This window comes from Capricornis sumatraensis, chromosome 8 (genome assembly GCF_032405125.1).
Source record: "Capricornis sumatraensis isolate serow.1 chromosome 8, serow.2, whole genome shotgun sequence".
NCBI classification, from domain to species: Eukaryota; Metazoa; Chordata; class Mammalia; order Artiodactyla; family Bovidae; genus Capricornis; species Capricornis sumatraensis.
This window is the reverse complement of record NC_091076.1, coordinates 11,320,992-11,393,080: the sequence shown is the minus strand read 5'-3', so window position 1 is coordinate 11,393,080 and position 72,089 is coordinate 11,320,992. Positions and strand designations below refer to the sequence as shown.

General features: G+C 46.0%; 1 protein-coding gene and 1 pseudogene across 1 annotated transcript; one reads left to right on the top strand and one right to left on the bottom strand.

The window, feature by feature from the left end:
- Positions 1 to 39,515: 39,515 nt before the first annotated feature.
- LOC138083430 (serine/threonine-protein phosphatase 2A catalytic subunit alpha isoform pseudogene) lies at positions 39,516 to 40,548 on the bottom strand (annotated as a pseudogene).
- Positions 40,549 to 45,173: 4,625 nt separating this feature from the next.
- LOC138083429 (pregnancy-associated glycoprotein 2-like) lies at positions 45,174 to 62,670 on the top strand. The gene is made up of 13 exons (XM_068977316.1): positions 45,174 to 45,222; positions 45,343 to 45,440; positions 46,875 to 46,954; positions 47,065 to 47,206; positions 47,856 to 48,055; positions 49,072 to 49,188; positions 50,681 to 50,809; positions 50,897 to 50,999; positions 52,507 to 52,650; positions 57,199 to 57,311; positions 58,860 to 58,917; positions 58,999 to 59,097; positions 62,632 to 62,670. The coding sequence occupies exons 1-13, from the start codon at positions 45,174 to 45,176 to the stop codon at positions 62,668 to 62,670; spliced, it is 1,371 nt and encodes a 456-aa protein (XP_068833417.1).
- The last annotated feature ends 9,419 nt before the right edge of the window (positions 62,671 to 72,089 follow it).

Sequence of the window (72,089 nt, the reverse complement as noted above, 5' to 3'; positions counted from 1 at the left end):
TCCTTTGATATTTCCAAACTATGTGATGTCAAAAGGAAAATGAAGTGCGGGGGTGTCTGTGCAGACATTATCCTGTCCCCATCATATACCAGTTCTCTCAGCTGCATGGGGACAGTCAGTGCTCTCTGTGCCTGGGCAGGTCACAGAGGGGCCCCTCCCAAGGCCCAGGTGGAGCAAGGGCCAGACCTAGGGGATCACACCATTTCCTATGAAGGCCACATATTCAGCCATCAGGTTATGGTGCACACTGATGTCCAGTCAGAAGTTCTGCCGCTTCCTACAGACCTCACAGGAGGTGAACCAGCCTCAGTATGGACTACCCGTCTTTCCCCAGAGAGAGCTTCTGCCTCCTTTCCAACCAGGCACTTACTCCTTTGCTTACCTCATCTTTTAACTTCATTTAACTGCCTGCAAAACACAAGGAAGGGTGGGAGCTGGGAGCTTTCTTCAACGTAGTTGTAGAATACCACAAACCTTTGGTTCACCAACCCCTCTTAGCCAAGAGTATTACTTTTCCATTCCTTCTTCCCTAGGAACTGAGAACAAGAAGTAAATCACCATTTTCAAACATCACCCATACCTCAGTCAGGCAAGGTACTTGGCAAACAGTTTGAATAACATGGTAAGTTAACATCAGAAGTTGTTATCAAGTTAAATCTGACTTCCCCCCATTTAACCTCATGATGAAGGTGAAAGAGGAAAGTGAAAAAGCTGGCTTAAAACTCAACATTCAAAAAACTAAGATCATGGCCTCTGGTCCCATCACTTCATGGCAAATAGATGGGTAAAAAAAATGGAAACGGTGGCATATTTTATTTTCATGGGCCCCAAAGTCACTGTGGATGGTGATTGCAGCCACAAAATTAAAAGACACCTGCTCTTTGGAAGGAAAACTATGACAAACTTAGGCATCATATTAAAAAGTAGAGATCGCTTTCTCAACAAAGATCTGTATAGTCAAAGCTATGGTTTTTCCAGTAGTCATGTATGGATATGAGAATTGGACTATAAAGAAGGCTGAGCACGAAAAAATTAATTGTTTCAAGCTGTGGTCCCGGAGAAGACACTTGAGAGTCCCTTAGACTGCAAGGAGATCAAACCAGTCAATCCTGAAGGAACTCAGTCCTGGATATTTATTGGAAGGACTGATGCTGAAGCTAAAGCTCCAATATTCTGGCCACCTGATGTGAAGAACTGACTGATTGGAAAAGACCCTGATGCTGGGAAAGATTGAAAGCAGGAGGAGAAGGATGACAGAGGATGAGATGGCTGGATGGCATCATCAACACAATGGATATATTTTGAGCAAACTCTGAGAAATAGTGAAGGACAGGGAAGCCTCGCACTCTGAAGTCCACTGGGTCACAAATAGTCCAACATGACTTAGTGACTGAACAACAAGTTGTCGTTCTACTCCGAAAATTCACCATAGAGTAAATGTAGTCTGCCAGGTGAGTGTATCTCCTCAGTTCTGTCTCATCACAACAAAGATTTGGAGCAATGGACATTAAAGCCCTTGGCACGTCGCAGCTCTTGAGTCTTAGACAAACCATGTTATAGCTCTTAGACAAATCAGTGGTACAGCCATATTTTATTTAGAAGATAGCAGGAGAATCCCTCCTCGAAGCGTGAGGGCATGCCAACCCAAAGACATGAAGAGAAGAGAGTGGAGGAGTGCGCCAGCGTGCGGGAGAGAGAGAGAAAGAGAAAGAGTGCACGCAGGCAGGGGAGAGAGAGAGAGTGCACGCGCTTTGGCTCCTCCTTTTGTATGTTTTTCCTCCCCCTGGGCCTGCCCCATGCATATTGGGCTAGCCAGGAGTGTTGTTTGTTCTACCTGAGGTCTTCACTATGGTCCTTGGACTTTCCTTTGACCTTCGTTTGTTCTATTTTTGCAGGCTTTTCCTTTCCTTGTCTTTTAGCCACCGCCATTTTGGGCTCCTGTTTCCTATTCTAACTACCTAACATTCCCCCCTCAAGAGATGGGAAGTCCAGTTCTCTGGGAATAGGGGCGTCAAGGTCTTTCTGGCTACTTCCTGTTGAATTGGGATGGTGAGGGGTATTGGGCCTCCCCCTCTTGCTAGTCTCAGGCCTCAGAGTCTTCATAGTGGTGTCCATCTAAGAGTGAGTGATATTTTCCATGGTCGGCTGTAGTTTTGCATGTTTGTTGAACTGGCACTGCATGTTGTAGCTTGTTGACCTGGGCAGAGACAAAACAGCTTAGACAATTGACAATACATGAAACAATCATAAGCAGCATCAATGTGGCTTAACAAGGACTAGTAGGGGCATTAGCCAATTCCAAATTTACTTCGCCAGGATGGCTCAAGTCCTTCCTTGTTCAGGGATCAGAAGATTTATCTCCTGCCTGTTTTGGAGTACAGCCCCTATCAAGCTGTATTGGCTGTTTAGAGCTATCCTGAGAAATCTTATCCCCAGAAACCAGATTTTGGGGTTGTTCATTAGAATGGCACTCATTTGTAGTTTTGAATAGGTATCTGAGATCTCCTAGGGGCTCACAGGTGTATTGAGTGTTCTCTTCTGTTTTCTTCCATGGCTTGACTCATGAGTAGTGAATCCAGGAGTCATGTCCTGGTACCTTGACTGCTAGTGGCAGAGGCTTAGCCTCTATGATTTCAAAATTGGAAACTACTGCATATCCGGCTCTTCTTTTTCCATCTAAGAAAAAGCTGCTTCCATCATTGTACCAGATTTCCTCAGGATTGGTCATAGGATCTTCTGACAATCCCTCTCGGGGTTTTGTCCAGTGGTCCAAGGATTCTAGACAAGAGTGAAAGAGGAGAGAGCCCTCGGGGGTAGGCAGGAGGGTGGCTGGGTTAAGAACCTCACAAGGGGATATAGTGAGGCTTGGATTTTCCATCAGCATTACTTGATATCTGAGGATTCTTTGATCAGTTCAGTTCAGTTCAGTCGCTCAATAGTGTTCAACTCTTTGTGACCTCATGAATCAGACATCCATAAATGGCCTCTCCCATTTAGGAGTTGTTTCACTTGGTAGCTGGTAAAAATAGTTAATTTGCCCCCAAATGAGAGTTTTAAAGCATCTTCTATCATGATTGCTATAGCTGCAAGATTTCGAAGGCAGGGGGGCCAGCCTCGGGCAGTTAGATAAGTAAGCTACAGGCTGAGGCTCATATCCCAACCTTTGAGTTAACACTCCCAAGGCTATTCCCTCTCTTTCATGGACATAAAGTTGGAATCCTTTTTCTGGGCCTGGCAACCTCAAGGCAGGTACCTGAGTTAAGGCCTGTTGTAGTGTAGCCTCTGCCTTCTTTTGAAGAGTTCCCTACGTCAGTGGGATTGATACATCCTGCCCCTTTAAGCTTTCATATAAGTGAAGTCGCTCAGTCGTGTCCTACTCTTTGCGACCCCATGGACTGTAGCCTATCAATCAGACTCCTCTGTCCATGGGATTTTCCAGGCAAAAGTGCTGGAGTGGATTGCCATTTCCTTCTCCAGGGGATCTTTCTGACCCAGGACTTGAACCTGGGTCTCCCGCATTGTGGGCAGACGCTTTACCATCTGAGCCATCAGGGAAGCAAGCTTCCATATAAGGGCTGGGCAATTAGACCATAGTTGGGTATCCAGATTCTACAATACCCAATTAGGCCCAGGAAAGCTCGCAATTGTTTTTGAGTCGTGGGGGAGGGCAACTGGAGGATTCCTTGTACTAGATCAAAGGACAGCTTCCTAGACCAGTGTGTAATCTGAACTCCCAGGTAAGTGACTTTTGTCTCGACAATTTGTGCCTTAGCATGGGAGACTTTATATCCCCTTTCTGCCAAAAAGTTTAGAACCTGAATTGCATGTTGTTGGGCACTTTTTCTCATCTAGAGAGCAGATTAGTAGGTTATCTACATATTGTAATATTTTCCCATTAGGTCCCAGGTCCAGATCTAGGAGATCCCGGCTAAGGGCCTGTCCAAACAGGTGGGGGCTATCTCTGAACCCGGGAGGTAATACTGTCCAAGTCATCTGTTGGTGTTTTTCTCCTGGGGCCTCCCACTCAAAGGCAAAAAGATATTGGGATTCTTTAGCCAGTGGTATGCAAAAAAAAAAAAAAATGCATCTTTGAGATCCAAGACTGTAAACCATTTGGCACTGGGTGGGATTTCTCCCAAGATTACATAGGGATTGGGTACTGTGGGATGGAGGGGGACTACAGCTTCATTTATAATCCAGAGATCTTGAACCATTCTCCAGGTTCTGTCCTTTTTCTTTACTGAGAGGATTGGGGTGTTACATGGCAAACTGGTGGGGACCAGTAGCCCACAAGCAAGGAATTTATTAAAAGCTGTAGTCCTTCCTGAGCTTCTCTTTTAAGGGAATGTTGTTTCCAGTTAGGAAACTGAGTGGGATCTCAGAGGACAATGATGACTGGTTCAGCTTGGTGGGCTCATCCAAGAATCCCCTGGTCCCACACCTGTGGGTTAATTTTGTCTTCCCATAGTTTTTGGACCCTCCCTATTGGAGAATGTGTAATGGGTTCTTCAGTAGTAACCAGGAGCTGTAGAGCTCTAGAGGCGGAAAAGCTTCCCATCACAAGGGTGGTCCCCAGTTTAGAGAGTATGTCTCTTCCCATTAAGGGAGTAGGACACTCAGGGACCACCAAAAACTGGTGGGAAAATATTTGTCCATCCCAGCAACAAAGAAGAGCTTGGGTGAATCTTTTAGTAGTTGTTTTTCCTATACCACCCAAAATGGTACATGTTTAGGTGGAGAAGGCTCCAGAGTAGGAGATCAAGACAGAGTAGGTAGCCCCCATGTCAACCAAGAAATTCTTGGACCTACCTGCCACATCCAGTTGCACCTTTGGCTCCAGCCCCATGATGGTTATCTGTGACAGGCAGGCTGGCTGGAGTGGGCCGCTTCAGTCCTGTTGAACCATCGTGAGGGAAGGCTTGGCGCTTGAACTTGAGGCTCTTGGGTCCCGAAGGCAGAGTGCAGCCCAATGTCCCAGTTGATGGCATTTGTAGCAAGCCATTTTAGGAAACTTGTCCCAGTTTGGACACTCTTTGGCCCAGTGCCCCTCCTGTCTACAGATTAGGCATTTGCCTCGTGCCTTGTCCTACAAGGACTGGGGTTTGCCATAGGGCTTCCCTGGAGGGTGGCCAACATCTGGGCATGCCTTGTCTCTTTCCTTCTCTCCCTCTCCTGGGCCTTGGCCTCCTTCTCCTGTTCTCTGTTATAAAAGGTATCGGTGGCTGTCTGGACCATCTCATCTAAAGAGGAAGCAGGGTCCTGCTGCTGTAGCTATTGTAACTTAATTCTGATATCAGATGCACATTGGGACAGGCATTTGTCCTTTAAAATCACCTGCCCCTCGTAGGAGTCTAAGTCCAGATTGGTAAACTTTTGGAGGGCCTCTTTTAGCCTTTCCAGAAAGGCAATGGAGTTCTCACTGGGCTCCTGAGTTATTGCTGAGACCCAGGCATAGCTAATTACTTTTTGTTGGGCTGCTTTCAGTCCTGCCTTCACACAGATTAGAAAATGATCCCTTTCCCAGATGTGTTCAGGGTCATTATAACTCCAATTAAGATAGGAGGAGGGGACTGCAGTTTCCCCTACTGGGTATCTATCACTTGACATGTGAAGCCCCATTGCATACCTTTGGGCTTTCTTTAAAACCTTAGTATGTTCAAGGTCAGATAAAGTTTGACTAAATATGACCATGATGTCCTTCCACATCAAGTCAAAGGCCAAGGTAATATGTTGGAACGTTATATTTGCCTGGGTCATCTGTATAGCTTCCCAGGTCTTGTTTGATCTGTCTTAGTTCTAAAAGGGAGAAGGGCTTATGGACCTGAGGTGGTCCAAATTCTCCTCCAATTTCAACTAAGGGACATACTCGAGCTGGCTTTTGTGGAGGGGGTGCTCTGGGATATGGGGGCAAGTTTGGATACAAGGAAGAAGCACCAGACAACTCGGGAGCTGTGGGAGGCTCCAGTCTTTTGGGGGGCATGGGAGGTAGCCCATATGGGGGGTTCCTTCTCTTGGTTACCTGTGCCCAACACCATCTGCCTAGTAGGCTCACTTTTAGGGAGTACAACAATCCCATACTTAAAACATAGGTCCCTCATATTGTTGTACCCACACATTCCAGGAAACAAACTCACTCAGAAGGACAGTGCAGATAGTGGAGTGCAGTTTATTACACCGACAGGCCCAAGGCAGAGTCTCCTCTTAGCCAAGGACCCCGACCAGCATTTGTGAAAATCTTTTATACCCCATGTGTACGTGTCTGAACCCACCACTCCAAATTCCTTGAGACTTACATAAACCAAGGAAAATATAATCCCAATAACCCCATCATTCACATGCTATGTGCTCATGTGCTCAAACAGTCAAACAATTAGCCAATAACCTATAAACCTGAGGTTACACTCTGATAGATACAGAAAAATTTATGGCCTGTCTGGAGGAAAGGGTGATTAGTGTATGTTTTCTCTTAGGTAATGAGTAACCTAGATAGGATCTTCAAGGTTCCCCTGTCTGGAGGGGGTCTTATCCTTCTGTTGTTGTTTTCATAGGCACTAAGCACAGAGTTCAGAGTCCATTGGAAAGGTGACTGAGCATGATTAGCATGAATAGGCCTAAGATGCAGTCCAGGCCCTATGAATTCCTTCTTCAATATCTCTTAGTCTAAAGAAAATTTGGAAATAGGGGGCCTCTGTCTATTTTCCTTGTCTTTTGCAGAATAATTGTAGCTGCAGGATGGTATTGTAATTTAAATCCCCATTCTCAGGCCAGTGTTCCTCATCCCCCAGTGGATATTGTGGCCACGTAGTGGCACAAAAGAATTTTAAGCTATTCCTCCTCAAAGTTAGAGGATCGAACAGCTTCTGGTTATCAAGGATGCATCTCAAGGGCGTCTGCAGGAAGTGGATTGGTTATTTCCCATCTGAAAGACAGTCATGACAGGGAGGAAAAGAAAAAGAATAAAACTAATAGGCCTCCTTCAATTTCCATGGGTGGACTTCCTTAGGGGTTAGTCTTTCTGAACCTTATCCTACCCAGTACTGTTGCAACCTGAGAGCCAGGCATCCCCGGTTCAGGGTGCAGATCCCCAGGTAGGCTGAGGTGTGATGGCCTCCTGAGAACTGGGTTCTTGGGCAAGTCAAGGCACGACAACCTCCTGGGACCCCTGGGACTGGCGGATCCCTGAGCAGATTGAGGAGTGACAACCTTTTGAGGACCAGATCCCTAGGCAGGTCAAAGCAGGTTGACCTCCTGGGACCCCCGGACTGGAGTTTGGCATCCCCAAGATCTCCAGCATGACCAGTGATAGGTAGGATTAAGTTGGATATTATACAGTATTTCCCTCCCAAGGCCAGCTATTTTCTGGTTGTCCCTCCAGAAGATTGTAGAGGCAACATCGTGGGCCTGGATGGGGCTGAGGAAAGGAGCATGAAACAGGAGGAAAGGAGGCAGAGCACAACCTTTGAAAGAATGACATAGCACAAGGGCATAATGTAAACCAATTAAAATCAATTGGGTCCAAGATGACAAGTCAAATTCAAGTAAACCTTAATTCGCAATCTATAAGCCAACAGACACACCAAGAGGTGGCAGGACAGATCCAAGGCACTGTCAAAAGATGAAGGAATGGGTGGTTCCCCAATGGCTGGGATGATGCTCCCACTCATTAGCATATGAATTCACCCCGCCAGCAAAACCTAGCCAGGCTTCATTCCATGACCATGGCCGGAGCCCTTGCCCTCAGCAATGGCCCACATCCTGAAGAGTGTAGCTTCTCCCTGAATCCTAACAAATCCACCTCTTACTTATTGCTTTGTCTTTCAATGAATTTTTGCAATGAGATATCAGAGCCTGAGCTTCATTAGGTCCTGAAGCCAGGCATCCTAGGTTTTGGCTAGGCTTGAGTCCCAGGAGAGAGCCGAAGGACAGGAGGAAAAAGCAGTGGGGAAAACGTGCCAAGGAATCCCCTTTATAGCCTGCCAGAAATTCTACTAAATTCCTGATCTGTGCTTACAGTTTTCATTGGCCTGATTCTTGGCACAGAGAAAAGTAAGGACAGAAGAACCCCCACCAGCTTGGGTAACAGCTACTGGGGCCCAGCAGATAGTGCCTTTGGGACATACCAAAGAGTAGCCTCTCCAGAGTCCCTCAATTGCACCCACTGCCATCCGCCTGTTCGCGGGGGATTCAAGGAAACAAGATAGGAAAGATTGTAAAGGAATTAAGATTTTGTTAGGCATGTCCCTCCAGCCATAGGAGCGAGGACCTCCTTCCTTAACCAGAGATCTTCTGGAATCTGAGGCTGAGCCGTGTGAGCTTTCTGCTGAGTTTGTTTTTCACTGTCCTGGTCTCCAGCATGATGGGCCTCTTGGCACTTCTCTTGCGCTGGGTTTCCTTCACTTTCTGCTTCGACACAGGAGGTTTCGCTGAGTTGGTCTCCTGCTGTGCTTGGCCTCTTCCGCGCTGAGGTTGTTTCAACCAGGTTAAACCCAAGTCACAGCACCATAGATGTTAGGCGAGTGTATGCTCCTCTCATCACAACAAAGGTTTGGAGTGATGGACATTAAAGCCCTCAGCGCGTCACAGCTCTCGGGTCTTAGACAAACCGTGTTAAAGCTCTTAGACAAATCATTGTTTCAGCTGTATTTCATTTAAAAGATAGTAGGAGAATCCATCCTCAAAGCATGAGGGCATGCCAGCCCAAAGACATGAAGAGAAGAGAGTGGAGGGGCACGCCAGCGCGCTGGAGAGAGAGAAAGAGAAAGAGCGCACCCACAGCGGGGCGGGGGGGGCGGGGGCGAGGAGAGCGTGCTTTGGCAACTCCTTTTGTATGTTTTTTCCTCCCCCTGGGCCTGCCCTATGCAAACTGGGCTAGCCAGGAGTGCTGTTTGTTCTACCTGAAGTCTTCACTCCCGTCATCAGACCTTCCCTTGACCTTCCCTTGTTCTATATTGTGGGCTTTTCCCTTCCTTGTCTTTTAGCCACCGCCATTTTGGACTCCTGTTTCCTATTCTAACTGATGCTGGGAAAGATTGAAAGCAGGAGGAGAAGGATGACAGAGAATGAGATGGCTGGATGGCATCATCAACACAATGGACATAGTTTGAGCAAACTCTGAGAGACAGTGAAGGACAGGGAAGCCTCGCATGCTTCAACCCATTGGGTCACAAAGAGTCCAACATGACTTAGTGACTGAACAACAAGTTGTCATTCTACTCTGAAAATTCACCATGAAATAAATGTAATCCATTTTCTGTGGAATACTTTTAGAGATTTGAAGGTTGGTCCTTATGCCCCCACCAAAGTCTTGATTCTTCAGTGTAAAGTGAAAGTCACTCAGTTGTGTCCGACTCTTTACAACTATACCATCCATGAAATTCTCCAGACCAGAATATTGGAATGGGTAACCTTTCCCCTCTCTAGAGGATCTTCCCAACCCAGAGATTGAACCCAGATCTCCCACACTGCAGGCAGATTCTTTACCAGCTGAACCATAAGGGAAGCCCAAGAATACTGAAATGGGTAGCCTATCCCTTCTCCACTGGATCTTCCCCACCCAGGAATCAAGCCAGGGTCTCCTGCATTGCAGGTGGATTCTTTATCAACTGAGCTATCAGGGAAGATGTTCTACAGTGTAAACCACCCTCCAAAATATCTGTCAAACTTCCCACTTTCCAACCAAATGGAGGATTGGAAGCTTGTGGCCATGACCTTCACTAAGTGTCCAATGGCTTCCCCACCCTGATTCTATAGCTTATCTTAATGTTCTTAACATCTTTCATTTCTTCTATTCACTACTATTGCGCCTTCACCTTTCATTCTTCTCCTCCATTCTCTAACAACTCACTAACCTACTCAAAGTTCCCCACTGCAGACAACATAAATCCCACACTCTTGAAATTAGACTTGACTGCCAAGCCCTCCCCACACCACCCTGGGAGGTGGTTTTGGTTACCCTCTTCTACACTGTCCTATGTATCATTGGTGCTGTTGTTCAAATTATCAAGTCTTTGTCCTGAACTCATGCTGGCTTACACTTCCATATTCCCTCAAAATTCACTGTGGCCCTGTGGCTTGTTTACACCAACATAAAGCAGGTAGAAGTGACACAGGTCACTTCTGGCAAATGGTTTGATAGTGTCCACTGGAAAACAAAAAAAGCACAACTAAGAGTTGACAATTCTGTTTTATTTGGGAAACTTTCTGAGGATTTCAAGCCTGGGGCAGCCTTTCAGATAGCTCTAAGGGATTTATCTGAAGAGGTAAAGGAGGAGGCAGGATATATAGGAGTTTTTGCAACAAAAACAGATATCAGAACATCCACAGGTTACCATTCATTAAAGGAAGTCAGATTTGCAAGTTAAGGAAGTTAAGCATTTTTCAATGTATGGGAAGATGCATGAGCCAGGCCTACTGAAATCATTCCTTTCATATGCAGCTTAGCTATCTAGAGAAGTATCCACTTTCTTCTCATCCTAAGTCCCCTCTACATACACAACTGATGGTTGGGGGGGTGGCTTCAGTAGCTGCGGGCTTGACGGAGGGCATCGTTTGCCCTCCTGAATTTCTTCTGGGTTGACTGTTGAGAAGTTGCTATAATGTGATGCCTTCAGTTCAGTTCAGTCGCTCAGTCATGTCCGACTCTTTGCAACCCCATGAATCGCAGCACGCCAGGCCTCCCTGTCCATCATCAACTCACGGAGTTCATTCAGACTCATGTCCATCGAGTCAGTGATGCCATCCAGCCATCTCATCCTCTGTCGTCCCCTTCTCCTCCTGCCCCCAATCCCTCCCAGCATCAGAGTCTTTTCCAATGAGTCAACTCTTCGCATGAGGTGGCCAAAGTACTGGAGTTTCAGCTTTAGCATCATTCCTTCCAAAGTAATCCCAGGGTTGATCTCCTTCAGAATGGACTGGTTGGATCTCCTTGCAGTCCTAGGGACTCTCAAGAATCTTCTCCAACACCACAGTTCAAACGCGTCAATTCTTCGGCGCTCAGCCTTCTTCACAGTCCAACTCTCACTTCCATACATGACTACTGGAAAAAACATAGCCTTGACTAGATGGACCTTTGTTGGCAAAGTAATGTCTCTGCTTTTTAATATGCTATCTAGGTTGGTCATAACTTTTCTTCCAAGAAGTAAACGTCCTTTAATTTCATGGCTTCAGTCACCATCTGCAGTGATTTTGGAGCCCAAAAAATAAAGTCTGACACTGTTTCTACTGTTTCCCCATCTATTTTCCATGAAGTGATGGGACCAAATGCCATGATCTTCGTTTTCTGAATGTTGAGCTTTAAGCCAACTTTTTCACTCTCCTCTTTCACTTTCATCAAGAGGCTTTTTAGCTCCTCTTCACTTTCTGCCATAAGGGTGGTGTCATCTGCATATCTGAGGTTATTGATATTTCTCCCAGCAATCTTGATTCCAGATTGTGCTTCTTCTAGCCCAGCGTTTCTCATGATGTACTCTGCATATAAGTTAAATAAGCAGGGTGACAGTATACAGCCTTGATGTACTCCTTTTCCTATTTGGAACCAGTCTGTTGTTCCATGTCCAGTTCTAACTGTTGCTTCCTGACCTGCATACAGATTTCTCAAGAGGCAGGTCAGGTGATCTGGTATTCCCATCTCTTTCAGAATTTTCCACAGTTTATTGTGATCCACACAGTCAAAGGCTTTGGCATAGTCAATAAAGCAGAAATAGATGTTTTTCTGGAACTCTCTTGCTTTCTCCATGATCCAGTGGATGTTGGCAATTTGATCTCTGGTTCCTCTGCTTCTTCTAAAACCAGCTTGAACATCAGGGTGTTCATGGTTCACATATTGCTGAAGCCTGGCTTGGAGAATTTTGAGCATTACTTTACTAGCATGTGAGATGAGTGCAATTGTGTGGTAGTTTGAGCTTTCTTTGGCATTGCCTTTCTTTGGGATTGGAATGAAAACTGACCTTTTCCAGTCCTGTGGCCACTGCTGAGTTTTCCAAATTTGTTGGCATATTGAATGCAGCACTTTCACAGCATCATCTTTCAGGATTTGAAACAGCTCACCTGAAATTCCATCACCTCCACTAGCTTTGTTCGTTGTGATGCTTTTTAAGGCCCACTTGACTTCGCATTCCAGGATGTCTGGCTGTACGTGAGTGACCACACCATCGTGATTATCTGGGTTGTGATGATCTTTTTTGTACAGTTCTTCCATGTATTCTTGCCACCTCTTCTTAATATCTTCTGCTTCTGTTAGGTCCATACCATTTCTGTCCTTTATCGAGCCCATCTTTGCATGAAATGTTCCCTTGGTCTCTCTGATTTTCTTGAAGAGATCTCTAGTCTTTCCCATTCTGTTCTTTTCCTCTATTTCTTTGCATTGATTGCTGAAGAAGGCTTTCTTATCTCTTCTTGCTATTCTTTGGAACTCTGCATTCAGATGCTTATATCTTTCTTTTTTCCCTTTGCTTTTCACCTCTCTTCTTTTCACAGCTATTTGTAAGGCCTCCCCAGACAGCCATTTTGCTTTTTTGTATTTCTTTTCCATGGGGATGGTCTTGATCCCTGTCTCCTGTACAATGTCACGAACCTCATTCCATAGTTCATCAGGCACTCTCTCTATCAGATCTAGGCCCTTAAATCTATTTCTCACTTCCACTGTATAATCATAAGGGATTTGATTTAGGTCATACCTGAACGGTCTAGTGGTTTTCCCTACTTTTTCAACTTAAGTCTGAATTTGGCAATAAGGAGTTCATGATCTGAGCCACAGTCAGCTCCTGGTCTTGTTTTTGTTGACTGTATAGAGCTTCTCCATCTTTGGCTGCAAAGAATAGAATCAATCTGATTTTGGTGTTGACCATCTGGTGATGTCCATGTGTAGAGTCTTCTCTTGTGTTGTTGGAAGAGGGTGTTTGCTATGACCAGTGCATTTTCTTGGCAAAACTCTATTAGTCTTTGCCCTGCTTCATTCTGCATTCCAAGGCCAAATTTGCCTGTTACTCCAGGTGTTTCTTGACTTCCTACTTTTGCATTCCAGTCCCCTATAATGAAAAGGACATCTTTTTTGGGTGTTAGTTCTAAAAGGTCTTGTAGGTCTTCATAAAACCATTCAACTTCAGCTTCTTCAGCGTTACTGGTTGGGGCATAGACTTGGATTACCGTGATGTTGAATGGTTTGCCTTGGAAACAAAAAGAGATCATTCTGTCGTTTTTGAGATTGCATCCAAGTACTGCATTTCGGACTCTTTTGTTGACCATGATAGCTACTCCATTTCTTCGGAGGGATTCCTGCCCACAGTAGTAGATATAATGGTCATCTGAGTTAAGTTCACCCATTCCAGTCCATTTTAGTTTGCTGATTCCTAGAATGTTGACGTTCACCCTTGCCATCTCTTGTTTGACCACTTCCAATTTGCCTTGATTCATGGACCTGACCTTCCAGGTTCTTATGCAATATTGCTCTTTATAGCATTGGACCTTGCTTCTATCACCAGTCACATCCACAGCTTGGTTTTGCTGGAGCAGCCATGAAGAGATACCCCACACCCAAGGTAAGAGAAACCCAAGATGGTAGGTGTTGCAAGAGGGCATCAGAGGGCAGACACACTGAAACCATACTCACAGAAAACTAGTCAATCTAATCACACTAGGACCACAGCCTTGTCTAACTCAATGAAACTAAGCCACGCCCACAGGGCAACCCAAGATGGGCAGGTCATGGTGGAGAGGTCTGACTGAATGTGGTCCACTGGAGAAGGGAATGGCAAACCACTTCAGTATTCTTGCCTTGAGAACCCCATGAACAGTATGAAATGTGATGCCTGGATGGCTGTTAATCCTTTGTTTAATGATATGGCAAGCCACAGTTTTCATTTGCAATAGTCAGTGCATGAATTAGCATATGCCGTTTCCCCAACCATGGCAACTAGTGACACTGCAGATGATGAAGACTCCACCAGTCTGCATCCCCAGGAGAAGTCTCCAATCAGAGTCCCAGACAACTAGTGATAAACAGAGAGATTTCTCTTTGGTGGCCCACAACGTGGTATGAAGAATCTTGGCTCCCAAACCAGAACTGAACCCATTCCCCTGCTGTGAAAGTGCAGAGTCTTAATCACTGGATGGCCAGAAAAGCCCCAGACTCTTATTTTTAAATTGTACATTGCTTGTATTGCCCACACTTTCCACACTGACTGATTTAATTCATACCTTCGGGTTAAGTTTCCTAGGTGACTGATGGTCCCTGGAGTTTAGTACAATGTCAGTGCTGCTGATTTTGATAGGCACTCCCTCCTCCCCACACTCACTCAGCAATGTCCTTTATCCATGGAGCCATGGAGACACAGCTCAGTTGCCACCTTCACCACGAAGCCTTCCTAAAGTTCCACGCAAGGCAACATTAGGCACCAGCTCCCCAGGACACTGGGAGCAGGTCTCCATTACAGGCTGCTCACATTTCTTTCTGACATTTGGATTATGGACTGTCATAAGTCCTAAGTCCAACTCACAATCACCTCGGACCCAGGGATGCCTAGCCTTGACCAGTGTGTCTGTCCTTTGTCTCCAAGCAGATCCATAAGACAAAGTCCCCAAAGAACATGACTGGTTGCATCCTCCCTCAAGACCTTCAAAGCTCTAAGGTATTTTTTGAGCACCAAAGAGGGAACACATCCCTTGATCCAGGCTTGCCTGAGCATCACCATTCTTGCTCAGCCCAGGGTTCCCAAGGAAACAGTAAGACACTGCATCAAAGTTTCCAGAGAGCTAAGCAGATAAATCTCCTCACTGTGAAAGAAGGTCCATGTTACCCAATCTCCAAAGGGTCTGTGTTGTATGAACTAGGAGCAGGAGCACTGGAGCTAATGAATTGGCAGTGAGTCTAGCAATATTGCACAAGTGCCTCGAGGGGCCACTCCAGCTGGGGATGTCCCCACTGTGCCTGGAACCCAGCAGACCCAGCTCCCAATATTGTTTTTCTGCTGCTACAAGATGGTAAGTCTGCTGATAAAAGCCGAGCTGAACTTGAGAGGCACAGGAAAGAACTTCCGCTCTGGCTCATGCAGACCTCTGAGAGCTGTCCAGGAGTGGATACAATTGAGCTTTCTCTGATCTTTCCCTTCTCAGACCTCTCCCACTCTGAGAACCAGAGGCCCTGGGTCCCTGTGCTACACTAACATATCTGCAGCCTTTGGGTAAGTCATACATGCCAGGGTTCTGTTTCCCATCTCTTGGATGAGGGACACTGGACTTGCTCCAGAACACTTGTTCCAGACTGAAGCTCAGTGTCAATCTGTGGACAAGTGGCTCAGAGATGCATGTTGCCGAGGACACAGAGGCCACATCTATTCATCATGATGCCATGATCCCCTCGCAGTGTCTGGTGATGATGAGCTCAGAACAGGGAGTGACAGACCACTTGGAACACAGCTGCTGTGAGACAGAGGACCTTGGATCTTTCCACCACCCGGGTTCAGTGGGATGAGATCAGGTAGTTATAAGACAGAAGTTACCAACTGGGAAGGTTGGAGATTCCTCAGCAGAAGCGCACATTGGGATGATGAATCACCTCTCAAAAAGGAACTCTGGGTGCAATTACATGCCAGGATGCTTGGATAAATAGGAAGTATTTTAAATGCTTTGGATGACCTGCCATGGTACTGCCCAGCCTGGGATGATGCCCACAGTTAGAGCAGAATCAAAGGACCCATGGGAGAAGCTGTCTTTCTCCCCATGACTCATTAAGAGTGAAGTGAGTTCTATCCCCTCCGTGTCCAGAGCAGGAATTCCAGCAGGAAGGATGTGACCTCCAGCATGGTTAACCGGAAGACCTAGGTAGGTCTGGTCCTCTGGTAAGCACCATTTTTTTCCCAGTGCTTCTTCCTTCCCTCCTGGGTCCTGAGCAAGATGCCTACCTCTTGGTTACTGGATTATGATTTCCTCCTACCTTCCCTTCCAAATATCCCTGCAGTCCCACTTGTGGCTCCCTCCCTACCCAGGCCCTACCCCTCACGTGCAGATGGCACTAAAGAAGGGAAAACCAAGGAGAAGGATGCCCAGTTCATTCTTTCTAATAATGTCCATGTTCCTTCTACCTCCAGGCCCTGACCTGAATCATCAGAGTCTACAGTTGCATGACATCCACCTTAGCTGGGGGAGGGCAGGGGGGGGGTGGGAGTGAGTGGGGAAGCAGTGATCCTGTGACAGGAGAACAGCTGGCCTAATGAGCTCTATGTCTGTAACCACTCAGCCAGTGGCGGCCTTCCCATGTCTGCCTTTCTTGTGCTATTCAAGGTATTACTAAAGACAGAAACTTCAAAACGGACAATTTGTAAACTTCTTATTACAAAAAGATTTCAAACATTGCAAAAATAAAAAAGAATAGTAGCATGAACCCTGTTATTTCATCACTCAGCATGAAGAACTACAACACTACTCTGTTAGTCTGTCATAGACTGGAGGCTACACGTCCAAAATCAAGGTGCTGGCCAATTACGTTCCCAGTGGGGACTTTCTTCTTGGCCTGCAGACAGTTCTCATCTTGCTATGTCCTCACACATGGGGGTGGAGGGGTCGGGAGGCAAGAAGGGGGCAGAGAGAGGGAGAATAAAAGAGGAGATTGAGAGAGAGGAAGAGATTAAGGAATCTCTTAGGTGACTCTTCTTCTAAAGACACTAATGAAATCATGAGGGCCCCACCATCAAGAAAATTGTTGAGCAATCCTCTAAACCAGCAGTCTCCAACATTTTTGGCACCAGGGACTGGTTTCCTGGAAGACAATTTTTCCAAAAACCAGAGTGGGAGGGATAGTTTCAGGATGATTCAAGGGCATTATATCTATTGTGGATTTTATGTCTATTACTTTTGCTTTGCGATATATAATGAAATAACTAAATAAGTCACTGTAATGCGAAAAGAGTGGGAGCCCTGAGCTTATTTTCCTGGAATGAGACTGTCCCATCTCTGGGTGATGGGAGAGCAATAGGGAGCAGCTGTAAATACAGATGAAGCCTCACTCACTGGCCTGCTGTGAGTGAGGCTTTTCAACAAAATTATCTCCCAAAGGCCCTGCCTCCTAATACCATCACATTGTGAGGTAGGGGTTCCACAACTGATCCTGAAGGTATAAACTATTCAATCCATAGCAACTACACAGATCTGTTTCTTAAATCAAGACAGATCCTCATTTATAATTATTCTTTGCTATTTATTAATTCTTGAATAAATAAATATTCATTTTATTTTAAGTATTTTAAGGAAGATATTGCCATTTAACAAAATATGTATAACCACAGTGCTCTTTTGTTCCAAACAAAATGAACATCTAATATCCAGTTCATGTTCAAATTTCCCTAATCCTCTAAAAACAAATGTATTTTAACAGTTTACTAATTCAAATCATGGACTAGACAATGCAAACATATGTTGCACTTGGTTGTTCTCAGACTTTAACTGGATATCAATCTCCCACTCCCTAGCTTTTTGTGGCATTTATTTAAAAAGTGGGAGGAGGCGGGGTGGTTTGTCTTATAGAATGTCCCAAGTATTGGGTTTAGAGCAGGGCTCCACAGCACTGGTATCAAGACCAGTACCAGTCCTTGGTCTGTTAGGAACCAGGCCGCACAGCAGGAGGTGAGCAGCAGGCCAGTGAGTGAGGCTTCATCAGTATTTACAGCTGCTCTCCAGCGCTTCCCATCACTCAGAGATGGGACAGTCTCATTCCAGGAAAATAAGCTCAGGGTTCCCACTCTTTTTGAATTACAGTGACTTGTATAATTATCTCATTATATATCACTATGTAATAATAATAGACAAAATCCACAATAGATGCAGTACCCTTGAATCATCCTGAAACCATCCCCCCAACCCTGATTTTTGGGAAAATTGTCTTCCAGGAAACCAGTCTTTGGTACCACAAATTTTGGAGACTGCTGGTTTAGAGGACTGCTTCTCTATTCCTTTATCTGTGTGTTTCCCTGAAAACTGGAAGTTAGATCTAGAATTGAGTTCAACATCTCATCCATTCCACTCTTCCCTCCATCCATCTTATACCCAGTTATTGGGATGCTCTGTGTCTTATTCCACACACCCCTGTGGATGGTCATTTCTGATAACTTTCAAATCTTTTTGCTTTTAAAAACAAAGTTGCAGTGAAAAGCTTGGGCATATGGTTTATTTGGTCTTCCTTGGTATCTCAGCCGTTAAGATTCCACCCACCAATGCCCGAGACTCAGTTTTGATGCCTGGGTCAGGAATATCCCTAGAGGAGGGCATGGCAACCCACTCCAGCATTCTTGCCTTGAGAATCTCATGGACAGAGGAACCTGGTGGGCTTCAACCAATAAGGTCACAAAGGGTCGGACACAACTGAAGTGACTGAGCGTGCATGCAGGAGTGTTATTCGACTTTGAATTTCTAGCATGTAACTCAGACCCCAGCACACAAGGTTCTCCTTATAAGTTTGTTGGATAACATAAAGCATCTTGTGGGTGCACATATCACACATTTTCCATTATGAAACCATACAATTGTAATACTGCTCTAGTCTAGCTCTTTGATACAGATTGGCATCAAAGGTGCCTCTGACCTGTGCTATCTGTCCCACTAACTGAAGTCACTCACATGTTGCTGGCCTGCCCCTGAAGTCTTCACTTTGCCATTTGACCTCTCATCCTCCGAGCAAAACTCCTCTCCAACTGAAGACTGCAATGCACATCTCATGGCATGTCTAGGAAGACCACATGAGCTCAGGAATCTCTAGCTTAGCCCCTGGCATTTATTTTCATCACCTTGTTAGCATAGGGTCACAAAGAGTCAGACGACTGAAGCGACTTAGCACAGCACTCAGCAACAGTGTTTTGTCTCCAAATTGGCAAAAGTCTCCCCATTCTTAGTTCAGTTTGGTTTTTCAGCCAAGCCACAAGGAAGAGATTACAGTAGAAACTCTGTATTCTGAGAATTTTCCAAATCAACTCCCCTTGGACACTGATGGAGGTAAAGATTTTATGAAGAGATGGGTATATCTTATAAGATCGATTAGTGGCCTAGTGAATAGAATAGTGAAGTCGTCCAGTCGTGTCCGACTCTTTTCAACCCTGTGGACTGCAGCCTACCAGGCTTCTCCGTCCATGGGATTCTCCAGGCAAGAATACTGGAATGGGTTACCATTTCCTTCTCCAGGAGATCCTCCCGACCCAGGGATTAAACCCAGGTCTCCCGCAATGGAAGCAGACACTTTAACCTCTGAGCCACCAGGGAAGTCCCTATTAGTGGCCTAGAGGGGACAATTTGGGCAGGTCAGAGCATATTTAGCTAGGAGTTCCTGGCAACCTCTGCATGCTAAGAGCCCAATTGTTTCTGAGCACTTTGGACCCTTGAAAGAACCATGAAGTGGCTTGGGCTCCTTGGGCTGTTTGCCCTCTCAGAGTGCATAGTCATTTAAGTATGGGGACTATAAGTAGCATTGTCTCTTTCTCTGGGATTTTTTTCCTTGTTCTCTTATTCTTTTACCCATCAGGGTTTGAGGAGAATGTAATCATTCCCTGACAGTCTCACAGTTCAAATTTCACTTGATAAGAACCTTGCTATTGGCAGCTGGGGCCCAAGGTTCTTGAGGTAGGCTTGCAGAATTGCACAACTCTGGGGGTGCAGTCACATCATGACACATGTGGAAAGGGCACTCCTTGGAACTGCTCAGTGCACAACCTGTGCGACTGTAAGTGTGGTCCTGTGGAACAGCATTTCTCTTGCATTTGTTTCTAGATACCTTCTTTCTGCCCTTTCTCCATTTCTGTGTATATGTGTCTGTGTCATCATCTCCGTGTCTATCTCTCTATCTCTCTGGATGTCTCTGTGCATGGAGAACTCTCTGATTTCTTTTTTCTATTCTGATTCTTCCTTACTTCTCTAGCTTCTTAATTTCCCTAATTTATTTCCCATCTCCTGGCTTCCTCTCCTACTCCTCTCTTCTGCTTGAGCCCCAGAGAAAGATGAGAAGTACTACTTCTAGGCTGTTATACCTCTAAATAGCAGTGTGACCACAGCCAAGTCACAAACTCCTTGCATTTCAAATTCCTCCCTTGTAAAAAAGAGGATGATAAACCCACTTCTACCTTATTCCCTGTGTTTCTTTAAGGTACAGTAGGATGGCCACAGCTATGGTAAGTCACTGTTGAGACTTCATATATATCAAGTATATTACATCCTTCATTTCACTTAATAACCAAACATTCTATATTGGTGGGGTAGAGATTATTACATTCTACCTTTTACCACTGGTGAAACTGAAGCTTGAATTGTTCATAAAAATGGAAAATACACTGCCATTACAATACCAGGTATGACAGTCATAGTATAACACAGACAGCTGACTGCTGCCCCTTCTTTGCTTCCTTTTCCCCATGCTTGGTGAAAGAATCCTGCTAACAAAGATGAAGACCATGCAAGACACTCTCCCAGAAAAAAAAGTGTTGAAAATTTTCCTGGAGAAACACGCTTACAGACTGTCCCAGAATTCCACCAATAACCCAAAATTCACTTCTCACCCCCTGAAAAACTTGCAGGATGTATTTGGGGAGGATGATGCTCCACTGCACCCCCTGGTGCTCTGGCCTAGCACTGAGGTTCACCTAGATTTTTCAGGTGGGATGTTTGGGGTTCCTGCAGGAGGTAGAGACAGTGGGAAACAGGGACCCCATCCCCAGAGGAGAAGACACTCTCATCCTCAAATCTTGGTCTGTGTTTACTGAGACAAACAATGACCAGGTGGAGGTAAACATCCATTTCTGTGTCAAAGTTGTGGCATTAGTTTCAAGGAGACTGTTATTTCTGAACCAAGTGATCCATTGAGTTACAAATGAAGGGTGAGCCATGTCTGATCAAAAGCAAAGCTAACTGCAAATCATCTATGAAACCCCAGACAGAGGAAGTTCAACCTTTGCAGATCCAAGAATGACACCAGTAAAAAAAAAAAAAAATACTGAACCATGGTGCTAGTGGAGACATAAGACATAAGAGATGTAGGTTTGATCCCTGGGTTGGAAAGATCCCCTGGGCAAGGCAACCCACTCCAGTATTTTTTCCTGAAGAATTTCATGGACAGAGAAGCCTGGCAGGCTATGGTCCGTAGAGTTGCAAGGAGTTGGACTTGACTGAATCACCTTAGCATGCACATAGCATGTGACATATAAAAGTCTAATGCTATAGCTATTGACTTGAAAAATGTCTCCTATCTCCTTCCAGAATATGCAGGCCACCCTGAGACATAAGCAAAGAGTAGATAGATGTCAAATGAAAGGGCCACCTGCACAGCATTGACAGGATACAGTCTCAGTTTAGAGAAAGTGGCCCAGGGTGACCTCCAGGAGGGCCACCTGGACAAGGCTGTGTTCATGCTGAACATGAGGAGGAGACTGGAGTGTTTCTCAAATGAATGCACTAGTCTGAGCAGAGGCTGTGAGATGGGAGACAGGTGGGGAGGTGGAGGGTTGGAAAGTGATTTTACAAGACATGGGAAACCCAACAGGAGGCAGTACTCCAGGAATCAGAGCTGGCCAGGCAGTCAGGTCTGCCCTAACCACCAACCTCCGACCCCTGTAGTTCACCTACCTTGGAAAAATCACCATTGGAATACCTCCTCAAGAGTTCCGGGTCGTCTTTGACACTGGCTCATCTGACATGTGAGTGGCCTCCGTCTACTGTGACAGTCCAGGTCACTGTAAGTACCACCCCAGCCCCGACCATCCCAGACTCCCCATCCCACCTCCCCTCCATCCTTGGCGCCTGACACGCTCATCTCTTTTGTCTCCAGCTGCACTACTTCACTTCAACCCTAATGCTTCCAATACCTTCCACCCCTCAAACCAGTCTATCAGCCTCATCCACGGCTTTGTGTGGATGAAGGGAGTTCTTGGCTATGACACGATTCGGATAAGCTGGGAACAAGGAGCTGAGTCAGGACAGGCTTTGAGAGTGACTACTGCTCACAAAACAGACACAGGACCAGACGGCAAAGCCCTTCCTTCTGAAAGTCCCTTAGTGACTGGCTGTCTGCCCCTCAGACCTGTCCCTGGAGAAATAGCACCTCTGTTGACACACAACCTCCCAGAAAGGCCAACGCAGAGAGTGGCTTAGGGTGTGGACTTGCAGCTCCTTTGCCCATAAGCAGCTCCTTTGCCCATAAGCAGCTCAAGGTTCATTTTGCAGGAAGCAGGGAGAGAAGGGGAAAAGCACCCACATTTATTCTTAGACTATGCCGGGCACATTCATGTTAATAACTTGTTTAATCCTACAACAATCCCACATAGCAGGTACTGTGATTAGCTCCATGATACAGGCAGGTAAGAAAACTGAAGTTCAGAGAGCAAGGACCTTGCCAAATTCACACATCTGGTAAGCAATGGAGCTGGGCTGGCCAGTCAGGCCAGTCAAGCAGGTGTGGAGTGTTTCAGGAGTGGATAAAACTGATCTGGGGCCACTGGGGGCAGCTCAGGGCTTCAGTTATCCACACAGGGAAATAGGGAGCCACATATGCAGGTGGGGCCTAATAAATGGTTCTCACTCTGGGGGACTATTGAGAGTAAAAACTATGGCCTGTCTCCCCCAAAGTACCTGACTATCTTCCCTCTCTATCTGTCACTCACTCACTCTCTATCTCTCTCCCTCATACACACACACATTCACACACACACACACACACACACAGGCCCAAACCTCTCCAAAAGCATGTTTCCCAGGCAGCATTTTCATAAGAATGATGCCTGTATACAAGAACACTGTATAATGGGCTTCTGTCTTCCTGGGCAGATACAAAACCCACAATACATTGCTGCTAAGTCACTTCAGTCGTGTCCGACTCCGTGCAACCCCATTAGACGGCAGCCCACCAGGCTCCCCCGTCCCTGGGATTCTCCAGGCAAGAACACTGGAGTGGGTTGCCATTTCCTTCTCCAACGCATGAAAGTGAAAAGTGAAAGTGAAGATGCTCAATCCTATCCTACTCTTAGCGACCCCATGGACTGCAGCCTGCCAGGCTCCTCTGTCCATAGGATTTTCTGGGCAAAAGCACTGGAGTGGGTTGCCATTGCCTTCTCCGCACAATACATTACAATGAATGAATTAGGTCCATTTCTGTCATCAGATCATAGTGATGCCAAAGAGAAGGCTACCCTTGTCTTTATACATTTTGTCCTCAGGTGGGAACCACTGGGTCTTGTCCTGAGTCTTTGGTTGCCCCACCTGTACAGGAGGTATGAGGCCAATTTGACTCATGCAGATGGTGTTTGCAGGAGTAGTTGGTGTTGATTAAAATCCACATCCTCACACCAATGGAACCCAAATTCCTGTCCCAGCTTGGTCTCAGTCTGAAGTCAATGCAGGACACAGTCAGGCCTCAGTTCTTCTCTGCAGTGCTAATGGCATCTCCACCCAGTCCCACTTTCCAAGACTTTACATAGGAACACTCCTCTCCCACAGATCGGGAACCTTGTCATCATGAACCAGACATTTGGCCTGAGCAAGGTGTACAGCAGACCTGTGGAATCACAACCTGTTGATGGCGTCCTGGGCTTGGGCTACCCTAACTTAGCTGTCAAAGGAAACGCCCCCATCTTAGACAACCTGAAGAAACAAGGAGTCATTTGTGAGCCTGTCTTTGTCTTCTACTTGAGCACATAAGTCTGAGCTGGACAAGCCGTGTCTCCAAGTTAACAGTAAGATTCTTTCAGTTGCATGAAATGTTATAGACAACCTGATCCAGAATACTCCGGAGAGATAGTCTATGCAAGGAGAAATGCTGCCCTAGGGACCCGCCTGGCCCCATCACTTGTTTTTGTCAAGAAAAGTTTTTTGAAACACAGCTATGCTCGTGGGCTCAAGGGGAGCAGTTTGGTCCAGAAGGGCTCGGGGAAGAGGAAGAGCAATAGAAGGTGCCAGGAAATGGGTTGGAGAAACAGGTAACTCGGTTTGCTGCTGGATTTGATTTGGAAGATAGGTGAAAGACGGCGAGAATGTTCCCTTCCTCACTAACAGTTCACCAGGAGCCCAGGACCAGTGACAGAATTTGCATGGAGTCAGTGCAAAATAAACATGTGGGACCCCTTGTTCAAAACATACTAGGAATTTCAAGGCAGGGAGAGCAGAGGTGGGGCTCTGCTGAGTGCGGGGCTTCATAGACAGCATAGGGCACAGGCAGATGAAGCCAAACCTGGTTGACCCTGAACCTGAGTCCTTACCACCCTGGGGCCTTGGTCTTCCTGAAAAATGACAGGCAAAACAAGGAGGGGTGCTAGACCCCTCCAGCATGGTTCCTCTGAGGGTGTCTGTAAGAACTCAGGTCACTGGAGGGGACCAGGCTCTCCTCAGAAGGCTGGTGGTCAAAGCCAAGTTGCTCAGATTCCAGCCTCTTCAGTGGCACTCATTAGATGGTGACAGACCTGAGCCAGGTACTCGATCCCTCTGAGCCTCAATTTCTCCATCTGTAAATGGGGGCCACAGTAGTGCCTCTGATGGGTGAGTAAGCACAGCCCTCAAATAGTTCCTGGTGTTACTGTCCTCATGGTGCTCCCCTCTTTCCTTCTCTCGACAGCTGGAAAGAGAACGGCAGCATGATGATGTTTGGTGGGTGGACCACCCCCACCACAAGGGAGAGCTCAACTGGAAACCAGTGTCACAAGCCAGCTTCTGGCAGATAGCCATGGAGCAGTAAGCCTCTCCCTCTGAGGACCACCCCAAGTGATGCTCCCACATGTGCGCAAGGACAGAGGCAGACACACAGAAGTGCATGCACACACAGTCACACACAGACACACACACCCAGATAGACACATAAAAACACATATGGAAACACATATAAATACACACATGTAAACACACAGAGGCACACAGATACACACAAACAGACATACACACACACAGAGAGGGAGACATATAGACACACCCACAAACAAGCAAACACAGATACGGAGACCATCCATGGGTTTAAAATCACCCCAGGCCTCCTGACCAGGCCTCTGGCCAGGGTCCTGAAAGGGTCCAGACAGGCCTGTGCAGCTGGCGGAGGGAGGAGGGGAGAACCTGCTGTGCTGTGAGGTGGGGAGCAGGGTTTAGGACCCTACACTGTGATGAAAAGTTGATCAGGGAGAATCTCACCAGTCTGAACAGGGTTGTGTTAGGATGTCCACATGACCAGGGCTACCTGGGAGGGTAGTACTTCTTAGCACACAAAACTGCCACTTGAAAAACAGAGGAAGTCCTAGACAAACTGAGAAACTTGGCCTCCTCAGAAAGAAGCTACACAGCAGTGGAGACAGGTTGGTTTCAGTGGGGTGAGGCTGTGACCAAGAGAATCAGGAAGCTAGGATCCAGGTGTGGCCTGAGAACAATGGGCAATAATCAATGGCGTTCTATGTGATACCCTCAGACAAAGCTGATGTGCCATTTTGCATCCCATGAGCTAACTTGGGCATCCTCTAGCCGCAGCCTCAGTCTGAGCCAAGTGGGGTGTTGCTAGGAGACAACATCTCGTGGGGAGCCTGTATCTCCCCCACCCTCTCTCTGAACATCTGCTTCCCCAGAGAACCTCCATCTTCTCTGTATGGGTTGAACTATTAATGGTCAACACCAGATACAGGTTTCTGACTGTTCTTCATTCATTTCTTAATACAATCATTCAAAAAAAAAAAATACATCGTACATCTGCTGTATGCTGAGAGGCACTGGGGTCAAACTTGTCCTCTCATCTAGTAAAGCAGTCATACATGAAATGAGCCACATACATAGTGAATTACCACTTTGGTACTTGCTAGACACAAGGAAGAGTCTACAGAGAGTGAGCAAGACAGGAACATGATCTAGTCTGGTGGGAAGACTCCCTGACAAAGTGACAATTAAGCCTAAACCTGGAAGATGAGGACAAATTAACACAACAAAGGGTATGGTGGTTGTGTGGGAAGGGCAATGGTACATGCCCAGGCCCTGAGGCATGAAAGACCTTGGTGCATCAAGAAGTGCAAGGAAGTCAAAGAAGGTGACATGATCAGCGCAAAGGAAAACAGAGTCAGGGGGAGAGCTGAAGCCCTGACTATTCAGGAGACATTCAGGGAGGCAGTAGTTGCAGGGGAGGCTACATAGTGACCCTGGTGCCCGCTTTGTCCCACTGTCTCCCAGCATCTCCATGAACAGGATGGTGATTGGTTGTTCCTATAGATGTAAGGCCATTGCGGACACCAGGATGACAATGCTGGTTGGCCCAAGTAACGTGGTCACCAAAACCTGGAGGTTCACTCACCCCAGGCTCAGTGGGAAACCCGAGGTGAAGGGTCATGCCACAGGGTCCCTCTCTGGCTCTCCACCCCAAGGACCAGCTGAAGCCAATCTCTCTCCCTATTCCTCTAACAGATGCAGGTTCATGTGATGTCATCAGTAAGTTGCCTCCTATCATCTTCACCATCAATGGAACTGACTACCCCGTGCCCGCTCAAGCTTACATTCAGGAGGTGGGGGCCAATCCTGGGGGCTGGTTCTCAGATGTGGAACTTGCAGGAACCCTTGGGCTGCTGCTGGGAGGAGGGCAGCCTCTGCAGGCCAAGCCATGCCATTGCAGATATTGCTGAGCCCGTGTGGTTGGGCCACTGCCTCCCACAAAATCATCCACTTGAGCATAATGGACAGTCTGGGACATCCATCCTCGTGATATAAATGCGGAGACACTACCCCATCCAGGCCTGGCGACGGGCACAGGGAGAGGGGAACACTAAGGGCCTCTGCCCTCAGAGACCTTCAGTGCAACCAGAACCCTCAGATGCATGAACAAGGAAAGTCAGCTCTAGCAATCCCTGCAATAGGACATGTGACAAAGGCGGGGGGGGTGACTGAGGACAGTCCCAGTGTGCTGTCCCTCCCTAGTCTCCCTTTCCTTCTCAAAAGTGTCCTGGTTTAGATGATAAATTATACAGTTACCCTGGTCCTTTCTACAACTTCCCCTTGCTAAGCCCCAGGGCCCCCTCTGTGAGTTGGGGTACCGACCCCTCTGTGGGGAGGTTGGATGCTAAGGTGAATAAAGGGTGCACAGTGACTGCTCAGCCCTGGCACAGGGTGGAGGCTTCATGTCAGCTCCCTGAGGGAGTTCAGAGAAGACTGATAGGCCAAAGAAGGCTTTGAGGAAGAGAAGGCATTTCAGGAATTCTAAAGCCCCAGCGTCACGGAGGCATGAGGAGGCCCACTTGGGTACAGTCAAATCTACATTGATGCCATCCAAATACACCCTCTTGAGGGATCTGCAAAGGAATGCTGGGTCAGATTAGTGGGTGGGGGCTACACCAGCGGAGCACCATAGTAAGTCATCCAGCCCAACCTGGAGTGGCCAGAGCAGCTTCCTAGAGGCCTGAGCACGGTACAAAGAACCAGGTGTGGGCACTGCTATTGAAAATGGCTAGCCAACAATGACCTCCTGTGAGGCACCTGTGTAGCTCTGCCCAGTGTGACGTGGCAGCCTGAATGGGAGGGGATTTGGGAGGAGAATGGATATCTGTATGTGTATGGCTGAGTCCCTTTAGCTGTCCACCAGAAACTATCACAGTATTTTTAATCGACTATACTGCCATACAGAATAAAAATTTTAAAAAGAAAACACCAGGTTATAGGGAAGGGGGAGAAGAACAAGCATTCTCTCCAGAGAAGACAAAGAGCAGGGGTGGGAAGGAATGAAGCAGTAGAGAATGAGGGGAATTACCACCCATTTGTGTTCTTTTTTTTTTTCTCACAAATTTTATTGAAATATAGTTGATTTACAATGTTATGTTAATTTTTGCTATGCAGCAAATTCAGTTACATGTATATATTTACATTTTTTTCATATTCTTATCCACTATGGTTTATCATAGGATACTGAACATAGCTCCTTATGCTATACAGAAATACTTTGTTGTTTATCCATCCTCTGTATATTAGTTTGCATTTGTTGATCCAAAGCCCCAGTTCTCCCCTCCTTCTGTCCCTTTCCTTATGAAAACCACTCTACCTGAGCCCTCTTGTTCTGGGATGGGCCCCCATTTCTGCACCTGCAGAGAGCTGTGGAAAGACCCACTTGATTCTCAACAAAGGAGGGAAATAAAAGCAAGAAACTGCCAGCTCTAGATGTTGAAGGCAGTGACAGGTAAGGGCTCAGGCTGACTGGTGTGTATTTCTGCCTCCCCCAGATTTATGAGAAACTCTGCATTAGCAGCTTTGAAGGAGGCTCAGAAGGCTTTAAAGGGCCACAGACGTGGGCCCTGGGTGATGTCTTCCTGAGGTTGTATTTCTCTGTTTTCAGTCGGAAAAACAACAGGGTTGGCCTGGCTCTTGCAGTGTAAATGCTGGGCTGCTTCAGGAGTCCATCAGGCCCACTCCAAACACACACTCACTCACACCAAGGGCACTCCAGCCCAAGGGAGTAGGTGATGAAACTGTGTTTGTTGCTCTGCAAAGTCCTATTCTCAGTAAAGAGTAAAGGATTTCATCTCAATGGTGCTGATATGAATGGATACCTCTCTTCAGGGTCAAGGAGGTGCATCATAACCAGGAAGAATCTAGAATCAAGGTTCAACCACAAGTGAGAGGAGCCCAATTCCAACTGGCTTCAAGGAAAGAGACTTATTGGAAGGACCCTGGGGATCTGGGACGCAGGAACCAGAGTAAAACCAAAGATCGGTGATTGGATCCAAGAAATCAGAAGCCATCAAGCTCACTCTTTCTCTCCCTTGTTCTTTCCATTCTTTCATCTTTGATAATCTAAGCCTGAAGACTTTTTTCCCTCAGGCTACTACACCTAGTGAGGGAGTCTGAAGGTGCCTGCCACAGGGTTCTGTATCCATAAAGTATCTAACCCAGAAGGAAAGAAGTTCTGAAAATTCTGGTTACCACAGAGGGCTCTGGTTGATAGATAGATAGATAGATAGATATGAGATATATATATAGATATATATGAGATATATATCTATATATATATAAAGGCATCCCTGGTGGTGCAGAGGTTAAAGCGTCTGCCTGCAACGTGGGAGACCTGGGTTCAATCCCTGGGTCGGGAAGATCCCCTGGAGAAAGAAATGGCAACCCACTCCAGTATTCTTGCCTGGAGAATCCCATGGACGGAGGAGCTTGGTGGGCTACAGTCCACAGGTAGCAAAGAGTCGGACATGACTGAGCAACTTCACTTTCACTTTCATATACATATATATTGATATATATGACCTCAGGTCATATATCCAGGCTGGACCAACCAGCCTGGCAGGGCAAGTGGTACTACGGCTTTACTCGATCATGTGGCCTTGTCCCGCCCCCATTGCCCCACCCCCTCACTCCACGTTGGGTACAGAGGAGAAAGACATTATTTGAGGACTTATGCTTTGGGTTTGCACTTTGGCTCCTCAGCTCTTTGCCTGTGTGACCTTGATCATGTCCCATAACCTCAGTTTCCTCATCCAGAAAATGGGTGTTGTGATGAATCCCCACCTGGGGATTGCATGTGTGCCTGAGATTGACAAGTGGCCTGGGTGAGCAAGCCAAATATTAATTATTCTGCCTCCTGGGGGACAATCTGATGATTTCAGGGGACTCCTGACACCCACGGGGCTTAGTACTGAGTCAAGCAAATAACTGCTACTTCTGAACCATAACAGGGAATTCTGACTGAGCCGGGGCTTCTGTTTTCCTGGTTCCACAAGGAGCTAAAGCACAGGCTCTGATTACTCCCCTCCTCATCCTTACCAGCCAACCTGTCCTTGCCAACTACTTCAAGCCTAAAATCACACTGCAAAGAGAGTTGTAAAGGCCTTTGGTTTCTTCTCAGTTTCCCACATCTCCTAGGGTAGCACAAGAAGCTGTTACCATGGGAACCTGCACAGTTCAATCTCTGAGTGTTATATGGAACTGGACCCATTTCTCCCCTTGTGACGAAAACATCTGCGGTTGTCTTAGAAACCTCTCTAAGCTTGCTGTTTAATGAGGAAATATATGTTGACCTGATCAAGTTTCTCTTCCCAGGATAATTCCAGCCACACAGTCAAGTACCCAGACATTCAGTCGCCTAACTTCCCACAGCATATGCCAAAAGCAAACCACCCATCATGTACTTCTCACTTGGCCCAAAGCACTATCGAATTGACCTGCCTCGACAATCCGAAAAGTTGGCATGTGTGCCCCAGAAGAGAGACTTTCTTAGGTTTCTTTCTATGGACATTCTGGAGTTGGGATTAGAACCGAAGATGCCTTCATGGCCCCCAGTGCTTAATAGTTAAAACAGTGTGAAAGGCAGTGGAAACAGTTCAGGGCTTGAGAGTCCAATATTCTTCATTTAAATCCCAGGTTGATTTTACTATCTATGTGACCTTGGGCAAATTATTCAGCCTCTGAATTCTTTTCTCCTTGGTAACAAGGGACTAACTCTACCAACGTCATCAGGTGGTTGTAAGAGTTTAACAAGAAATAAACACGAAAGTTTCTGGAGGTGCTAGAAAAATCACCAGACCAGCGGTAGGTAGCACTAACTCAAGCACTCTCACAGCTTTTGAAAATCTATTATTGTAAAGTGCTGCCTGACAACCCTGAACTCTGAGAGAACAGGTCCTAGAAGACAGCAAAGGATGTGGCTTTCTTTTTTTTTTTTTTTTTAAGTATTTCATGTCCCCCCTACTACCTTTTTTTTTTTTTTTTTGGTACATATACACAATGGAGTATTACTCAGCCATTAAAAAGAATACACTTGAATCAGTTCTAATGAGGTGGGTGAAACTGGAGCCTAATATACAGAGTGAAGTGAGCCAGAAAGAAAAACACCAATACAGTATACTAATGGATGTGGCTTTCTGAAACAGGCTCCAGACCAATCTGAACAAAGGTCCACAAACATGAGGTGGACCAAGGTGCCTAGTACAGTACGAATAACAATGGTAAGTTAACAACAGAAGCTGTTACCAAATTAAAGTTAAAGCTGACTTCCCTACATTTACTTTTGTCCGCATTCTGCTCTGAAAATTTACCAGAGAGTTAGTCCCTTTTTTGAGAAAAACTTTTAGAGACTTAAAGGTTGATCCTTATGCCCCCACCAAAATCTTGATTCTCCAGTGTAAACAAGCCTCCAAACTATCTGCCCACATTCCCGCTTCCCAGCCAGATGGAAGCTAGTGGTCGTGACCTCTTCACTCAGTGTCCAAAGTCTTCCCCACCTGGTTTCTAGAGCTTCCGGGTTCTCTTAATGTACTTCCTTCCTCTTAACATTTTTCTTCTATTCATTGCTGTCTAGTCTTCACTTTTCATCCCTCTCCTCCATTCGCACAATCTAAAATCTCTGAGATCTCCATCACACACAGCACAAATCCCACACTCTTGAAAATTAGGCTTGACTGCCAAGCCCTCCCCACACCACCCTGGGAGGTGGTCTTGGATCCCATCTTCTACATGGGTCTGTGTATCATTAGAGCTGTTGTCCAGATTTTCAAGTCTTTGTCCTAAATTCAGGCTGTATTACACATCCATAACTCCCTCATAATTCACTGTAGCCCTGTGGCTTGTGATATAAAGCAGGTAGCGGTGACACAGCTCACTCATGGCAAATGCTTTCATAGCGTCACTAGAAAAAAAAAAAAACCAGCACAAACTAAAAGCTGACAATTCTGTTTTATTTGGCAAACTTTCTGAGGACTTCAAGCTCGGAGGCATCCTTTCAGATATCTCGAAGGGATTTATCTGAAAAGGTAAAGGAGGAGGCAAGAGATAGAGGAGTTTTTGCAACAAAAACCAGATAGTCAGAACATTAAAAGATTGCTGTTCATTAGAGAAGGTCAAATATCTCAGATTAAGGAATTTAAGCATTTTTCAATGTATGGGAAGATGCAAGAGCCTGGGTTTACTGAAATCATTTCTTTGATATGCACCTTAGCTGTCCAGGGAGTGTATTCACTTTCTTCTCATCCTGAGGCCCCTCTAGATACACAGCTGGCGGGGGGGGCAGGTGGCTTCAGTAGCTGGGGGCTTGATGGAGGGCATCCTTTGCCATCCTGAATTCCTTCTGGGGGATGACCTTTATAGGCAGCTATGTGATAGCGGGATGGCTGTAACATCCTTGGTTTACTGATATGGCAGGCCACACTTTTCATTCACAATAGTCAGTACATACATTGGCACACGCCCTCTCTCCTTGTCACAGCAACCAGGGACACTGCAGATGGTGAAGCCTCCATCAGTCTGCATCCGCAGGAGAAGTCTCCAGTCAGAGCCCCAAACAACTTGTGATGGACAGAAAGATTTCACTTTGGGGACCCACCACTTGGCATGCAGAATTTTAGTCTGCGACCAAGATTGAATCCATTTCTGCAGCTGTGCAAGTTAAGAGTCTTAACTACTGGAGACCAGAGAAGTCCGGAGTTCCTGTTTTTAAACTGTGCATTCTTTGTACCACCCATACTGCCCAGACTGATTGAAATAATGTATCCCTTAGGGCTAAGCTTCCGAAGTGACTGACAATCCCGAGTTCAGTAGGATGTCAGTGCTGCCCTCTTTGATAGGCATTCCCTCTGCCCACACTCACTCAGCAATGTCCTTTATCCATGGAGACACAGCTCAGTAGCCACCTCCACCAGGAAGCCTTCGAACGTTTCACCCAAGGTGAGAGAGTTAAAGCTTAGGGCCCTTTAAGAAGGAGATGAACATTCATGCCCATGCTTTCCTTAAATATACATTGTGCAAGAATATATCTTGCCTGAGAACTGATCTTTCTTTAGGTCTGGAACTAATGATCACAGAGCACAAAGTCTTACTCATGGAAATGCTTTCCTGAGGCTCTGTGTTAATGATCATAATTGTAACATATCTTGCCTGGAAACCAATTTCTCAAGACTTGTCCCCCTGATTACACAGCCAACAGTATATCTCTCCCAGAGGGCAGGCCCAGAAACCTATCTCCTTGGTTAATCTTGTGCCAAAGTTATCTCAGGATATATGGCTTAGGAAAGGGTCTGGTGGAACTCTTACAACCTTGAGGTATTCTTTTTATCTATTCTCAGTAACCAGTTGAGAAGCATATAGTGAGTGAGTGAAGCTGCTCAGTCATGTCCTACTCTTTGTCATGCCATAGACTGTAGCCTGCCAGGCTCCACCATCTATGGGATTTTCCAGGCAAGAATACTGGAGTGGGTTGCCATTTCCTTCTCCAGGGGATCTTCCCAACCCAGGGATCAAACCCAGGTCTCCTGCATTGCAGGCGGATTCTTTACCATCTGAACCACCAGAAGAAGTATACATGGCCCCACTTAATAAACTAGTGAGGCAGGTACTTTCCTGCCCTCTACTGATGTCTCTGTCAGAAGCTTTTTCTGTCACTTCCACTTTTAATAAACATGTACACAAAGCTCTGAGTGACTGACTGTCTTTGGTCCTGGAGTTAAATCTTCTCCTTTGGAGACCATGAATCTGGTGGCACCGTTCACCGCAAGCTATCAAAGGCAACATTAGTCTTCAGCTTCCCAGGACTCCAGGAACATGTCTCCATTACAGGCTCCTCACATTTCTGTTCTGACATTTGGATTCCTGGACTATAAGGCCCTTGCTAGTCCACATAGGAAAAGCTGGCACTTCAGGGATACAAGCTCTGGAGGGAACATGTTCATGGAAAAAGATTATGAACTGGGCTTCAGGCCATCTTCCCCCTGGGCACAGTGTCTGTATTGTGGGCACAGTCTGAATGGTGTTCCTGCACTCCAGGCTCCATCTATGCAGGGAGCATTTTCTGTGTTAGGCTTTGAGCACTTTGAATAAGTGTTCACTGAAAGAATGAATATCCTAACAGATGAGATCCTTCCTCAGTTTCCCCCTCTATCCCCTACCCTCTTGTCTTCTCTGCATCACTGGCTGGTCCCCCAAGCCCAGGACTAGGAACAGCTGGAATTAGCAGTCAGACAAACCTGGATTCAAATCTTGGATCTATAACTCACTGGCCCTATGGCCTCCAGGGAGATGCTTCAGTTCAGTTCAGTTCAGTCGCTCAGTCATGTCCGACTCGGCAACCCCATGAATCGCAGCACACAAGGCCTCCCTGTCCACCACCAACTCCCGGAGTTCACCCAGACTCACATCCATCGAGTTGATGATGCCATCCAGCCATCTCATCCTCTGTCGTCCCCTTTTCCTCCTGTCCCCAATCCCTCCCAGCATCAGAGTCTTTTCCAATGAGTCAACTCTTCACATGAAGTGGCCAAAGTATTGGAATTTCAGCTTTAGCATCAATCCTTCCAAAGAACACCCAGGACTGATGTCCTTCAGAATGGACTGGTTGGAACCCCTTGCAGTCCAAGGGACTCTCAAGAGTCTTCTCCTACACCACAGTTCAAAAGCATCAATTCTTCGGTGCTCAGCTTTCTTCACAGTCTGACTCTCACATCCATACATGACCACAGGAAAAACCATAGCCTTGACTAGACGGACCTTTGTTGGCAAAGTAATGTCTCTGCTTTTGAATATGCTATCTAGGTTTGTCATAACTTTCCTTCCAAGGAGTAAGCGTCTTTTAATTTCATGGCTGCAGTCACAATCTGCAGTGATTTTGGAGCCCCCCAAAATAAAGTCTGACACTGTTTCCACTGTTTCCCCATCTATTTCCCATGAAGTGATGGGACCAGATGCCATGATCTTCGTTTTCTGAATGTTGAGCTTTAAGCCAACTTTTTCACTCTCCTCTTTCACTTTCATCAAGAGGCTTTTTAGCTCTTCTTCACTTTCTGCCATAAGGGTGGCGTCATCTGCATATCTGAGGTGATTGATATTTCTCCCGGCAATCTTGATTCCAGCTTGTGCTTCTTCCAGCCCAGCGTTTCTCATGATGTACTCTGCATATAAGTTAAATAAGCAGGGTGACAGTATACAGCCTTGACGTACTCCTTTTCCTATTTGGAACCAGTCTGTTGTTCCATGTCTAGTTCTAACTGTTGCTTCCTGACCTGCATACAGATTTCTCAAGAGGCAGGTCAGGTGGTCTGGTATTCCCATCTCTCTCAGAATTTTCCACTGTTTATTGTGATCCACACAGTCAAAGGCTTTGGCATAGTCAATAAAGCAGAAATAGATGTTTTTCTGGAACTCTCTTGCTTTTTCCATGATCCAGCGGATGTTGGCAATTTGATCTCTGGTTCCTCTGCCTTTTCTAAAACCAGCTTGAACATCTGGAAGTTCAAGGTTCACATATTGCTGAAGGCTGGCTTGGAGAATTTTGAGCATTACTTTACTAGCGTGTGAGAGGAGATGCTTAACCACTCTCATTTCAGTTTCCTCATCTGTAAATTGGGGACAATCTCAAACTCTCAAGGTGCTCCTGAAAAGCATGTAGGGAAATGCAATCAGTGTCTAAGGTCTCCTTTAATAAATCAGGCCCTGTGCTTGGGACAGTGGAGTGGCAAGGGAAGGCTTCCCTGAGGGGAAAGACATTTGAGATGATGTTGAATATTGAGAAGGAACCAGCCATGTAAAGAGTTGGGAGAAGAACATTACAGAAGGGGAAACACCCACTGCAAAGGCCCAAGGTAACCAAGCTTAATAAATGGCTACTTTTCCACCTCCAATCTTCCTTCCACACTTGTAACTCAGCCACATGTCACCCACACTGACCTCATCACATACTTCACTAGTGAGATACCAACAATGAGCCATCTCATCCTTCCCAGAAGAGAAACCCTGGAGCAGACACAGGGCTGAGTCGGCTCTGGGCCTTGGGGCCATGTAGGCAAGATAGTTATTACCAGGGGCATCAGGTCCCAGGGGCACCACCAGTGACTGACCATCTCTGTATGCTTGTCCTCAGGGGTGGAAACTCCAGGGAACAGATAGAGCAAAGAAACAAGCAATCGCTCTTGTCTCATCTTGCCCTGTGTGATCCCGTGGCCCCCTGATGGCTCTGCTCTCTGGACAAAATCTCTTTCCTCTACTCCTTCTCCAAAGGTCTGAGATCAGCATCAGCACCTGACCCTGTAGTCTTGTGGCTGGAAGTCCATTCATAAGTACTTTGGACACAGGGATGCCCAGCCTTGCCCTGTTTGTCTGTCCTTTTCCCCCAACCAGATCCATAAAGCAAAGTACTCAAAGAACATGACTGGTTGCATCTCCTCTCAAGGACTTCAAAGCTACAAGCTCTTTTTTGAGCATCCAGGAGGGAATATATCCTTTGCATCCAGACTTGTCTTAGCCCTACCAACACCCCGCAGCCAGGGGTTTCCTGAAAAAGAGTTAGCAGTGAAGTCAGCTCTATCCCTTCCATGTCCAGAGCAGGAATTCCAGCAGGAAGGATGTGACCTCCCGCAAGGTTAACCAGAAGACTCAGGTCTGGCCCTCTGGTTGGCACCATTCTTTTCCCAGTGCCTCTTCCTTCCCTCCTGGGTCCTAAGCAAGCTGCTCTCCTCTTGAATAGTGGGTTGGGAATTCCTCTTCCCTTCTAAATATCCCTGCAGCTCCACGCCTTCCCTCCCTCCTTACCCAGGCCCTGCTCTCACCTGCAGATGGCACTAAGGAAACTGGGGAGAGGATGCCCAGTTCGTTCTTTCTAAAAGTATCCTCATTCCTCTACCTCCAGGCCCTGACCTGGCTCATCAAAGTCCCAACTGAATGACTGTTGGGTCCTTTAATGGAACGGAGCCTGGTGGTCTGGAGCCGACAATGAGAAAGTGAAAGAGAGAGCCAGAGGGCGGGTGAGAGAGAGAGAGAGAGAAAGAAACACACAGGGACCCAAGCTCTGATGGAGCAAAGGTGCTTTAATGATCTTTCTGTGAGTATATATAGGCTGTTGTATAAGAAATTTCTTTCGACAATGATAAAGATCAGAAAACCAAACGTACATTAACCCTTACCAAGGGAACAAGGGATTAATAATTATCACAAGGTCAGGAGACAATCCGTATCTCAAGAAAGAGGATGGAGACTAAGCAGTGTTGTCATAAGGAGAATGTTTACTGAAGGAGATTCAAACCTGTCTCATACTATGACCTCAGTCCTGGGAGCGGCATGCCATTCCACTGGTTTCTGGCAACAGAAACTGATAAGGAACAGAGGATTTATGAGAAACAGCACATAGGAACCCTCCTGTTAAACATTCCCTGACAGATGACCAAGCAGCTTAGCAGTAGGGGAGGAGGGAAGGGGTGGATGGTGATCATATGACAGGAGAACAAACAATCTGTAAACTGCTGATTGCAAAAAGATTTCAAACATCACAAAATAAAAAAGAATAGTAACAAGAACCCTGTATTTCTTCACTCAGCATCAAGAACTGCAACACTATTCTGTTAGTCTGTCATAGCCAGGAGGCTACATGTCCAAGATTAAGGTGCTGGCCAACTGCATTCTTAGGACCTTTCTTCTTGGCTCAGAGACAGTTCCTATATTACTGTGTCCTCACACGTGGTGGACGGGGCAGGAGGTAAGGAGGGAGGCAGAGGGAGGGAGAATGAAAGACAGAGAAGAAGAGATTGAGGAAGCTCTTGGGTGGCTCTTCTAATAAAGGCACTGATCAAATCAGAGGGCCCCACCATTAAGACCCCATCTCAACCAAGTGTGTGTTAGTCACTCAGCCATGTCCAACTCTTTGCAACCCCATGAACTGTAGCCCACCAGGCCCCTCTGTCCACGGACTTCTCCAGGCAAGAATACTGGAGTAGATGGCCATTTCCTTCTCCAGGGGATCTTCCTGACCCAGGAACTTAACCTAGGTCTCCTGCATTGCAGGAAGATTCTTTACCATCTGAACCACCAGAGAAGCCCCCAACCAAAATTTCAACCAAATTACCTTCCAGAGGCCCTGACTCCTAATACCATCACATCAGGAGTTGTGCATTCCACATCTGAATTTGGGGGTGGACACAATGCAATCCATCCAAACTACACAGGTCTTTTTTTAATATAAATTTATTTATTTTAATTGGAGGTTAATTACTTTACAATATTGTATTGGTTTTGCCCTACATCAACATGAATCCACATTCCCCATCCTGAACCCCTCTCTCTCCTCCCTCCTCGTACCATCACTCTGGGTTGTCTCAGTGCACCAGCCCCAAGCATCCAGTATCATGCATCAAACCTGGAATGGCGATTCATTTCGTATATGATATTATACATGTTTCAATGCCATTCTCCCAAATCATCCCACCCTCTCCCTCTCCCACAGAGTCCAAAAGACTGTTCTATATATCTGTGTCTCTTTTGGTGTCTCACAAGAGACACGTGTACCCCAATGTTCATTGCAGCACTGTTTATAATAGCCAGGACATGGAAGCAACCTAGATGTCCATCAGCAGATGAATGGGTAAGAAAGCTGTGGTACATATACACAATGGAGTATTACTCAGCCATTAAAAAGAATACGTTTGGATCAGTTCTAATGAGGTGGATGAAACTGGAGCCTATTATACAGAGTGAAGTAAGCCAGAAAGAAAAACACCAATACAGTATACTATCACATATATATGGAATTTAGAAAGATGGTAATGATAACCCTCTATGCGAGACAGCAAAAGGGACACAGATGTATAGAACAGTCTTTTGGACTCTGGGAGAGAGGAGGGTGGGATGATTTGGGAGAATGGCATTGAAACATGTATAATATCATATAAGAAATGAATCACTAGTCCAGGTTCAATGCAGGATAGAGGATGCTTGGGACTGGTGCACTGGGATGACCCAGAGGGATGATACAGGGAGGGAGGTGGGAGGGGGGTTCAGAATGGGGAACATGTGTACACCTGTGGTGGATTCATGTTGATATATGCCAAAACCAATACAATATTGTAAAGTAATTACTCTCCAATTAAAATAAATAATTTTTTTAAAAAATAAAATAAACAGCACCAGTCTTGCCCATTGATACAATTCAAATTTTACTTTTTCAGTTCTTGGTCCACAAGTTGATCATGGAAAACACTGCAAATCAACAGGTTCTGACAGTAACAAAGAACAACTGAAGCTGAGATTTGAAAAGGGAAAATAAGCTGAGGGCAGACAAATCATACAATTTTTTTAATTTAAACTTATTTATTTTAATTGGAGGCTAATTACTTTACAATATTAAGTTAAATGCTATCCCTGAAAATAAGCAGAACAGTTTCAAAAGTCACAAGTAGAGGGGAGGGCTTGGTACTTATTTTTTAAAATGTGCATTAAGCTCCAGTGATTATTTGCTACTATTCTTTTCTACAGTCATGCTGAATAAAGCTATAGCTAAATGGAAGTTAAACTGTATTCATGAAGTGTTCATGTTTACCTCTTTTTATCAGCAGTCCCTCAGAGAAAGCAAAGGAACTACAAATAGTGCTACACCAGAGACTAGCTTCTTGACCAACAATGTCGCTTCAGCATGCGATGAACTAGTTCACTCTAAAGTGGTCACGGCTGTTGAAGACAAGAGGTTTTGTATTTTTATATGGCACATCTTTTTGGCCCCTGTGAAAACAAGTTTTTTTGAACGTGAACTATCCTCTGACACTTGTGGAGTTACTATCACTCTCCCTATATCCATTAGATCGATATATGGCTCATGGCTGCACAAGTTTAAATTTCATTACAGGGCAATGAGCAACATGTGGCTTGCCTCTGTGAGGGGCTGGGTCAATCTGCAAGGAAGAGTATTTTAGAGTACCATCATGTTCCAAGATTGCAGCTTGGTTACCACAACGATAACAATAGTTTGGAGCACTGAAAATCGTTACTGCATTTCAGGCAAAGCACCAGTTATATCCCTCCATCACCAGCCAATGAGCTCTACACACCAACATGAGGCCATAGGCATGATTAAATGTCTCAGAAATATCCTGCCCAAAGGTGTAGTTAGCTCCTTGAGGAGATATACCCCAACCTCCATGGTCCCTCTGAATCTGACCCTCATGGGGAACTTCTCATAGGTGATCAAGAGCTCTGCTGTGATCTCAGTGTATCTATGGATGGTGAGAGGCCACCATGTAGACAGAATATCTGCCCAGCCACTGAGGCAGTGAGAGGAAGATGGTCAAAAAGATCTGTAAAATATTTTCAGACGTGTGCGTTTCCATATTTCCTGAAATATTCATCATAGAAACCACACACGTATGTAATCTGTCTCCTCCTCTCATGATTTCCTTGAATAATGGTGATATGTTCACTGATAAGGAATCACAAGACCTACAAGCAGAGTAACTGTTTCCACCAAATAATACCCTCTGTTAGCATAATCATCCATAAACAAGTAATTTGTATCAGGTGATTTACCACCAATTCTAAACAATTCCACGAGATCATGAAATTGCCCATTCACATCTCTGCAGATGGTGACTGGACATCAAACTTCTTGTACATTGAACTTTTTGTTTTTTTTGTCAGCATTTCTTTAGCCTTCTTGCAGAGGCTCTTGACCTGGGATGCGGACAGCTGCTCGATCCACTTGTCCACTTCCTTGGTGAATACCTTCTCGTCCGTGATGTCACCTGCCTGAACCGGCTACCGCTCCTTACTCCTCCTGCTGGTACCTAGTTCCCGCTGTACTTGTGCCTGTACTGGTGGTTGCTCGGCACTAGCGCTGGCCCTCTGGCTCATCCCTCTGTGCCCAGCCACTGGCCACTGCCCTCCTCCACTCACTCTAGGCCTGACACTCTGCTCTCTGTAATCTCCCCCTTCTTTTTTATGCCACTTATTTGTTTAAAAGGTGGGAGGAGGTGGAGTTGTTTGTCTTATAGAATTTTACAAGGGTTTAGAGCAGGGGTCTGCAACACCACTACCAAGGACCAGTAGGGGTCTTTGACCTATTGAGAACCGGGCTACACAGCAGGAGTGAGACTTCATTTGTATTTACAGCTGTTCCCCATCACTCTCCCATCCCCGAGATGGGACACTCTTGTTCCAGGAAAACAAGCTCAGGGCTCCCACTGACTCTTCATTAAGATGAGTTGCATAATTATTTCATTATGTATCACAATGTAATAATAGAAATAAAGTACACAACAAATGCAATACCCTTGAATTATCCAGAAACCATTCCCTTCCACCACCACCTGCAGAAAAATTGTCTTCCAGAAAACCAGTCTCTAGTGTTGAAAAAGCTGGGGACCGCTAGTTTAGAGGATTGCTTCTCTGTTCCTTTATCTATGTAATTCCCTGAAAACTGGGAGTTAGATCTAGACTTGAGTTCAACAAGTTTTATTGAAATATTTTATATGTATTTCCGTATATTTCTTATGGCACCACTTCAAGAGGCTCATAATTTCCCCCACTCCTATGACAGATGCTGAGATGCAGTAGGTCCTGATGGTGCCAACCTCATGCATTCATTGTAAAACACTTCAGCCTTTCATCTTATGGTTTTAGCATCCATTGATGACCTTTTCCTAGAACCACTGATTCATCAGGATGTTGCAAAACAGAGGATTTATGTTTCTACCACTCCTTCTGAATTTAATTCCTAAAATTCTTCAATTAAAGATCATTCTTTTAACTGTTTGTAGTTACATGAAATATGCTTCCTATAAACAAAAATAGCATAAATGTTGATGATTACTTCCCTTTCTCAGTGCCCATGTTGGTGAGTTGGTGCCCTAGCAATGTGTCACTGTGACAAATTAGATGTTATCTATTAGCATTTGGATCTCCTGGCTTTTTATATATTTAATTTATTTCAGCTGGTTTGATCTGATGCTAAAATTGTCCCAGTTTTAGCCTCTTCATATGGATTACTAAACTTTTTGTCCAGCCCTCGCTGGTCTTTGAAGGCTCAACTTTCTGGCCCTTCAAGATTCCCAGCCTTATCTTGTACAATTCTTGACCCAGTCCTGAAATCAGCCATCTCCTCAAGAATCCATAGATCCTCTGGTGGAAAATGGTATTTAGAGGTCACAAGTTAGACCTCAGGATAATCACTATAAGCAAGCTGCCATCGCTAGTAGGTTTTTTAACCATCAGAGTGATGAAGTACTAAAAAAAAATAATAATAATAATTAAATGTTACAAACTTAAGCTTTCAAGTTTTAAGACTGCAAGGTTTTACTTAAGCTTTTTTGTTTTATACTTGAATCTCTTTCCTCTATCCACTGATTGTGTTACTTTAGAATAATATTAGCTTTTTTTTTCTTTTTTTTTAATTTAAATTTTATTTTTTTACTTTACAATACTGTATTGGTTTTGCCATACACTGACATGAATCCACCACAGGTGTACATGAGTTGCCAACCCTGAACCCCCCTTTCACCACCCTCCCCATATCAATTACTTGCTTGCTTTAACCTCTAACACACATGCAATACTTTCATAATAGCAGAAGCAGTATCACCAACAATAAGGTGTTGGATACAGTCTCAAACTGCTTTGCTTTTTTGTTTTTGGTTTTATTTTGGTTTTATTTTGGGTGTGGGGGCATGTTTTTGTTTCTCTTTGTCCTTAGAAGACATTCCACTCTGAATACAGAGTCAAAATTCTGCATTTTAAAGCCACTTACTAAGGTAATCTTTTGTTCTAGACAGTTATGTCATCAACTTGATACAATTAGGCTCCTTAGTCTTAGTTTGTTCTCAGCTTCTACTGATGTGTTTGTCTATTTTTTGATCCTGTAACATATATACATTGTTGCAAATTCAAACCATAAAATAAGAAAAATTACTTCCTTCTCTGCCCCTCATCCATAAATTATATTTTTAGTAGATTTTGACTTATTCTTGCCCTCTTTATTATTGAAAATAGACACATGAGTATGTAAAAATAACAAATTATAAGCACTTTTTTGGCCTGTTTTGTTAAAAAACTGAACAGTGTACCCTGAAGAAATTACCCATCCCACTCCTCCCTCCACCCATATCCTACCCAGGTGTTGGGATGCACTGTGCCTTATTCCACAGTCCCCCCAAATGGTCACTTAAGGTATGTTTGTAATCTTTTGCATTTACAAATGGTTCAGGATGGGGAACACATGTAAACCCATGGCTGATTTATATCAATGTATGGCAAAAACCACTACAATATTATAAAGTAATTAGCCCCCAACTAAAATAAATAAATTTAAAAAAAAAAACAGTTGTTGTAGTGAATAGCTTGTGCTTATGGTGATTTCTACTTTTGCCAGCGTATCTTTGGAACAGATCCCTAGAAGTAGAATTGTTGAGTTAAGGGCATATGTGTGTGTCATTTGTTAGATGCTGTCAAATCCACTCTGTGGAGATTGAACAACCAATAATGAATGTAAACAATGTGCACAAATATGGGTTAAGACATAGCACTCTATCTATACACACCTGGTGACGGGGGAGCCTCTTGATATTCTACCCAAGGGTCAGAGTCAGACCTGGCTAGACCTCACGCAGGAACACCGAGGCCCTGGGACTCCTGGGAGGAGCCATGAGGCACCATTGTCTTTACTTTGGCTGAAACAACAGTTTAACAGGCAGCCCTGTTCATCTCAGGCTGAGCAGGAGCTCTGCGTGATTTGTATTTTTTTTTTTTGGTCCTCTTTGATAAAAACACTTCAAAATTATCTTTCTAGGTTTGGTTTAGCAGTTAAAATGTTTCAAGGCATGACAGAATTCTATCCATTTGTCCTTAGCAAATGGATATTATTAAATTCACTGGTTTATATGACACTGCTGATCTTTCTTCACAAATGGAAGAAAAACTGACATAGATAATATGTATTCCGTCTCTTACTCAGTCAACCAACTTGACTTGGATCCCCCCTCTGTCCTCTCTGTACTCACACCTCTAGGTGAGAAATAAAAATCCGCACAGTCTGAAGGCTGAATCCCTCCAGCTTTTGAATCCCTTCAAATGAACAATGCATGCACATTTATTGGAGAATTGGTTCACATTATATTTTCTGGAAAAAAAAAGTTTAGTTGCTAACATTTAAAAATCAGGAGATTATACATAAATTTACTTCTGACTTCTCTTGGAAACTTGGCCAACCAGCCTGCTTTCCGGTGTGGCAGTCCCTGGTTGGAGCAGAAGCAAAGCTTCCCCCAGTGGAACCTGTGCTGCCCAGTGTCCAGAATATCTACCCAGCCCTTCCATTCATTTCTCTTGCCTCCTAGGCCATAAATCTGTGAGAACGGACCTAGACTGCTAGCCCCTGAAGATACGGATCACCTGTGAGTTACTGGACTTTGACTTTCTAGCATCCTACCCAGACTCCAGCACACAGGGCTCTCCTTATATGTTTGGTGGGTGATATAAAGTATCTTGTGGATGCCTGCATCACCTTTCTTCCAATACTAAAACCATGTGATTGCAATACTGCTCCAGCCTAGATCTTTGATGCAGACTGGCAGCAAATGTGCCCCTGATCTGTGCCAATCTCCCACTACCCAAAGCCACTCATATGTCACTGGAAGGAAAGGGAAGTCGCTCAGTCGTGTCCGACTCTTTGCGACCCCATGGACTGTAGCCTATCCTCTGTCCATGGGATTTTCCAGGCAATAGTACTGGAGTGGATTGCCATTTCCTTCTCCAGGGGATCTTCCCAACCCAGGGATCGAACCCAGCTCTCCCGCATTGTAGACAGACGCTTTACCGTCTGAGCCACCAGGGAAGTGCATATGTCACTGGGCTGCTCCTAAAGTCTTCACTTTGCTGTTTGATCTCTTTTCCTCCTAGCAATCTCCTCCCCAACTGAGCACAGCCATGCACATCTCATGGCGTTTCTAGGACGACCGCATGAGATCGCGAATGTATAGCATGGCACCCAGCACTTCTGTTTACCACATTCTTAGCAGTGTTTTGTCTCCAAGTTAGCAAGAGCCTCCCCATTCTTAGTTTAGCTTAATTTTTCAGCCAAGCCTCAAGGAAAAGATTACAGTAGAAATCTCTGTAATCTGAGAATTTTCCAAATCCCATGTGCAGAGACTGACAGAGGTAAACATTTTATGGGAATTCCGGTGGTGAAGTGGTAAAGAATCTGCCTGCAATGTAGGAGATCCAAGTTTGATCCCTGGGTCGGGAAGATCCCCTGGAGGACAAAATGGCAACCCACTCCAGCATTCTTGGCTGGAAACTTCCATGGACAGAGGAGCCTGAAGAGTCCACGGGATTGCAAAGAGTCGAAATGACTGAGCACGCACACATGACCTTATCAGAGCCATTAGTGGCCTAAAGGGTCAAATTAGGGCAGGTCAGAGCACATATAATTAGCAGCTTGTGTTCACCACTGCAAGCTCAGGACTTAATCTTCCCTGGGTCCTTGGAGCATGAAGGACCTGGTGAAGGTCCTTTACTTCATGAAGCATGAAGTGGCTTGTGCTGCTTGGGCTGGTGGCCCTCCTGGAGCGCATAGTCAAGTAAGCATGGGGACAGTTAGTGGCATCATCTCTCTTTCTGGGATTTCTCTTGTCATCCTCTTATCCTTATACCCATCAGGGTTAGAAGAGAAAGTAATTCTCTGGCAGTCCAAAGATCAACTCTCACCCATTGAGGAGAACCTTGTCATGGGCATTGAGGGGCAAAAGCGTCTTGAGGTAGGCCTGCAGGGTTGCACGGCTCTGGGGGTGCCAGTCACATTAGGACCTATGCAAGAACACCGCTCCCTGCAATTGTTCACTGCACAGCCCGTGCAACTCTAGGTGCAGTGCTGTGGAAGCCCATTTCTCCTGAATTTGCCTCAGGGGCTTGTCTCTGCTCTCTCTCCTATTCTGGGTGTATTTATTTATGTCTTTATCCGCGTAGGCGCCAAATAGTCATCTGGTTTACCCAAGATTACACAACAGAAACTGTATGCAGACCTAGGTTTTTGACATTTCTTTGCACGGCATTCTGATAAAACGATGACACTCATAAGAATGCTTGGAAAATACACAGTGCCATTACAATGCCAGGTGTGGCAGTCATACTATAATACAGACAGCTGATTGCTAACCCTTCTTTGTTTCCTTTTCCCCATGCTCAATAAAAAGAATCCCTGTAAAGAAGAAGCAGGCCCTGCAAGAAATCTTCAGGGTAAAAATCCTGACAAAAAATTTCCTGCAGGCAAAATCTTACCGTCTGTCCGACAATTCTGGTCTTTACTAGAGTTTCTCATCTCATCCCCCGAGGAACATCTTGAACGTAAGTGTTGGGAGGATGGTGCTCCACAGCGCCCTCTGGTGCTCTGGCCTAGCACTGGGGCTCATCTGGAGGTGCCAGGTGAGATGTTGGGGCTGGGGCTCCTGCAGGAGGCAGAAACAGTGGGGAACAGGACCCCATTCCCAGAGGAAAAGGCACTCTCATCCTCAACTCTTGGTCTGTGGTGACTGGACCCAGAAATGACCAGGTGGCAGGTCAACATCCATTTCTGTGCCAAGACATTAGATTGAGGGAGATTGTTCTTTCTGAACAAAGTGAGCTATTGAGTTAAGATGAAGAGTGAGCCATGACTAGCCCAATCAAAAGATAGCCAACCGCAAACAAGTGTGAATCCTCAGGCAGAGGAAGGTCACCCTCTGCAAATCCAGGAATGATACCAGAAAAAAGTTGCTGAGCCCCAAAGACATGTGAGGCCATAAAAGTCCAAGACTATAGTTATTGCTTCTGTCGTTGTTGTTGTTGTTGTTTTAAGAGTCTTATCTCTTCTTCAAGAATGCACAGACCAGGCTGAGAGAGAGACAAAAATTGAATACATGTCAAATGAAAGGGCCACCTGCGCATAGCTGGCAAGACATGGTCTGAGTTTAGAGGGAGTGGCCTGGGGTGACCTAGGAGGCCCACCTGGAGAAGGAGGCCCTCAGTCTGGCTCTTGAAGAAGAAACTGGAGAGCTTCTCAAATGCAGCAACTTATCTGAGCAGAGGCTGTGAGGAGGAACGGTTGGAAAGTGATTTCTGGAGACCTGGGTTGCCCAGAGGGAAGCAGTACTCTGGGAATCAGGGGTGATCAGGAAGACTGGCCTGCACTAACCTCCCCTCCCCGGCCCCTGTAGATGGCCTACATTGACAACATCACCACTGGAACACCCCCTCAACAGTTCCATGTCGTCTTTGACACCGGCTCATCTGACTTGTGAGTGCTCTCTGTCTGCTGCCAAAGTTCCAGCTGCTGTGAGTACCTGCTTCCCCCACCCATCTTGTCCTGCCCTTCCCACCCGCTTCTCTATCCTTGGCAGCTGACAGATATGCATCTCTTGTGTTGGCAGCTACGAATAGCAAATTCAACCCTAGTCAGTCCAGCACCTTCCAGGACATGAGGAAGACAATCAACCTCAGCTCTGGCTCTGGGAGAATGAGTGGCTATCTTGGCTCTGACATTGTTTGGGTATTGTGGGAACCAGGGGCTTAGTCAGGGCTGGCCCTGGGAGCAACTGCTGCCTGCAAAACAGATGCAGGACTAGCTGGCAGAGACTGTCCATCCCCAAATCCCCTAGTGGCCACCTGCCCAGAAGGGTCGTCTCTCTTCCTCTCATACATACACTCACACACAGGTATACACATCAGCAAAAGTCTCTTTCCCAGGCCGAATTTTCATAAGAACCCTGCCAGTGACATTGTATAATGGGCTTCGGTCTTCCTGGAGAGATACAGAATCCGCAATGCATTGCAATGAATTCCATCCATTTCTGTCATCACATCATAGTGATGCCAAAGAGAAGACTAGCCTGCTCTCTATTCACTGCATGCTCAGGCAGGAACCATTCGGTCCTGTCCTGAGTCTTGGTTGCCCCACCTGTACAGAAGGCTGAGGTCAATTTGACTCACTCAGGTGGTGTTTTCAGGAGAAGCAGATGTTGTTAAAATATACAGCATCACACAAATGGAACCTGAATTCCTGTCCCAGCTTTGTCTAACCATCTTAGGTCCAGCCAGAGTACAGCCAGGCTTCAGTTTTTCTCTGAGATGCTAATGATCTGCACTCCAGCCCAATCCCACTTCCCAAACCTTTACGTGGGAACTCTCTCTTCCCACAGGTCAGGGACCTTGTTACTGTGTGGCAAGCATTTGGCCTGAGCACGAATCTGTCCAGTGAGGCCATGGAATATGGGCCTTATGACGGCATCCTGGGCTTGGCCTACCCCAGCCTTCCCATTGATAGGACCAGCCCTGTCTTCAACAACCTGAATAACCGAAGAGTCATTTCTCAGCCTGTCTTTGCCTTCTACTTGAGCAGGTAAGTCTGAGCTGGACAAGTCTTCTCTCTAAATTAGCTGTAAGATGCTTGCAGTTGCATGAAAAGTTATAGACCACCAGATCCAGAATATTTCTGAGAGATAGTCTAGCCTAGGAGAACTATGGCCCCAGGATCACATCTGGCCCCACCACTGGGTTTTGTCAATAAAGTTTCACTGAAACACAACCGTGCTGTTGGGCTCAAGGACAGTAATTTTGTCCAGGTTGGAGGGGGGTGGTGGGTAGAGATAAAAGAGAGAGCAATAGAAGGTGTCAGGATACTGGATATTGGAGGAAAAGGTAACAGGATTTGCTGATAAATTTGATATGGAAGGAAGGAGTGGGATGGAGAGAACGTTTCCTTCCTCAGTAACATTTCACCAGAGGCCCAGGACCAGCTACAGAGTTTGCAAAAGCCAGTCCAAAATGAAAATGTGGAACCCCTTGTTCAAAACATTAGGAATTTTAAGACAGGGATAGTAGAGTTGGAGGTCTGCTCAACTGTAAGCCCCATGGACAGCACTGATCACAGGCAAGTGAAGTTAAACTGAAACCATGCCCTTAGCTCCCTTGGGCCTTGGCTTTCCAGAATAATTATAGATTAGACAAAGAGAAAGCCAGACCACACCAGCATGGAGACCTCTGAGGGTATATCTGAGCACTCAGGTGGCTGGAGAGGACCTGGCCTTCCTCATAAGATTGGGTGGTGGAACCAGGTTAGGCTGCCCGACTTGAACTTCTTCCTTGGCACTCAGTATATGGGGACCAACCTTGGTCAAATACTCAGTCCATCTGAACCTCAATTTCTGCATATTTACAATTTATGAGCTTTTATTGTATTCACTAAAACAATATGCACCACAAAAAACAAATATATAACTTTACATGGCTAGATAAGAAGAGAACAAGAAAAAAAAAACAACCGTAGTAGTGCCTCTGATGGGTGAAGAAGCACAGCCCACAGACAGTGCCTGGTGTTACTCTCTTCCAACAAGCCCCTCATCCTTCTCTATTCAGCCAGCCGGATATCGCCAGCGTGGTAATATTTGGTGGAGTCAACAATTCCTACTTCCACGGAGATCTTAAGTGGATACCAGTGATTCAACCATGCTACCGGCAGATAATGATGGATCGGTGAGCCTCTCCCTCTGAGGGTCACCCCAATGACGCTTCCACACATGCACACAGACAGACACACACAAGTGCACGCACAGACACACACAGTCACACACAGACACTGGCTCCACCCACAAACATACATAAAAACACATACGAGACACATATAAACACACTCGTAGGTGCAGATATAAACACACACAGCACACAGATATGCACAAACACAGACCCACAAATATAGATATGCACATCACTTACATACACACATAATTGCCTCAGACCTCCTGTCCAGGCCTCTGACCAGGGTCCCGAAAGGATCCAGAGATGACTGAGCGGCTGGGGGAGGGATGCATTCCTGTGCGAGGTGGGGAGCATGGTTAGAAGACCCTACAGTATGGTGAAAAGAGGATCAGGGGGAATTTCACCAGCCTGAACAGGGTTGTGTTAAGATGACCTACTGACCAGAGCTACCCAGGACCTAGAGTGTTCTCAGTACACAGAATTGTCAGCTGAAAACTGAGAAAGTCCTGAAAGTCTGGGAAAACTGATCTACTCAGGGAGAAGCTACCCAGCAGTGGAGAGAGGTTGGCTGCAGTCTTGAGACTTAAAACAATTCATAAAAAGAGACACGCCACCTAAACAATGCTACTTACCAACCACCCAAACCAGGCACACAGTGGGGCAGCAGCTGTGACTGAATCAGGAAGCTGGGATCCAGGAGTGGCCTGAGAACAAGGGACAATAATAGATGAGATTCTGCATGATACCCTCAGACAAAAGCTTTCCTGTCCTTTGGAGGCCCCTGGATCTGCTCATGCTCCCCTGGCAGGGGCCTCAGTGTCTGAGCCGGGTGAGGAGGTGGTGCTGGGAGACAGCCACTCCCAGGCCAGCCTGTGTCTCCCCCGCCACCACTCAGAACACCTGCTGCCCCCGGGAACCTCCATCTTCACTCTATGGGCTGACCCATCATTGGTGAGACACCGGATACAGGTCTCTGAATGTTCTTCATTCAACAAACATACTTCATGCATCCGTTGTGTGCTGGGCACTTGAGGAAGGCTCTAAGGATACAACTCGCCTTCACTTCTAGTGACAGGGACGTAGATGAAATGACTCACATGGTAGTCCAATAGTGAATTACCACTTTGGTACATGCTAGACATGAGGAAGGGCCTACAGAGAGTGACCAAGACAAATGCTCGATCTAGTCTGGGGTGAAGACTTCCCTGAAAAAATGACAGTTAGGCTGGGACCTGGAAGATAAGGAGAAATTAACTATAGAAAGGGGATGAGGGTCTTCTAGGAAGGGCACCAGCACAGGTCCTGAGACACAAAACAGCCAGTTTATTCAAGAACTGAAATGAAGTCCAAAAGGTGATGTGACCAGAATAAAGGTAAACAGAGTCAGGGCAAGAACTGAATGTCTCTTCAGGAGACAGTCAGGCAGGAGGCAGTTACTGAAGAGATTTCAGAGTGACCCTGATGCCTGCTTTGTCCCTCTGCCTCTCAGCATCTCCATGAACGGAAAGATTATTGCTTGTCAGGCCATTGTGGATACTGGGAGCTCATTGCTGACTGGCCCAACTGATGTGGTCAGCAGCATTCAGAGGCGCATCAACCCCAGTCCCGTTGGGGATAGCGAGATGAAGGGTCATGCCACAGGGTCGTTCTTGGGTGCCCCAAACACCAAGGATCACCTGGGCCAACCACTCTCCCTCTTTTTCTTACAGCAAATGATGTCATGTAATGGTGCCACGAACCTGCCTCCTGTTACCTTCACCATCCATGGCACTGACTTCCCAGTGTCCCCTAAATACTACATCCAGAAGGTGAGGGTTCATCCCTGGGGGCTGTCCCAAATCTATGACTTGCTGGAAACCTTGGGGTGCTGCTGGGAGGAGGGCGCCCCCTGCAGGTCAAGCCACACCATTGAAGATGCTGCTGAGCTCTGTGGCTGGGCCAGTGCCTCCCACAAATCAACCACTTGAGAGTAAAGGGCAGTCTGGTAGATCCATCATCCTGAAATAAATAAAGAGACACCACCCCGTGCCAGCAGCGTCGAGGAAAAAGGGAAGGGGAACTCTAAGGTCCTCAGACCTCAAAGAGCTTCAGTTCAACCGAAGCCCTCAGATGGATGAACACAGAAAGTCAGCTCTAGCAACCCTTGAAATAGACAGGTGACAAGGGGGAGTGACTGGGGATGGTCCCTGTGTGCTGGCCCACCCTAGTTATTGACAGTCTCCCTTCCTTTCTCAAAAGAGGCTGATAGGCTCAAAAAAAGGCATTGAGGAAGAGAGGGAATTTCAGTAATTCTAAACCCCCAGCCTCATGGAGGAGTGAAGAAGCCTGCTTGGGTTGAGGGATATCTACACCAAATTCCATGCAACCCATTGCATGGAGTGGTTGGTGCAAAAGGGATCTGGAGGCAGATTAAGGGTGATGAGGGCTACAGATCAGGGGGGCACCAGGGGAAATCACTCAACCCAGTCTGGAGTGGCCAAAGAGGATGAGTATGGGTCCAAGGAGGCTTCCCAGTGGGCCTAAGTACAATATATAGGGCAGGTTGTGGGTGCTGCTATTTAAAATGGATAACCAACAATTACCTACTGTGTTGAACATGGAACTCTGCTTGATGTTATGTAATAGCCTGGATGGGAGGGGAGCCCGGGGGAGAATGGATACATGTAGATGTATGGCTGAGTCCTTTTGCTGTCCACCTGAAAGTGTCACAATACTGTTAACTGGCTACACTGTGATACAAAATCAAAATCTTTTAGAAAAAGAATGGGCTGTGGGGAAGGGTGAGAAGAATAGGCATTTTCTGCAGAGCACAGAGCAAGCAGGAGTTGGAAGGAAAGAAACAGAAGAGTGTGAGGGGAATTATGGGACATTCTTGCTCTTTTTTTTTTTTAAGTATTTTGAAGTATAGTTGCTTTACAATGTTGTGTTAATTTCTGCAGAACATCAGTCACTCAGTTTTATGTATGTACAAATATATACACATTCTTTTTCATGTTCTTTTCCATTACAGTGTATCATGGGCTACTGAATACAGTTCCCTGCGCTATACAGTAGGACTTTGTTGCTTAACCATCCTCTCTATATTTGTTTGAATCTGATAATCCCAAACTCCCAATCCTCTCCTCCTCCCCTCGTCATGACAACCACATGTTTTGGCCCTTCTTGTTCCTGTACCCCCACTTCTGCAGCTGCTGTGAGAGCCACTTGATTCTCCCCACAAGAGGGAAAAAAATGGAAAAGCTGTCTGCTCTGGATGTTGAGGGGGATGGCAGGTAAGGGCTTAGACTGACTGGTATGTATGTCTGTCTCCCCCAGATTCGCAAGAGCCTCTGCTTTAGCAGCTTTCAAGGGGGCACAGAGAACATGGTCCCCTTGGAGACCTGGATCCTGGGTGACGTCTTCCTGAGAGCATATTTCTTAGTTTTTGATAGGAGTAAAAACAGGATTGACCTGGCTCCCGCAGCATAAATCTGCACTGCTACAGGAATCACTCAGGCCCACTCCAAACACACACACCCAGGTAGGGCCATCCCATCCAGGGATGCTGAGGAACTGTGTCTGATGATCTGCAAGGCCCTATTCTCAGTAAAGAATAAACAGTTTCAACATGATAAAGTAAATAATAATAATAATAAATAAATGGTTAAAAAAAAAGAATAAACAGTTTCACTCTTAATGGTGCAAAAACAGATGGGTGTCTCTGTTTGGGTCTGGGAGGGTATAATGATTAGAAAGGAGCAGGAACCAAGTCTGAACCACAAGTGAGAGGAGCCCAATTCCAACTGGCTTCAAGGAAAGGGGGACTTATTGGAAGGACACTGGGGATCCAGTGACAGGAAGATGTTCTAGACCATGGAAGTGTTTATGACTGCACCACCAACTCCACCATTCCCCATCCAGAGGGATAGGGCTGTTGTGCCTGCATGCTCAGTCACATCTGACTCTATACGACCCCATGAACTGTAGCCCCCCCACCCCCCCTGCCTCCAGGCTCCTCTGTCCATGGGATTCTCCAGGCAAGAATACTGGAAGGGGCCATTTCCTTCTCCAGGGGATCTTCCCAACCCAGGGATCAAATCCATATCTCCTGCATTTCAGGTGAATTCTTTAACTCTTGAGTCATCAGGGAAGCCTGCTTTCAGAGGGATGGTAAGGGGTAATAAAAATAGCTTCTATCCATCTTCCGCATCTCAGAGGAACATTGGCAGTGAATTTCTGCCATAGGGGGATCTCTGTGAGGCCCTTCAAGTTGAGATGATTCCTATTTTCCTTCAACCCCAATCACCAGCTCTCTGCCACCCACACCAACTGTGTCCTTTCCAGTCCCATTTGCCAAGTGTTGGGCCATGTGGATCCCTGAGCCAGCCTCCTCCCCCAGGGCAAAGCACACACCTTCCTTTGGCCCCCAGTGCTGCTGGGGAGGAAGCATTCATGTAAAAGGAGAACCCAGGATGCACAGAGCGTTCAGCCTGTCTGAGCTTCCTTCAGAGGCAGAGCTACACACCATTTGGTTTGAGCTGCCATGGTTTGACACTTACAAGTGAAAGCATCACTTTGTCCCACCTAGAGATCCGACATAGAGAGCCTGGCTAGGGACTAGGGGTCAGAGGCTGAGGGAGACCCAGATAAGAGAAAAATAAATAAGCAAATAAATGGGTGCTCTAGTAGATGCTCCCACCAGACCACACTGCTGTATTCATATTGGGAGACACAGATGGTCTCAGCATGGGTACTGCCATGAAATCAGCTGGAATTTGTAGACTTCAGTGAGAGAATAGGAAGGAAAAAATAGCGAAAAGGTAAGTCTTGAACACTTCTTTAAGAGTATAACTTTATTAAATCTTTTTGGAGATGTTTTGTCCTAAACATACTTATGACCTTTGTCACAACAATTTTGCTTCTAACGTTTATTTTAAAGCAATGAGCAGAAGCACCAGCAAATATAAATAAGCAAGAATGAAATCCTCAGAATCTCTCACAAAAGGCAATATCTAGGACTTCCCAAAATTCACTGAGCATAAAGAGTCCACAACATAAATAGGCCGTCACACAACGAACTACCTGATAATTGTATTTAATGTTATGGGAAATCCTTCCAATAGGACACTGAGAGAAAAGAACAGAATATGAAACAGCATGATTCCAGGTTTGCAGAGCACGTGGAAAACAGTGCAGCAACCTCACCAGACATGTGCATCCTGGAGCTTCCTCAGTTCAGTTCAGTCGCTCAGCCGTGTCCGACTCATTCCAACCCCATGGACCGCAGCACGCCAAGCTCCCCTGTCCATCACCAACTCCCTGAGCTTACTCAAACTCATGGCCATTGAGTCGGTGACACCATACAACCATCTCATCCTGTCTCCCCTTCTCCTCCTGCTTTCAATCTTTCCCAGCATCAGGGTCTTTTCCAATGAGTCAGTTCTTCTCATCAGGTGGCCAAAGGATTGGAGCTTCAGCTTCAACATCAGTCCTTCCAATGAATATTCAGGACTGATTTCCTTTAGAATTGACTGATTGGATCTCCTTGCAGTCCAAGGGACTCTCAAGAGTCTTCTCTAACACCACAGTTCAAAAACATCAATTCTTCAGCCCTCAGCTTTCTTTATGGTCCAACTCTCACATCCATACATGACTACTGGAAAAACCATAGCTTTTACTAGATGGCCCTTTGTTGGTAAAGTAATATCTCTGTTTTTTAATATCCTGTCTAAGTTGGTCATAGTTTTTCTTCCAAGGAGCAAACGTCCTTTAATTTCATGGCTGCAGTCGCATCTGCATTGATTTTCGTGCCCCCAAAATAAAATATCTCACGTTTTCCATTGTTTCCCCATCTATTTGCCATGAAGTGCTGGGACCAGATTCCATGATCTTAGTTTTTTGAATGTTGATCTTTAAGCCAAATTTTTCACTCTCCTCTTTCACTTTCATCAAGAGCCTCTTCAGTTCCTCTTCACTTTCTGCCATAAGGGTGGTATCATCTGCATATCTGAGGTTATTGATATTTCTCCCAGCAATCGTGATTCCAGCTCATGATTTATCCAGCCCAGCATTTCTCATGATGCACTCTGCATATGTTAAACAATACACAGCCTGTCATACTCCTTTTCAACTGAACCCCCTCCCTGTCCCCTCTCTACTCCCACCTCTATCCAAGAACTAAAAGCCTGCACAGCCTTAAGCCTGAATCCAGCACACAGCTATTGGAGATTTGGCTCTCATTATGCTCTTTGGAATTTTTTTAAAAAGAAGCTAGTTGCTAACATTTAAAATCAGAAGATTGTACATAAATATTCAGACTTCTGACTTCTCGCTAAACTGGGCCAATCAGCCTGCTTTCCAGCATGGCAACCACTAGCTGGAGCTGAGGAGAGGCTGCCCCAGGGGTAGCGCCTGTGATGCTGGCTGTCCAGGATGCACTTCTATCATTTTTCTTGCCTCCTAGGCCATGAGTTTGTGAAAACTGCCTTAGACTGCCAGCTCCCTGAAGATAAGGACCACCTGTGTCTTACTCAACTTTGACTTTCCAGCATCCTACCCAGACCCCAGCACACAGGGCTCTCCTTATATGTTTGTTGGATGACATAAAGTGTCTTGTTGATGCACGCATCACATTTCTTCCAATACTGAAACTGTAATTGTAATAATGCTCTAGCCTAGATCTTTGATACAGACTGGCATCGAAGGCGCCCCGATCTTTGCCATCCATCCCACTACCTAAAGTCACTCACATGTCGCTGGGCTGCCCCTAAAGTGTTCATTTTGCCATTTGAACTCTTTTCCTCTTAGCAATCTCCTTTCCAACTGAGGACAACAATGCACTTACATGACGTGTCAAGGAAGACCACAAAAGATCACGGATGTGTGGCATGGCCCATAGCATTTACACTTTTCACATTATTAGGAGTGTTTGTCTCCAAGTTTGCAAGAGTCTCATCACTTTTATTTTAGTTTAACTTTTCAGCCACGCCTCAAGGAAGAGATTAACAGTACAGACTCGCTGTCAAAGGGACCACAATCATCCTGGATAACCTGAGGAATCATAGCCATTTCTCAGCCTGTTTTTGCTTTCTACTTGAGCTCATAAGTCTGAACTGGACAAGCCCTCCCTATAAATTAGTTATAAGATGCTTTCAGTTGCATGAAAAATTATAGACCACCGGATCCAGAATACTCCTGAGAAACAGTCTAGCCTAGGAGAACTGTGTCTCAAGGATCACATCTGGCCCCACTATTGGGTTTTTGTCAATAAAGTTTTATTGGAACACAACCATGCTCATGAGTTCAAGGACAGCAGTTTGGTCCAGAGGAGTGGAAGTAAGAAGGATAGCAATGGAAGGTGTCAGGATATGGGTTTGAAGAAAAGGCAGCAGGATTTGCTGATGGATTTGATATGGAAAGACAGATAGAGATGGCAAGAATGTTTCCCTTGTCACTAACATTTCACAGGGATTCCAGGACCAGCGACAGAATTAGTAGAAGCCAGTGCAAAATGAACATATGAGACCTTTTGGTCAAACATATTAGGAATTTCAAGACAAGGATAGCAGAGATGGGGAGCCTGCTCAGTTGTGAGCCCCATGGGCAGCACTGGTCACAAGCAAGTGAAGCCAATTGTGGGTGTGCCTGAATCCCCACGCTCAAAGTGCCCTCTGGCTTTGGCTTTCCTGAAAAATTACAAGCTAGATAAGGAGGAGGCCTGACCCCTCAAGCATGTTGTCCTCTGAGAGTGTATCTCAGCAGTCAGGTCGCTGGAGAGGACCAGGCACTCTTCAGAAGGTTGGGTGGTCAGAGCCAGGCCAGGCTGCTCAGCTTTGAACCTCTTCTGTGGCACTTATTAGACAGTGACTGACCTGGGTCAGGTACTCACTCCCTCAGAGCCTCAGTTTCTACATCTTTAAAATGGGGACTGTAGTAGTGCCCCTGCTTTGTAGAGAAGCACAGCCCTCAGACAGTGCCTGGCATTACTCTCCTCCAACCAGCCCCCTTCTTCCTTCTCTTTTCAGCCAGCCAGAGAAGAGCAGTGTGGTCATGTTTGGCGGGGTGGATCATGCCTATTACAAGGGAGATCTCAAGTGGGCACCTGTGACCCAAGCCTGCTACTGGCATATGCTCATGGGCCGGTAAGCCTCTCCCTCTGAGGGCCACCCCAAGTGATGCTCCCACACGTGCATGTGTACACACACAGACACACATAATTGCATGCACAGTCACAAACAAACATATGCTCCACACATAGAGACACACATAAACACACTTATAGGCACACAGATATAAACACACATATACACAGAGACACAAACATAGATACGCATCACCCACAGATTCATAGTTGCTCCCTGAAACCTAACCAGGTCTCTGACCAGGGTCCTGAAAGGGTCCAAAGAGCCCTGGGCGCCTGGAGGAGGGCTGCATCCCTATGCTATGAGGTGGGGACCATGGACTGAGAAACCTATGTTGTGCTAAAAAGAGGATCAGGGGGAATTTCATCAGCCTAAACAGGGTTGTGATAAGATGACCTACTGACCAGGGCTACCCAAGACCTTGGACGTTCTCAGTACACAGAATTGCCAGTTGAAAAACTGAGAAAGTCCTAGACAAACCAGGAAAACTGGTCTCCTCAGGGAGAAGTTACCCAGCAGTGGAGAGAAGTTGGCCTCAGTCTTGAGACCTGAAAGCAACGTGTACAAAGAGATACCCCACCTAACCAATGCTACTTACCGCCCAAACTAAGCACACATTCTCTCCTGTGACAGAGAGAATCAGGAAGCTAGGACCCAGGAGTGGTCTCGGAAGGAAGGGCAAAAATTGATGGGATTCTGTATGATATCCTCAGACAAAAGCTTTCTTGTCCTTTGGAGTCCCTTGGGCTAGCTCAGGCATCCCCTGGCCAGAGCTTCAGTGTCTGAGCCCAGTGAGGGGGCAGTGCTGGGAGACATGCTCTCCAAGAGCTGCCTGTGTCCCCACCACCACCACTCTGAGTATCTGCTGCATGGAGACCTCCATCTTCACTGTGTGGGTTGACCCATCATTGATGAAACACCAGATACATGTCTCTGGGTGTTCTTCATTCATTCAGCAAACATACATTATGCATCCACTGTGTGTCGGGCTCTAGACGGAGACACTGAGGATACAACTTGCCCTTGCATCTGCTAAGGCAGATGTATATGAAACGACTCATACACACACTGAATTACTATTTTGGTACAAGCTAGACTTGAGAAAGTGCCTGCAGAGAGTGACTAGGACAGGAACCTGATCTCATCTGGGGTGAAGGCTTTCCTGGCAATGTGACAATTAACTAGGAACCTGGAAGATGAGGAGAAATTAGCTAGACAAAGAGGATGAGGGGTCTTCTAGGAAGGGCTCCAGCACAAGCCCAGGCCCAGAGGTACAATACAGTGTGCATTCAAGAACTGAAAGGAATTCAAAAACGTGATGTGACCAGAGAAAAGGAAAACGGAGTCAGGGCAAGAGCTGAAGGGCTGCTCGGGAGACATTCAGGGAGGGGGCAGTCACAGGGGAGACTTCAGAGTGACCCTGGTGCTGATTTTTCCCATTTTCTCTCAGCATCTCCATAAATAAATAATAAATGGAACGGTTATTGCTTCTTCTGATGGATGCCAGGCCTTTGTGGATACCGAGAGCCCATTGCTGGTTGGCCCAAGTGACCCGGTCAGCAACATCCAGAGGCGCATCAACCCCAGGCCCAAACAGGATGACCAGGTGAAGAGTCATGCCACAGGGTAATTCCCAGCTCCCCACATACCAAGGATCACCTGGGCCAACCGCCTTCTTTCTCTACAGCAAATGATATCATGTAACAATACCAAGACCCTGCCTCCTGTTGTCTTCACCATCTACATCATCGACTACCCAGTGTCCCGTCAATACTACACCCAAGAGGTGAGGGGACAACACTAGGAGCTGGTTCGCAAATCTGGAATTTGCAAGAACCCTTGAGAGTCCCTTGGACTGCAAGGAGATCCAACCAGTCCATTCTGAAGGAGATCAGTCCTGGGTGTTCTTTGGAAGGACTGATGCTAAAGCTGAAACTCCAGTACTTTGGCCACCTCATGCGAAGAGTTCTCGTTGGAAAAGACCCTGATGGTGGGAGGGATTGGGGGCAGGAGGAGAAGGGGACGACCGAGGATGAGATGCCTGGATGGCATCACCGACTCAATGGACATGAATCTGAGTGAACTCCGGGAGTTGGTGATGGACAGGGAGGGCTGGCAGGCTACGATTCATGGGGTCACAAAGAGTCAGACACGACTGAACAACTGAACTGAACTGAAGTAACTCATCTTCTGACTGCTGCTGAGAGGAGGGAGCCCTCTGCAGGCCCAGTCACCTCATTGCAGCTGCTACTAAATAGAGTGTAAAATTTCTCCAGAAAAGGTAGAAGTCGAGTCAGTATGGACATAATTGAGTGGAAATTTTTATGGAAAGATGACTTCTGTCTAACACTAAGGTAGAGGTTCCGAAGTATAATCTTACAGAATTCAGCAGGTCTTACAAATGAAAAAAATAGGAGTGGGGAACTCTAAGATAACCATAGCTGTGGGGACCATGAGGGTGGGTACTGGCTGAGCACAGGCATTGGCTGGGCCAGTGTCTCCCGCAAAACTAACCTCCTGAGAGTAAAGGGCAGTCTGGGACATCCATTCTCCTGAAATAACTATGGAGACACCATCCTGTGCCGGCATGGTGGGAGTCACAAGGAGAGGGGAACACTAAGGGCCTCAGCCCTCACAGAGCTTCATTTCAACCAGAGCCCTCAGATGCAGGGACACAGAAAGTCAGCTCTAGCAATCCCTGAAATAGAACAGGTGACAAGCGGGGTGACCAGGGACAGTCCCAGTATTCTGTCCCACCATAGAGTTTAACTGCCTCCCTTCCTATCTCCAAGGTGTCCAGGTTGGGATCGTAAATTACATGCTTACCCTAGAACTTCACTGAAACTTCACACTTTGTGAGTTGGGGAACCTGGGGATGCTAAGGTGAACAAAGGAGCACAGCAACTGCTCAGCCCCGGCACAGGGTGGAGGCTTCATGTCAGCCCCCTGTGGGAGTTCAGAGCAGGCCGATGGGCTCAAAGAAGGCTTTGGGGAAGAGAGGGAATTGCAGTAATTCTAACCCTGCAGACTCATGGAGGCATGAGGAAGCCTGCTTGGGTTGAGGCAAATTATACTGGATTCTATGCAAATGGCCCCCTGGGGGCTGTGCAAAGGGGGACAGGGGCAGATTAGGGGTGATGAGGGCTGCAGAACCAGGGTAAGTCGCTCAACCCAGCCTGAAGTGGCCAAAGATGGTGAGTGTAGGTTAAGGGAGTCTCCCTAGAAGGCCTGAGAATAGTATCAACAATGGGTTGAGTACACTGCTATATTTAAAATGGGCAATCAACAATGACCTACTGTGTAGCACAGGGAACTCTGCTCACTGTTACATGGCAGCCTGGATGGGAGGGGAATCTGGGGAAGAATGGGTACCTGTATCTGTATGGCTGAGTTCATTTGCAGTCCACCTGAAACTATCATAATACTGTCAATTGGCTATACTCCAATACAAAATTAATTTTAAAAAAAAAGAAAGAAAGAAAGTGCTGTGGGCAATGGGGAAAAGAAGAGGGATTCTCTGCAGAGAAAAGAGTTGGGGTCAGAAGTAATGAAATAGCAGAGTGTGAGAGGAACTATGGGCCATTCTTGTTTTTTTTTTTTTTTCAAAAAAGTTAATTGAAGTATTGTTACTTTACAATATTATGCTACTTTCTGCTCTCACTGTTTTATGTGTGTGTGTGTGTGTGTGTGTGTGTGTGTGTGTATCAATTCAGTTCAGTTCAGTCTCTCAGTCATGTCTGACTCTTTGTGACCCCCATGGACTGCAGCACGCCAGGCTTCCATGTCCATTACCAACTCCCAGAGTTTACTCAAACTCATGCGTACTTAGTTGGTGATGCCATCCAACCATCTCATCTTCTGTCATCCCCTTCTCCTCTCTTCAATCTTTCCTAGCATCAGAGGAGTCAGCTCTTTGCATCAGGTGGCCAGAGTATTGGAGTTTCAGCTTCACCATCAGTCCTTCCAATGAATATTCAGGACTGATTTCCCTTAGGATTGACTGGTTGGATCTCCTTGCAGTCCAAGGGACTCTCAAGAGTCTTCTCCAACACCACAGTTCAAAAGCATCAATTCTTCAGTGCTCAGCTTTCTTTATAGTCCAACTCTCATATCCATACATGACCACTGGAAAACCATAGCCTTGACTAAATGGAACTTTGTTGGCAAAGTAATGTCTCTACTTTTTAATATGCTGTCTAGATTATAACTTTTCTTCCAAGGAGTAAACGTCTTTTAATTCCATGGCTGCGGTCACCATCTGCAGTGATTTTGGAGCCCCCCAAAAATAAAATTTGCCACTGTTTCCACTGTTTATCCATCTATTTGCCATGAAGTGATGGAACCAGATGCCATGATCCCTGGGTGCAATGGGACCTGATGTGTGTGTGTGTGTGTGTGTGTGTGTGTACACATATTCTTTTTCATATTCTTTTCCATTACAGATTTTATCACAGGGTATTGAATACAGAATCCAGTATTATATATTAGGACTTAGCTGATTATACATCCTCTATATATTAGTTTCTGTACAATAATCCAAAACTCCCACTCCTTGCTACCCACCCCCCTCTGTCATGCTAATCACATGTTTTATCCCTTCTTGTTCTCGTAACCCCCATCTCTGAAGCTACTGAAAGAGCCACTTGATTCTTCCCAAAAGAGGGAAAAAAATTGGAAGAGCTGCCTGCTCTGGGCATGGAGGTGGTGGCAGGTAACTGCTCAGGCTGACCGGTGTGTATTTCTGTCTTTCCCAGATTTCTCAGGACCTCTGCTTTATCAGCTTTCAAGGAGGCACAGAGCTCATAAGCCCCCTCAGAGACCTGGCTCCTGGGTACTGTCTTCCTGAAAGCATACTTCTCAGCTTTTAATCAGAGAAACTACAGGATCAGCCTGGCTCCCACAGTGTAAATGCTGGCTGCTTCAGGAATCAGTCAGGCCCACTCCAAACACACTCATATGCAGGGCCATCCCACCAGGGATGCTGGTGAACTGTATTTGGTGCTCTGCAAGCCTTATCCTCAGTAAAGAATAAAGGATTTCATCTCAGTGGAGCTAATACAAATGGCTGCCTCTCTTTGGGTCGAGGAGGTGCATCATAATTGGGAAGGATCTAGAATCAAGCCTGAAGCACAAGTGAGAGGAGCCCAACTCCAACTGGCTTCAAGGAAAGGGGAGGCTTATTGGAAGGACACTGTGGATTTGGGACACAGGAGCCAGAGTAGATGCAAAGATCTCAACGACTGGACCTGAGAAATTAGAAGTCGTCGGTCGGTCTTTCTCTCCTGCCCTCTACTCGTTCTCTGTTCTCTGCTTCTCTTAGCCTGACAGCTTCCTTCCCTCAGGCTTCTACTCCTGCTGAAGGGCTCTGCAGCTGCCTGCCCCAGGGCTTTACATCCCTAAAGCATCTAGCCAGTACGGAAAGAAGCACAGCGGGCATCAGGGTTCCTGGGATGGGTATGAGTAGCCCAACTCATATCATATGTTCAGCCCTGGGCCAACTATCCTGTCAGGGGCACGAGGTTCTGTGATTGGCTTTACTTAGTCACATGGCCCTGTCACCTCTGTTTCCTCCAGAGCCACATGACTGGAGTTGGAGAGAAGCCGTCCCAGAGGAACTGTCAGGGGGATGTTCTAGATTCTGGAAGAGTTTATGACAGCCCCTCCAAGTCCACCTCCTCTTCATTCAGACAGATGGTAAGGGGTATTAAAAACAGATTCTATTCTTCCCACCTCAGAGGAACACTGCTAGTGGCCTTCAGTTCCAGGGAGGTTCCAGGTGAGGTCCTTCAAGCTAAGATGGTTCCCTTTTGCATTCTCACAACAGTCACCAGCTCTCTGCTGCCCACACCTGCTGTGTCCTTTCCAGTCCCACTTCTCAAGTGACAGGCCCATGAGGATCCCTGAGCCAACCCCCACCCTTCCAGGGCCCAACACGCCCCTTCCCTTGGCCTCCAGTGCTGCTGGGAAGGATGCTATTCGTGTAACAGGGGACCCACGACGCATTAGCATTTCAGTCTTTCTGAGCTTCCTCCAGGGGCAGAGCTACAAACCATTTCATTCGAGCTGCCATGATTTGGCATTTATGGAGTGGAAGCATCACTTCTTACCTGGAGACCTTAGTATAAAGTCCAGGCTATGGAACAGCAGGTGTCAGAAGTGGAGTGAGACCCAGGTGAGAGAAGAAACAGGAAGGAATAATAGCGATGGAAAACATTCCCCAAGACAACACATAATATGGACCTTTACTCAGGCAAGACAAGCATCAGCAGAAGCGATGTCTCGCTCCTTTCCTTCCTCATCTTTCATACAGTACAAATTTACTGAGCATCTACTATGTGCTAGGTGCTGTGGAGGACCCCAGGGTTAGAGGGCTGGCTTAGGAACCACCACCACATCACGGAGACAGATAAAGAAACCACACCGAGGGGCAGGGTCAGATGGAGAAAACAATAAACATGTCGGGGGGAAGGGGCCAGAGGAGTGAGGGGCTTCCTCTTCAGGAGGACAGGGAAAGTCTGTCATAGGGTGACGAGAAGGGCACTGACCTCAGTCTTGCCACCCCAAACCCTATGAAAGACACCCCTAAACCCTGCAATTACCATCTGTGTGCAGATTGGCCTTATGTCCACAGTTACATGTGCCTAGACCCTTTTGGATGGCCCTGAATTATGATCAGTTTGAGGAAAGAAAGTGGACAATGGCTGAGCTGATAAGGGGAGAAATATGAGAGTAGAACCAGTTTTTCTCTTTTAACAGTACATGCCAACAAAGGTCCATCTAGTCAAAGTTATGGTTTTTCCAGTAGTCATGTATGGATGTGAGAGTTGGACTATAAAGAAAGCTGAGTGCCAAAGAATTGATGCTTTTGAACTGTGGTGTTGGAGAAGACTCTTGAGAGTCCCTTGGACTGCAAGGAGATCAAACTAGTCAATCCTAAAGGAAATCAGTACTGAATATTCATTGGAAGGAATGATGCTGAAGCTGAAACTCCAATACTTTGGCCACCTGATGCAAAGAACTGACTCATTTGAAAAGACCCCAATGCTAGGAAAGATCGAAAGGGGGAGGAGAAGTGGAAGACAAAGGATGAGATTGTTGGATGGCATCACCAACTCGATGGACATGAGTTTGAGCAAGCTCCAGGAGTTGGTGATGGACAGGGAGGCCTGGCGTGCTGTAGTCCATGGGGTCGCAAAAAGTCAGACATGACTGAGCGACTGAACTGAAATGATCTCTAAGCGAGCTAAGTGGAGACTCAGTGAACAGTTTCTCAAACACATTTTCGCAGTGGTCTTCAGGAAGTCATAAGCAACATTTCCATTGGTGAGAAACCACCACCAAGAGTAAGAATAATGGCTCTGATTAATTACATATGCTACCTTACTGCCTCCCCATGAATCCCAGCAAAAAATGACCTTCTTTGTACAGATGAATGAAGTTTTCCTCTGATCTTCTGGCTCCACCACTAGTGAGAGGCACTTAGTAGGCCCCCAAGAAGTACATGCTGACTAAATGAATGTGTGAATTAGCAGATGCTTCCACTAACACATAGGTGCATCCATGTCAGGAAACATACATGATCTCAGCATGCTACTGCTGTGAGAAAACCTGGAGAAGGTCAGGCTGTACTCCCATAGATCAGCGTAAGGTGGGGGCTAAAGCTGGTATCCATTAATGAGCCCCCGGTCTAGAGGCTCCATATTTGTAGCCTGTGCCAACAACATGAGGATGAATTCTGATCTTCAAAGCAACAATCTTATCTCACCTTCCACTTTTATCCTTTACAAATTCTAGTTCTAAAAAATTATAGCCCTCAGTGAGAGAAAAGGTAGAAAAAAAAAAAAAACAGGCAAATGCTAGGTCTTGAGTGCTTCTGCTAAGTGTGTGAATTTATTCAATCTCTTTGGAGATGATTTGTCATAAATATACATATGACCTTTGTCCCAGCAACTTTGCTTCCAACTTTCTGCTAAAGTGATGATCAGAAGCAGCCACAAACATAAATAAGCAGCAAGGAAGAAGTCCTCAGAGTCTCTAAAAAAAGAGAAGATCAGTAACATCCCAAGGCCTTTCAACATCATAAACTTCAAATGTCCACAGCACACAGGCCATCATGCAACCAACTACCCGAAAATTATATTTAACTTTATGAGAAATCGTTCCACTAGGACATTGAGAGAAAAGAATAGAATACAAAACAGCATGATCCCAGGCTTGCGGATCCCAAGACAGTGCGGCATCCTCACCAGGTATGTGCACCCAGGAGCTTTTCTGCCTGGGATCAGATCCCAGGACAAGAGTCAGAGGGTCAGGATCAAGCAACAGCAAGGCCACCACAGGAGCTACTGCAGACCCATGAGGCCCAAGACAGGGTGGGGAGGCCTGGGCAGTGGGGAGGCGCTCACACAGCATCCACAGGTACAGGGACAGCAGCTCTTCGGGGGGTGATGCCCCCCACTCTAAGGAGATCAGACTGGGACCAAGCCAGGAAAGGAACAGGTGGGGATCTGCATTCCCTCCACCGAGTAGAGATGACGCATCACTGTTATCTCACTGACAAACCCTGAGAAAGAAACTTTCTCTTTTCCTTCTTTCTTTCCTCCTTTCTTTCCTTCTTCCTTTCCTCCTTTCTTTCCTTCTTCCTTCCTGTCTTTCTTTCATCTCCTCCGAGCTTTCACCTCCACAGAACTCACAAACCCAGATGCCAACACAGGAGGCTGGCATGTCAGAGACCGTGTCCTCTGAAAGCTCCACCCCAACTCGGGCACCTCCTGCAAGTAGGAGGGCGGGCCCAGTGCAACCAGACCTGCCTGGTCTCCAAGGGAGGCTGTCTATAAACCCGCATCACTGTGATGTCTCCCCATTTCTAAATTTCAATAGCAAGCTAAAGCTGTAACAAACATGAGGTTCACTGTGGATTGCCACCTGACATCAACACCACACCCTCCATGAGAGACACACACGGGGAGGACAGAGTCCGTGAAAGGAAGGAAGTGTGAGAGGGGTGAGGAGACAGACATTTCTCAGGTGTCCTGGAGCCCAGCTTCTGTCACTGAGCCCTGTGTAGGGGCTGACAAAGCTGGAGCAGTGCCTGTCAGAACCAAGAACACAGTTTCTAGGTACAGACCCTGGGCCTTGCTCCCACAGCATGGGGAGGGGTCATGAACTCTGCAGCTACTGGCCCTACTGCTTGAGTTCTTGCCCTCAACTTCTTTCCACTACTGTCTATTTTGATGAGATCCAGGTCACATACCTCAAACACGGGAAACTCAATATATGGGAAGATAGTGAGGCCCAGAGGTGACTATACAATATCTGGTGGATGGAAGCCAGACTGGCACCCTCAGTTACCAACCCCGAAGGGGAGTCTGAAGAATGTCTCAGAGGGGGAGGGATGCGGGCAAGCACTAGCTCAGGATAACTCTGAAGGTCTCACATCTGTGGGGTGAAAAATGTGAGGTATTGTTGGCTCTTGCTGAGTGAGGATCTATCATATGACCGTTCAGCTCAACAACAAATAGTTTCAACTGATATCAGATCCTGTGCAAGGTTGAGGTATTTGCTAAGCATGAGGGCACTCAGACTAGAGTAAGGTGTGCAGCCCTAGAGGTGGCTGGCGGTGCCCCTTGCCCCCTTGCTTCAGCATAAACAACAAGTGCCAGTTCTCCACTCCCCCAACACTGGGTGCAGAGCAGAAACATACAACACGGGGACTGATGTCCTGGGTTTGCACTTTGGCTCCTCAGCACTTTACCTGCGTGACCTTGATCAAGTGACATAACCTCAAGTTTCTGCAAAACATGTACCATGATGATAAATGAGGATCACCATGGGGATCACATGTGTTACTGGGATGAGCAAGGATCCCTGAGAGCGCTTTGCAAATACCTAAGTCTGGAACAAATATTAATTATTCTTCCTCTTCTGTTTGTTATGCATCCGGTCCCATTACTTCAAGGTAAATAGAAAAGGGGGAAATGGAAACGTTTTTTTATTTAATTTATTTTAAATAAAGCCCAAGACTTTATTTTCTTGGGCTCCAAAATCACTGCACACATGACTTCAGCCATGAAATTAAAAGACACTTGCTCTTTGTAAGAAAAGCTATGACAAACCTAAACAGCTATTACAAAGCAGAGACAGCACTTTGCCAACAAAGGTCTGGATAGTCAAAGCTATGGTTTTTCTAATAGTCATGTACAGATGTGAGAACTGGACCACAAAGAAGGCTGAGTGCCAAAGAACTGATGCTTTTGAATTGTGGTGCTGGACTCTTGAGAGTCCCTTCGACTGCAAGATCAAACCAGTCCATCCTAAAGCAAATAAATGCTGAATATTCGTTGGGAGGACTGATGCTAAAGCTGAAGCTCCAATACTTTGGCCACATAATGTGAAGAGAGCACTGTTTGGAAAAGATACCGATGCTGGCAAAGATTGAAGGCAGAGGGAGAAGGGGACATCAGAGGATGAGATGGTTAGATAGCATCACTGACTCAATGGACAAGAACTGGAGCAAACTCTGAGAGATAGTGGAGGACAGGGAAGCCTGATATGCTGCATGTAGTCCATGGAGTCATAAAGAGTTGGACATGACTTAGCACCTCTGCCCATGGAAATCTTCTGCCCATGGAATACTGGAATGGGTTGCCATTCCCTTCTCCAGGGAATCAGAGAGACCAAGGAATCGAACCCAGTTCTCCTGCATTGAAAGCAGATTCTTTACCATCAGAGCCACAAAGGAAGACCAGAAGTGGAGTAGAAGAAACTTGAGAATTAAACTCAACTACAGTAATATTTATATTAAAAGTATGTGGTCTAAACCCTCCTTAAAAGGCAGGAACTGTAAATTTGGATTTTAAAAAATGCAAAACCCATCTACATGCTGCCAGCAAGAAATCCACTTTAAATATACAGACACAAATACTTCAAAAGTAAAAATATATATGAGATACACCAAACTAATTTTTAAATCCCTGTCCATTTATTCAGTTGTGGTAAAACATGGTGATGGTGGTTTAGTTGCTAAGTCAAGTATGTCTCTTGTAACCCCATGGACTGCAGCCTGTCAGGCTCCTCCATCCATGGGATTCTTCCAGACAAGAATACAGGAGTGGGTTGCCATTTCCTTCTGCAGGGAATCTTCCTGACCCAGGTATTGAACCCCAGTTTCCTGCATTGCAGGTGGATTCTTTACTGACCGAGGTACTACTTACCATTCTAAAATTTACAGCGCATAAATACATTCACAGTGTTGTACAAGCATCATCACCATCTACCTCCAGAATTGTTTCCTTATCCAGCTGAAACATTTTACCCATTAAACATAAACTCCCTTTCCTCCCTTCTCCCAGTCCTTGATAACCCTAATTCTTCTTTCTCTTCCTATGGGATGGGCTCATAAAATTGGCTCTTAAGGATATCTATTTGAATATCTGTCCTGCCAGCCTCTCCCTGAGCCCAGAGTGCCTCATTTCTGCTCTCCACCCTGAACTCCTTTCAGGTGGGTTGAAAATAATCAGCTGCTGCAGCAGGATTTATTCCTGGAAAAGGTATATGTCAAGTGCCCATGGAAAGTGCCAATTTGCAGCAGATGGAGCCCCTCAGGGTTATAAATTCGACCATATCTTGGGAGGCATTTCATGACCATTTCATCCCACGGTGCTAGGAAGCTTCTTTCCGAGATCAGGCAAAGAACTAGGGACTGGTCAGTGATGCTGGGAAAAGAATACAGGCCAGGAGCAGACCCAAGGCTGAAAAGCCACATCTTCACTACCCTGGAAAAAGTGCACAGCTCAAGGGGTTGCAGACCAGAGCATCCCTCAGAACCCACTCAGTTGCTAGACTCCTGCTGGTAAGTCAGACCCCACTCTTACCTTTCTTTCTGCATCTATATGATGAGCAACTTGGCTCCAGGATCACCAGAACTGTAACTAGCAAGATGCTCAAGCATAGGAAGGAGGGTAAAGGTGACAGTGATGAGTGCAGGAGATGGGTGGCATGACCTGTGTGGGGAGCTCAGGTGGAGCTCCTACACCCACACTCCCACTGCAAGGGGCCTGAGCCTTATGGGACTCACATGCTCCTCATGACCAATCACCAGCCTCTGCAAGGTGAAGTGTGCAGGAGTGGTCATGCAAGGAGAGGTTGCCAGTCCTCATCCCAGCCAATGCCAGGACTCCACAGCTGACACCACCACTATCTCCAGTTAAATCACAACCCAAGCCCACACCTCTAGGGACCAAGCCACCACCTTCCCACCAGGATATTACCCTTTTCCAATATCCAGGCCCTGGAAGCTGGGGCTTGGGCCACTTATGAGAGGCAGATGACAAGAAAAGGGTACTCCTCCAACCTCATTTCCTCCTATTTTCTCCTTCAGGCTATTTTCAGCCTCCCCACCCTCTATGAGCCTTGTCCCCTATCACTTGCTCCTATGTCCTCATACACCATGCCTCGATTAAACACAATGTCATTCCTATTCAGACTGACTCTTGATACAGGCAAAAATGAGAGAGGAAGAGAAGGCAGCTCCTTACTTTCTTCTCTTGTTAATTCACTCCAAATACATTCACTAAATCCCTGTACTGCTAAGATCTGTGGATACAAAATTGAACACACCATCCCCAGGTTCAAGGAACTCACCTTCTTGGTTGGGATTTTACAGGAAATAAGAGATCTCCATATTCTAGCCAACTCAGTCCTTCAGATGACTTTGATCAGATAAAAAAAAGAATACTGCAGTGGGAATAGTCATCCTGTTTCTACCCACTTCTAGAAGGTATTGTTTACCTCCTCAGTACTGGATCTTGTTATGCTAGTGGACTAGATGGAGATGTGATATGAACAGAAGTAAGGAAGGTGAGACAGGTAGGTCAGAATGTGAGGTAAGGAAGATAAAATATTTAAGAAGCTGAAGTATTGAGAAAGATACGGGACCTGAGTTAGAAAATAACTTTTCAAGAGAAGTTAGTCATTGTGGTATGTATAATCCCCAATTCAGTGCTCAGGAGATCTCCAGTGAAGACTTTGTCTTTTTTTTGTTGTTGTTGTTGTTTGAAACTCAAGTCAGATCCATCTAGCTGTTTCTCAGTCCTGGGCCTTCCTCCTGGCTCCAAAACTATGCCCAGCAGTTCAGCCCAGATCAACTGAGAAAGGTTTTGTTCTCTGAGCCTTCAACATACCCAGTTTATAAGAGCTCTTGCATATGAACCCTTTGATCTTCCTTAGACAAGTTAAAGACAACCCATCAGGATCCTCTGTCCATGGGATTTTACAAGCAAGAATTCTGAACTGGGTTGCCATTTCCTTCCCCAGGGAAATGTCCCAACCCAGGGATCAAACTTGGTTCTCCCACATGGCAGGCAGATTCTTTCCAGACAGAGCCAACAGAGAAGCCCAGCTATTAAAAGAAGAAAGAGGAAACCAACGTGAAGGAAAATGTAACCTCAGATAATGAAACGTCAGATAATGTCAAGGTGTCCTGTGCCCTCTCCAGTGTCACATCAGGAATCCCATGAGGGGAAAGAGCCCTTCTGGTCTCTGCAGGAAATATTTTTAAATTTTATTTTTCCTTTATAATGAAATATAGTTGATTTACAATGCTATATCAGTTTGGGCTGTATGGGAGAGTGATTCTATTACACATATTCATGAATCCTTGCTTTTTTAGATTCTTCTCCTATACAGGTTATTACCAAATATTGATTAGAGTTCCTTGTTCTATACAGTAGGTGCTAGTTGATTATTTATTTTATAGATAGTCAATTTTATACATTAATCCCAAATTCTCACTTTATCCCTCTCTCCCCACCTTTTCACTTTGGTAACCATAAGATTGATTTTGAAGGCTCTGAATCTGTTTCTGTTGTCAAGAAACCATTTGTGATGAACCAGGATGAGTCATCAGATGGAGGTAGAAGTATTTTTCACAGCAATAGAGACCATTTCACACTAGCTTTTCATACTGCCCCCCTCACCTACACACACACACACACACACACACACACACACACACACACACAATCTATGCTTTTAAGAGCAAGATGAAAGAATTAATGGGATTGCTGATAAACTGCATAGCCAAACAGAATGGGCTCAGTCTTCAGTTTGGGTCCCCTTTGGTATCCCACTGCAGCCCATCACACTTGTGTTCCTACTGATCTTGGCATCAGCTGTGATAAGGTTCCAGGAGGTCAAACAAAGCTCTCCAAGCCCTCAGACCAGCTAGATGTGAGAGGGAAAATGAGCCTCCCCTCCAGGCAGTCCAAGGCAGTCCCCAGAGCAGCTGTAGGTCAGTCTCCACTTGCCCCACTCAGGCCTGGCGACCCACAAAGCAGCACCTTCATTCCAGAGCTGGATAGCTCTTAACAGCGATCACACAGCTCATGAGAGGCTGACTCACGACTCCAACTTGCCCGAGTTCCACTCCCAGTTTTGTCACAAAATTTCCTGGGTGTAGAGCAACCATGGTCAAGGCCTGGCTGCTCTCTTGGCCTTGATTCCTCAACCGCAAAGACAGAGATGGGACCAGATGCTCCCTCAATCATGACATGACCTGAGGCATCTCCCAAGTCATTGACAAGCTCCTCACATACAGCAGGTGGAACAGGTAAGAATTTGACTCCAACACACCTGATTAATTCTGCCAGCTACACATTGTCCCTCACTGTCTGGCACTACCAGGATGGAATCATTAGCCGCTGACATCACTGACTTTCAACACACCCTGCAAGGAGGTCAGGGCAGAGGTCAGGAATGAGGCACTCGGTGCTCTGGGAA

Coding starts and splice junctions, on each gene's coding strand:
- LOC138083429 (XM_068977316.1), top strand. CDS start 45,174: ATGAAGGACCTGGTGAAGGTCCTTTACTTCATGAAGCATGAAGTGGCT. Junction 46,955..47,064: donor GACACCGGCTCATCTGACTT/GTGAGTGCTCTC, acceptor GGCAGCTGACAG/ATATGCATCTCTTGTGTTGG. Junction 50,810..50,896: donor CCCAGTCCCGTTGGGGATAG/CGAGATGAAGGG, acceptor CCTCTTTTTCTT/ACAGCAAATGATGTCATGTA.